Below are 69,424 nucleotides of genomic sequence, written 5' to 3'. Positions count from 1 at the left end.
GTGTGTGTGTCAGTGTGTGTGTGCGTCAGTGTGTGTGCGTCAGTGTGTGTGTCAGTGTGTGTGTGTCAGTGCGTGTGTGTGTCAGTGCGTGTGTGTGTCAGTGCGTGGGTGTGTGTGTCAGTGCGTGTGTGTGTCAGTGCGTGTGTCAGTGCGTGGTGTGTGTGTCAGTGCGTGTGTGCGTCAGTGCGTGCGTGTGTGTGTCAGTGCGTGTGTGTGTCAGTGCGTGTGTGTGTCAGTGCGTGTGTGTGTCAGTGCGTGTGTCTGTGTGTCAGTGCGTGCGTGTGTGTGTGTCAGTGCGTGGGTGTGTGTGTCAGTGTGTGCGCCTTTGTTGTGTGTGAGCGTGGATGCACGTGTGCGGGGAGCGGTGGTGCAATGATTAGCGCACTGCGCTGCAAAGCCGCTCGCATCCAACATCGGTGACGAATATGTGAACCGAATATGTGAACCGGTCCTGAGGCCCCCCTGGATCGCCTCAACATAAGAATACAAGGGCGGCCGGGCATGCGTGATGCTGGCCATGCTCGTGTGCCGTATCGGCCCCTTCGTAGGTGATCGGTAACAACAACACTTGCCCCGGCAGTATGCATGACTATGCGGGGGATCTTTATATTTGTATGTGTGTGTGTATGAAGAGCAGCGTCTTCGTTGTGTCATCATTGCGCGCTCGGGAGACAAAGGTGGCCGGGCGTGGTGCCGTGATTCTATACCCCAACAATAATTGTATTTGTATTCGTATGTACTGTATGCGTGCGGTGTGCGTGTTGTGTTTACGTGTGCCTTGCATTTGTGTTGGCTGTCTGTGTATATGATCATGTATGTGTCTGTGTCTTCATATGTGCTGTACGTCTGTGTGTGTGACGCCTCAATCAACATATACCACCTCGGTCTGTCCCGTGACCTGCTACCAGCGAGCCTTTGGCATTTCAAATAGCCTCAACGTGCACTCATCCTGGCACAAGCGCTCCAGTGACGTCACCGCCAAAATCTGTGGTGACGTCACTGCTGTTGTTGAAACGGTTTGACCCCGGCGTGACCCCTTCCTTGTGGTCACCTGTGACCCCTAGACGACCCTGATAGACCCTAATCGGAGGGGGGGAGGGGGAGCTGCCCCGCAACCCCCCTCCCCCTATCCCTCCTCATCTCCCCCCACTGCCCTAGGCTCCTCTGGGGTCACGGTGGGGTCACGGCGGGGTCGTGGCGGGGTCGTGGTGGGGTGAGGCTGGAGGGAAGATTCTTAGGGTTCAACTGATGTCATAATGGGGTTGTCTTGAGGGCGGTTAGGGCGAGGGGGTGGGGGTTAGGGCGAGGGGGTGGGGGTTAGGGCGAGGGGTGGGGGTCAGGGCGAGGGGGTGGGGGTTAGGGCGAGGGGGGTGGAGGCGAGGGGGTGGGGGTTAGGGCGAGGGGGGTGGGGGTTAGGGCGAGGGGGTATAGGGCGAGGGGGTGGGGGCGAGGGGTGGGGGTTAGGGCGAGGGGGCGGGGGTTAGGGCGAGGGGGTGGGGGTTAGGGCGAGGGGTGGGGGTGGGGCGAGGGGTGGGGGTTAGGGCGAGGGGGTATAGGGCGAGGGTTAGGGCGAGGGGTGGGGGTGGGGCGAGGGGGGTTAGGGGCGAGGGGGTTAGGGCGAGGGGGCGGGGGTTAGGGCGAGGGGGCGGGGGTTAGGGCGAGGGGGTGGGGGTTAGGGCGAGGGGTGGGGGTGGGGCGAGGGGTGGGGGGTTAGGGCGAGGGGGTATAGGGCGGGGGTTAGGGCGAGGGGGTGGGGGTTAGGGCGAGGGGTGGGGGTCAGGGCGAGGGGGGTGGGGGTTAGGGCGAGGGGGGTGGAGGCGAGGGGGTGGGGGTTAGGGCGAGGGGGTAGGGGTTAGGGCGAGGGGGTATAGGGCGAGGGGGTGGGGGCGAGGGGTGGGGGTTAGGGCGAGGGGGTTAGGGCGAGGGGGGGCGGGGGTTAGGGCGAGGGGGGTGGAGGCGAGGGGGTGGGGGTTAGGGCGAGGGGGTGGGGGTTAGGGCGAGGGGGTGGGGGCGAGGGGTGGGGGTTAGGGCGAGGGGGTTAGGGCGAGGGGGTGGAGGCGAGGGGGTGGGGGTTAGGGCGAGGGGGTGGGGGTTAGGGCGAGGGGGTATAGGGCGAGGGGGTGGGGGCGAGGGGTGGGGGTTAGGGCGAGGGGGTTAGGGCGAGGGGGGGCGGGGGGTTAGGGCGAGGGGGTGGGGGTTAGGGCGAGGGGTGGGGGGTGGGGCGAGGGGTGGGGGTTAGGGCGAGGGGGTATAGGGCGAGGGTTAGGGCGAGGGGTGGGGGTTAGGACGAGGGGGTGGGGGTGAGGGCGAGGGGGTTAGGGGGTGGGGGTTAGGGGGTTGGGGATATAGGGCAAGGGGTGGGGTTAGGACGAGGGGGTTATGGCTAGGGGAGGGGTGGGGGTTATAGTTAGGTGTTAGGGTCGGGGTTAGAGGTAAGGTTAAGGGTTAGGGTGAGGAGTTGATAAAGCCGAAATGGTTTTGGGTAAAGGTTGGGGTTAAGGGTAGGTGTTAGTTCACCGTTACAGAACGGGTTAGGGGTTAGGGTTAGAGGTAGGGTTTTAGTGTTAACCCTCACACATTCTCGATTAACCCTACCCTAATCCCAATCAGTTCCAGGGTCAACCCTACCGCTAATCCTTACACCCTGTTTACCAACCTACCCCTAACACTACCCCTCACTGTACCCCTAACACTACCCCTATCACTACCCCTCAATCTACCCCTAACACTACCCCGCATCCTCACACTCTGTGCCTTCGACGAGCCCTCACCCTAGCCATGAGTGTCAGGGTCTCAGGCTTCCTGCAGATCACAGAGAGGGGGACCCAAGGGGCCACAACCCATGGCGGGAACTCTTTCCCAATGCGGGAGCTACCAGACCCCCAGAACCTTGGATCCCCCTCCCCCGCCTCCCTCCCCCTTGCCCCCCCCCCCCCCCACCGTTCCAACGCCGCTTTAATCCCCCGCCCTCTGTATCCCCTTCCGCGGGGGCCTCACCTCGTCCCAAGGCCCCCCCCCCCCGCCACCTCAAGGCTGGCGCTAGGAATGGAGTTGGGGTTCGGGTTGGGGGTTTCAGCAGCGCGCGTGTTTGTTCAACCGCAGCCTTGGCCGCTTGTTTTTCCTAAACTATCAGCGCCACGTGTCAGTGTTGGGGGTGGGTGGGGGAGAGCGGTGGTGCAGCGGTTAGCGCGCTGCTGCTGCGTGGCGACGCCGGCGACCCGAGTTCGATTGCCGCTCACGGTCAACGCCGCTGACGATCATCTGAACCGGACCTGCGCATCGCCTAGGTTGGCTCAGCCTCAAATGAGTAAAGCGCCTGGTGCGATTATGTAAACATTGCCACTCGGGGGGGGGGGGGGGGTGGTGCTGGACACCCACCCCCTCGTGTGCCGTGCCGGCTGGACAACGACAGCACGTGCCCCAATAGCCTGCTCGTGCTACACGGGGTACCTTTGTCTTTGTGTATGTGTGTGTCTCTCTGTCTCGGCGTCTCCCTGACCCGACCAGGGCTGTTGACTCGCTCTCGCGTTCCCGCGGCAGGAATTCCCTACGCCGTGTTGGGGTTAACCTCGCAGGGCGACGGAAGGAAGGGTTCACAGCTAACGCCTTCAGGGTAAACACCAAGCAGCGCCCTGGGGGCGCACTAACCTGCAAGCCTTCATCCGAGAGACGTCATCAAGGCAATCGCTGCCATATCCAAGAGGCACCGCAACACTGGGACATATTTTCCCACGTTTTTTTTGTGCGTATTAGATAATAATAATACTAGCAATGTAATAATGTGCTGGGTTTTTTTTTCGGTAAAGTCACGTAGCTAAAAAATAAAAAATCACGACGTTTCGGAGGCAACACAAGCTTCCGTCTTCAGGTGGCACCGTCGCAGCAAACTTACTGTATCTCGTGATTTAATTTATTTTATTTTTTATTTTTTACCTACGTGACTTTACCCAAAAAACCAAAGAGTATGGACTCTTGCAGCCACTAAAACTTCAAATCTAGAATGTGCTGTTCCTTGCCAGTCCACTGCTATAGATGAAGATCTCTCTTCCACCAGCCGTGTCGGTCTCAGGGGTGGTCGGAGTGGTTAGCGCTACAACACCGGTCCGAGTTCGATTCCCCTTCACGGCCAACACCAGTGACGATTATCTGAACCGGTCCTGTGCCTTCCCTAGGTCACCTCAGCCGCAAATTAGTACCTGGCACGATGTGTAAACATCGCCACTGGGGAGACAAAGGCGGTCGGGCACAGTGCTGGCCACCCACCCCCTCGTGTGCCGTGCCGGCCTTCATAGGTGCGCGCTAACAGCACTTGCCCCAACAGTCTGTTGAGGCTATACGGGGGATATCTCTTTCTTCGCGTGCCATACTTCACCACGCTGGTCAATGCGGCTTGGTGTCGTGGAGGAGGAGGGGGAGGAAGCCCAGAACCGGTCCGGGTATCAACTCCCCTCCAGGGATGATGGAAACGCGGGGACAGCCCGAGATCAAGGATGAGAGACGCGGCGATGGAGGACACCAAACCCACACAAGGGGATGTCGCCCTCTCTCTCTCTCCCCCCCTACCCATCCTATCCATCCCTCCCCACCGACTCCCCCCACTCTGCCCCCCCCCCCCCCACGGAGTCACGTCTCAGACAAATGACGGGGGCTGCAATTTGCATCACAGCGTGTGTGCGTGCGTGCGTGTCATGTCAGGTGCTCGCTAACAGCACCTGCTCCTTCATACAGTCTGCGCGGGCTATACGGGCGACCTTTGTCTTTGTGCGCGCGCGTGCAAGGGGCGCGGTAGCGTCGTTGTTATCGCTCCCCGTTACCGACTCCGCTACCGGCCCATCGATTCCAGCTCACGGGTCCAAAATCGATTATTTGAGACCTACCACCCAAGGTGCTGCGGTCTGCAAACATCAGCACTGGGGAGACAAAGGCGGCTGGGAGTGGTGTTAATCCGCACCACCCCCCCCCCCTCCCCCCGTGTGCCGAAATGGCTTCGCATCGACGTTCCTGCTCACGGCACTTGCCCCAATATTCCTTTAGGGGTTTGCGTGGAAGGATCTGTATCTGTGCGTGTTATGTATAAGATGCTGCCCCTAATCACAGTCGAGATTAATTTGCCCTTCGCTCGTTACCCTCCCCCATGAACACCGGGGGGGCGGGAGGGGGGGCAGCCATGCCCCCCCCCCCTCCTCCCTGCCGTCTCAATAACCTGCCCCCCTCACTCACTCACTCTCTCCATCCCTCGGCAATCATAACACTGCGGTCGTAAAATAAACAGTATTCACACGATAGACGACGTCTCGGGCCACGGTCCTTCTTCATGGAAAATTATAATTAAAAAAGCGACTCCATTTCTCGAAAAGTCGTCTATTTGTTTACATGTATATCCCTCTTTGGGGCATGGTTATTGATCAATGCGTTGAGATTATGTGTGTGTGTCTTGAATAGCTTTCTTCACACGCTACAGTAATTTTACTGGAGCAGTTCCACCTGATGACGGAGGCTTGTGTTGCTTCCGAAACGTCGTGATTTAATTTAGTTATTTTCATTTATTTTTATTTTATGATTATTATTTTTTTACCTACGTGACTTTACCTAAATAACTTAAGAATATGTGTTAATGGTGCTTTCTGTGCACCGCTGAAGCACAGAAAATTCCGTCTTGCCCATTGACTGTTCCTCTGGCGCGACGAGACTTTGGCAGCCGCCGTCTCGTCTGCTCGCGTTTATTTTTCTTTACTCTCAGAGGCCTTCATCCGCCTTATCTGGGTTCGCGTACATCCCCCCCCCTCCTCCTCCTCTCCGCCCGGTGTCGGCTGATGTCGCCGACTTTGATGATGTGAACCCGGAGTCAAACTGCGACGGGTGATGGTTGGCGGGTGTTCACGCGCGCACGCGAGGCACACGGGTCTCCGTGAACGCCAAGGTCATGGGTCAGCTCCACGTGTTCTTGCTATTGTGGTTGGCGGTTGGCTGGTCAACTCAACCTTAAATGAGTAGGTACCTGCTGCGGTGTGTTTAAACGTCATGATTGGGGAGACAAAGGCGGACGGGCGTGGTGCTGGCCACCCATCCCCTCGTGTGCTCGCTAACAGCATTTGCCCCAACGGTCTGTTAAATGCGATACACGGAGATCTTATATACACGGAGATCGTATTTGTGGTTATAGTCCAGCTGACACCTAATTGTGTTAGTCTATTAAAATATGCAAACGAGTCAAGGCGCAGCCCTGAAATTACCTGTTCAAGTCACTGCTGGCGCAATGTCCTCCGCTAGAGGGAGCTCTAGTCTAGGGACCCCATCTCTCGATGGCATTCTGGCCGACTCGCACGCCGAACAGACTGCTTGGAAGAGATCGAAAGCACCACCCACACTTTACCCCACCGCACACGACCCGCCGATCAACTTAACCGTGGTTCAATGCCGGGTGGTCAGAGGCGGGATGTATTTAAGGAGCGTGCCCATTGTTTAAACTGCCGCGCCGGAAGATCGCGGATGGTACCAACAAAGTACAACGTCCATTACGCGATCTAAACCCCCCCCCCCCCCCCAAAAAAACCTGTATTATGGATGATATTGGTCGCGAAAGCCGACGTGTTAAACGAAAGTTCAACGTGTTTGATCTCGGCCCATAGAGAAGTCCGCTCGATGCCCCCTCCCCCCCGTGGTAAGGGCGCAATGTCTCGCGGTGTGTTTATAAAACTGGTGTTGTGTGATGAATGGAAAGCCTCACGTGACATCATGTTTATGATCCATAGACCAGGTCACCAAAGGTCATACCTCTGACCGTAGAGTGTGGAGGCACCCGGTTCCATTACGAGACGTCGTGGTTGGTGGTGGTGGTTGATCGTGGTTGGTGGTGGTGGTGGTTTGTCGTGGTGGTGGTGGTTTGTCGCGGTGGCGATGCGCGCGCCTGTGCTATGGAGGTAAGGGTTGATGGATCACGCAGAGATTTACGAAAATCCAAAAAGCCACTGCTGAAATGAACTGCGACAATGTGACCGGAATGTTAACCCCTCGTGTTAGTGGTGGGGTTTCTCCGGGTTCTCTCATTTCCTCCAACACAACAGAAAATATCTTCTTATTCAAACTAAACTATTTGTTATCTTACCAGATAAAGCCCACTGAGTTATTTCGCTCTTTTTCAGAAGCGAAATGGCCACAAATGAGAGCTCAACGAAGTGGCTTATCATGTGGAAATTGATAGCAGCCGAATAATACAAACGCATTTTGATTCTAAATGTGGAGGGAAAAACCGGAAGACCCGGAGAAAAATCCACGCGACCACGGGGAGAGGCGTCAGGGTCGGAATCGAACCTACGACCTCATGCCTACCAGGCGAGGTAGTTAACATCTCACCACCATGGCGCCCCTAAAAAAACTATTTTAAAACTATATGGCCAAACATTCCAATGTAACAGGGCCCTCTTGAAAAAAAAACTCAGCCAGGCTTTCCTGGGTAAACAGAGGAATCGTTTCAATTATTTTAGTTGTAGTTCGTTGACGTTGCAGTCGTTGTTTCCGTTGTTGATCAGGGATCTGGTTTCCACGCGGTACAATGCTGCCCCCACGTGGTGGAGTCGTAGTGCAGACTGCAGACGCGATGCCACAGAGATCTGTCACTGCCATATCGAGCTCTCCTCTGACATTCAGAATCTTCTTCTTCTTTAGTGCTGCCTAACGGCGTGTGCGACTTCACGATGATATTGGTCCCGGTCTAGCACGGCGTGTAGAGTTTGTGCTGCTGTTGTTAATTGTAGCCATGTTTTGATGTTACTGAGCCATGTCGTTTTTGGCCGTCCTGGTCGTTTTTTCCCTTCGATTTTTCCTTCCAGGATTAGCTTTAATAGCTGGTATTTGTGGTCGTTTCGGGCAATGTGGCCTAGGTAGCAGAGGTGGGACAAAGTCATTGTTATGCAAGTCCAAGTCGAGTCGCAAGTCATCAAATTCATGACTCGAGTCTGACTCGAGTCCAAGTCACATGACTCGAGTCCACATCTCATAGGTGGGACAAAGTCATTGTTATGCAAGTCCAAGTCGAGTCGCAAGTCATCAAATTCATGACTCGAGTCTGACTCGAGTCCAAGTCACATGACTCGAGTCCACACCTCTGCTAGGTAGTAACACTTCCTGCTAATGACGGTCTTCAGCAGTTACATTCAGAATCAGAGGACAGTAAAGTATTTATTTATACTGCAGGAGGAATCCGATGAGCTGTAACAAACAGTACAAAACACGATAGGAGTACAAAGTATAGATAAGGTAAACACATTACTTTAAAAAATATACAAGTAAAACAAAACTTGTTATCTTACCATATGAAGCCCACTGAGCTATTAGCTTCTTTTTCAGAAGCGACCCGGTCACAAATGATCGCCCAGCGAAGTGGCCAATCGTGTGGAAATTTGTAGCATCAAAATAATCAAAATAATTGTAAACGCATGTTTATAAATGTGGAGAGAAACACCGGAGGACACGGAGATAAAAAAAAAAGACTCCACGTACATAGACGTCAAATGTATTACCACAGAGATGTATTAAACATAACTCCCTTTCACGAAGATATATCATTCGCAGAGATATATTGTTATCGAGATGTAATAGAGAAAGTGAGAGCCTCGCACATAGATATAATACAGAGATCTCCCTTTCTCCCTCAGAGATGCGTTATTCTCATAAACTATTAGAAAATCGTAATAGAATTGTAAGACTCCACGGCAATCGATTAACCCGTCACACGCCCAGCGTTATTGCGGTAACATGATGATCATATTCTTGGATCTTTCGGTAAAGTCACGTAGAAGGAAAATAACAAAATAATATAAAATATATAGTTTTATATTTATATTATTTTGTTATTTCCCTTCTACGTGACTTTACCGAAAGAACCAAGAATATGAATCCCTGCAGTCACGAAAGCTTTAAATCAAAACATGATAATCGTCAATGCTTTGTATGTGAATCATTGTTAATTATGTGAATGGGGAGTGCTGTTTTGACAAATAGAATTAAACCCGGTAACCGAATAGGGGGGGATAAACCGGTACAAAAACCGGTTAACGTATAAATGTGTATAGAAATAAAGAGAACGTGTTTAGCTTTTTAAACCGAGACACGTCGTGGAATGGATAGCAACACACTGGACCTCCAATGCAAAGGTCGTTCTCGTTATAATCACTGCAATCATGAGTAGAGATTCCACTTCCAAACGGTTACCGGTTCGTGACTTTCTGAACCGGTAATCGATTGTAAAAACGGTTAACCGACCTGTTTCACCCAAATGTGCAGTCCTAGAAATAGACGGCAGTGGGCGGTGGCGCAGTGGTTACCGCGCTGCGCTACGAACCCGGCCACCCGGGGGCCTGCCCTAGGTCGACTCAGCCTCAAATGAGTACCTGGCGCGGTGTGTAAACATTGCTACTGGGGAGACAAAGGCGGTCGTGCGTGGTGCTGGCCACCCACCCCCTCGTGTGCCGTGCCGGCCTTCATAGGTGCTCGCTAACAGCACTTGCCCCAACAGTCTCTTACAGGCTACACGGGGGACCTTTGTCTTTGTTGTGAGTGATCACCGTCACCATTATAATCATCGCCGTCACCATCATCACCACCACCACCATCATCACCATCAAAATTACCAGAATCACCACCATCCTCATCATTACCACCATCATGATTTTCACCACCACCACCATCCTCATCATTACCACCATCATGATTTTCACCACCACCATCAAAATTACCAGAATCACCACCATCCTCATCATTACCACCATCATGATTTTCACCACCATCATCATGAGTCTCACATCGTCATCGTTAATATCATCATCCGTGAATGCGCCACAATCGAATGCTCAGTGCAGTCCCAGCAGTGGACGACAGGGGGCGGTGTGTGCGAGTGGTCATCGTCATCATTACTTGATTTCCACGGTAGTTATTACCACCATCGCAACAGTATCATCACCACCGCCGCCTTCTTCATCACCACCACCATCATCACCAACATCAACATTCACCACCACCATCATCACCAACATCAACATTCACCACCACCATCATCACCAACATCAACATAATTGAAACCGTCACACCACCGCAACATCATCATCACCACCACCTTCTAAATCACCATCACCACCATCATCGTCGTCATTCTCAACACTATCACCATCATTACCACCACCATCATCGTCGTCATTCTCAACACTATCACCATCATTACCACCACTACCATCATTACCACCACCACCACCATCATCACCACCATCATCGTCGTCATTCTCAACACTATCACCATCATTACCAACACCACCATCATTACCACCATCACCACCATGATCATCGTCGTCATTCTCAACACTATCATCACCATCATTACCACCATCATCATCACCAATATCATTGAAACCGTCACAGAACTCAGTTTGACTGAGCCAGTGGTCGGCAACCAAAATAAGAAGCAGAGATATGTGATTTCGCTAAAAAATGTTTCTTGTGCCGCAATGCCACGCGGTGAATAAGTGACGGTGGGTCCTCAATAAATAACGTCCGGTGCAGTCCTTAAAGAGCCTGAGCCATGGCCTGGAATCGAACTCACGTCGGGATCGAGCGTGCGGATCACTCTGTGCCACGGCTCCCCACACCCCTGCTATAATACCACACTTGGAACACGCGGACACGACATTTGTTTCAGTCCATGGGCTTTCTAGGCCAATGTTTTCCATCAGCATGTGTTTATGCAGGCACAACTTTTGAGACTGTTTCGACCATCTGGGTCTCATCAGCAGAGTTCCGAATTTGCAGAACACGTGGTGGTAATTGGCAAGAGCATTTCCACGTACAAACGATGTTGGTGGTCCTGTTGAACGCAAATAAACAATATTGTATATAATTTACGATCTCATCAGAATCACATTTTATTTATTTATTCTGGAGAAACCCGATTAGCTATAAAGCTCTTTTTTTTACAAATGTCCAGTAGGGGCAAGTCAAAAAGTTACAATAATACAAAGAACGATAGGAGTGCAAAGTATAGGAAAGGAAAATAAATTAATGAAATAAATAAAGTATATTAAGTACAAATTGCGTAAGTAAATTAATTCCTAAGCTTGGACAAGCAAAGGTCAGTACCGTGTCAGCTTCCTCATCATCATTGTCTGCATCATCATCATAATCATCTGCATCATCATCATCATCATTGTCTGCATCATCATCATAATCATCTGCATCATCATCATCATTGTCTGCACCATCATCGGGTCTTATTGTTCTATGGTGCAACCTTTGCCTTACTTCTTTGGGTCCAGCTTAGATGCGGCAGCAATCTCTTCTGTGAGCAATACATTTCGAGTGCCAGTGTCTTAGGGGCCGTCCATAAATGACGTCACGCGATTTTGGACGATTTTTAAATCCTTTATATTAAGTTCGCGTGCTTGCTTGCTTGCGTGCTTGCTTGCTTAGGATCGTGCAAATCTTTCGGTCGTTTTTTAACCCACTTCCCGTGATCCAATCGAGCTGACATTTTCCACACAGACTCGTTGTGCCAGACAATTATTGGTCGTGAAAAAAGAATTCCCAAAATTTTACACTTTTTAGGCATAAAAAAATTATTTTACATATATTCAAATAGAACGCATTCATGGCTTTGGCTGAACATCAGAGTGTAAGAGCCCAGAGCGTAACCCCTCCACAGGCCGTGGCGGAGTAGCGCAGTTGGTAGCGCCCTTGCTTCCCATGCCAAAGGTCGCGGGATCGATCCCCACGTCCTCCACAGGCGAATATATTTTTAAATCCTTTATATTAAGTTCGCTGCCACGCATATAAAGGATTTATAGTGAAAAACTTTGTTTTTACGGGTTATACTTATTTACAGCCCTCGTCACACGGCGTCACAAAAAGTCAGACCCCCCCCCCCCTCAAATATGACGTCACAAAGCTCTGCCCCCCCCAAATAAATAAAACATGCTTCAAATCGCTTTAAACTATTGTCATTGCAGTGCGTATTTAATGTGGCGCTGCACTCTTGATGTTGTAGGAGAACACATTTATTAAAGAGTCTATTTAATTAAGTAGAACGTGTTGTCTATATTTATTTAAAGTTGCGCATTTTGATGTGACGTCACATTTCTCAAACCCCCCACCCCCTCGTCACACATCGTCACATGTCTGACCCCCCCCCCTACGTGCGTGACGTCATTTATGGACGGCCCCTTATCTCTTGTCGGCCCTTTTTATTACACGCTTTTATTTAACTCTGTTGTCGTATCCTCAAAAAAATATTTTAACTAAATTTTTACCCACTTCCCAATGTGCTATCGACTGCAAACTTGGTATATTTATGTCATACTCATGACAAGACTATATTCTATCATTGAAATTTTTAAATATATATATTTTTTACATTTTACACGCTTTTCTTTTATTTAACTCCCTGTCTGTTGTATCCTCAAATCTTGTAACTCAATTTCAACCATCTTCCCAATGTCGTATCGACTGCAAACTTGGTCTAGGTGTGTCATACTGATGACAAGACTATATTCTATCATTAAACATTTTTTTTAAATATTTTTAAACAATATTTTTTACGGCTCTAAATGTCCACGCACAACTCACGTTGCCTGTAAATCACCACGGTCCCTGACGTCACGGCAAGCCTCGGGGAGCCACGCCCAGGGGCGGGGGATGTGGAAGGAGGGGAGGGGCGATGGGGGAAGGGGGCAGGGGAAGGGGCAGCTCGGACAGTACATTTCAATAAAACGTGTTTTTATTTTTTATTATTAAATATTTTATCCAATGTCCAAGTCTCACAAAGCTGTACAGGAACACACATTGCTCCGAGCATGTTCAGTTGTACAAACCGTCAGCGCCGTGAATGAAAACCAGCGGTCAAATAAAAGACGAAACGGACTTAAAGGTTGGGGGTAGGGTCAGTAGTAAGCAGCAATAAGTTTGCGGTTGGTTAATTTGGCTAAAGTTTGTGGACATAACTAAGTAACTAGTGATGTTTAGACCTGTTGGTTAGGGAGTAGGGATGGCATTCGTGAGTGATTTGCTACTTGTTTAAGGGGTGGCTGGTTGCTGACCCCGTGACCCTACTGAGACGTCTGTTGACAAAGAGCTTCACAGCTCATCGGATTTCTCCTGCAGCCCAAATAAAGTATTCTGGTTGGCTGGGTTGGTTTGGGATCGTAGTAGCGGCTGCCCGGGCAACACAGCACGTTACTGCAACGTTGTCAAAAGGTTGTAGTTTGGTTATGTTTGAATAAAAAAAAATGTATCCAACGTCATCACGACGTTTTACCAAAAAAAACAGTGACGATGCCCTTTCATGCATGTTGGGTTTTTGATTTGAGCAGTGTGGATTATACAACGTTTGTAGAATTGTTGCATAAACGTTGCGACTTTGTGTAGTAGAGCTGGCGGGAAATAAAGTCAAGTAAAACTTTATCCCTGGGTTAAGTTTTAGGTTCGTAAGTATAGTTTCTGCACGTAGTTGTGTGCACATATCCCGTATGTTAGTGTGCTTGTACTTGCCAAAACATTACTTTGTGGTTGCAGAAAATCTATCTGGATGCACGTGTTACTTCTTCATATGTTGCACATGTTACTTTATATGTTACACATGTAACGTTACACGTCACTTGCACCTCTCATTGTACACTGCAATGGTTGTGTAGCTTCTACATGTGTAGCTGTTGCAGCTACCATATGTAGCACCTACACGTGTAGCACCTACACGTGTAGCACCTACACGTGTAGCACCTACACGTGTAGCACCTACACGTGTAGCACCTACACGTGTAGCACCTACACGTGTAGTAGCTACCACATGTAGCGCCTACACGTGTAGCACCTACACGTGTAGTACCTACAGATGCTACGGGCCCCGCACTTTTAAGGGCCCCGCGCTAAATGCTTCCAAGCTATCAATTCCGGTTCAGTAATTCTGCACTTGCTCTATTACTATAGTACTATACCACCTTTGACTTTTACGAAGGGCTGGGTGTTTAATCTTAACGATTTGTCGTATTATCTGGGCTGTATAGCAAATGAAATAATGCATTTACTTTACTATACAAGTAAAACATTTGTGTTTTAATATTTATTTTTATATATTTCGGGCCCCTTTATAACAAATGCTACAGGCCACGCACTAGCTTAGCCCGGCACTGCTGCCAGCAAACATTGAGGGCACAACGAGCTGCGTTGTTTGTAACTCGCCAAGAAAAGAACCTCCCTCCCTCTCCCCAGTTAGACGCGGCACAAACAACAACACCACCACTTGTGCCAGGCTAGGTGCACGTTGAGGGCCACACACGACGTTGGCGCAACGTTTGGCTACCGACCACGCAACTTTGGTGGGTGGAAGTGCCCAGATCCACCACCACCCCCCACGGCCTTTAGCAGTCAACATTTAAACGTCGGACGAACTTTGCGGTTTAAATCGTTGAAGAAACCTCCAACGTTGTCCCGACGTTCCGTTACAAACTCTGAGGCTGTTGAAGGGAACTTTGATACTTGCGAGGGGAGTGCGGCTTGTGTGTGCATCGCTTCACGTGTAAGTAACGAAGCGAGTGTTTATTTTTGTTTATTAATGTTATAAGTTTTATTTAAACGTTGTTTATTTTTTTATAAATCTCGAAACGCGTTTTTATGATGAAAATGTATTAACTTGCCTACGAAGCACAATTACGGAGTAATCCATAGCAGCCTATGTCCATTCTAAACCACAAGCATGTTAATTATATACACTTTAAAACACGCAATACTGTATAAAAATATATACATAACACGGGATAGTATTACAGCATCGAACTTTAATCAAAGTTCTGAAGCGATTTTTTGTAACAAACTAAAAATCCCGCCAAAAGTAACGGCCAAGTCCCGAGGCGAATTTACGTACAGTGCTGCGTACTGTACCACCAGCGTCGACCACAACACCCACCCATCCCCCACTCGTGCCCGCCGCACTTGCCCCGAGAGCTCATGGGTGACCCCTTTGCCTTTTGTGTGGGGGAACGGTGGCGCTGCGATTCGCGCGCCGCCCGTGGAACCCCCCCGTGTTCGACCCCCCCCCCCCCCCATGTTCGACCCCCCCCCCCGGGTTCGACCGCCCCCGTGTTCGACCCCCCCCCCCCGCGTTCGACCCCCCCCCCCGGGTTCGCCCCCCCCCCCCGGGTTCGCCCCCCCCCCCCCGTGTTCGACCCCCCCCCGGGTTCGACCCCCCCCCCGGGTTCGACCCCCCCCCCCCGGGTTCGACCCCCCCCCCCCGGGTTCGACCCCCCCCCCCCGGGTTCGACCGCCCCCGTGTTCGACCCCCCCGGGTTCGACCCCCCCCCCCCATAACACAAAATAAAAGTAATGCTTCGGTTAGGGGCCGTCCATATATGACGTCACGCATCTAGGGGGGTGGGGTCAGACATTTGTGACGAGGGGGGGGGGTTAAGAAATGTGACGTCACATCAAAATGCGAAACTTTAAATAAATATAGACAATACGTTCTACTTAATTAAATAGACTTTTTAATAAATGTGTTCTCCTACAACATCAGAGTGCAGCGACACATTAAATACGCACTACAATGACAATAGTTGAAAGCGATTTGAAGCATGTTTTATTTTTGGGGGGGGGCAGGCAGAGCTTTGTGACGTCATATTTGAGGGGGGTCTGACTTTTTGTGACGATGGGGGGGGGGGGGTCAAAAATCGTCCAAAATCGCGTGACGTCATTTATGGACGGCCCCTTACAACGGGGATGATGATGATCTTGCCGTGTGCAGTCGTGGTCACGTGGCATCGTGTGCGTGTGTCGAGCTGTCCGGCTCCTGCACACCAAAGACCCCCCCCCCCCCCCCCCGTTGAGCCATTTAATTGAGGCTATTTCATAATTATATTTATCAGAGCGTGTTTTTTGTTTGCACGTTCAAGCCACAAGTACATGTTGTTAATGCAGGCGGGGTGCCTCTGTTTGGTGTTCTAACATGTTGACAGCTGTTTTATTGCCAGAAAGGGTAAAACCTATTCTTAAATTTTGACAACTGGCAAGGTCCCAATATTGCTGTTGGTTCACGTGTTGTTCGCGAGTTGCCAAGCACCTATGAACGTACCTGTCAATCCATACGGTTTACCACTAATTCTTGTACAACCCTCACCTCCATCCTCTTCTTATCTCCCTCCCTGACCTCATCTACCTCCCTGCGATATAGAGTATGAGCGAGAGTTTTGATGATACGATAGCCTGATAAAGAGTACCCCACACTTGCAATCAGCGAGTGAACGAAAATACTTGTCAACCCATACGGTCACCTCGTATTCTTGTGCAGGGAAATTGCGTTTTCAGGTCCACAATACAGGCAAAAAAATGCGTCTCGTTTGTGACTTTTTAGGATGAAGTTTGAGATTTATAAGGGCACAGAGTGACCAATAAGTTCTGAATTGGTCTGTAATAAGGTAGGCACTGATAAGGGGTTTGACAGGTTTGTATGAAGGCCACCACCGCACATCACCGGGGTGTGGGGTGGCTAGCACCACGCAAGCCCAGCTGCCTTTGTCTCCCCGGTGATGATGTTTAGACAATGCACCGGGTACTCATTCAAAGGCTGAGTTGACCTCTAGGAAGGCTTCGCACCGGGTTCAGATATTTGTCACTGATGTTGGCCGTGAGCGATAATTGAACTCATACATTCATGTTATGTACGTGTGCTAGAATAAGATGTTATGAAAAAAGGTTTAGCATAACACTAAATGTCTCTTTTGTGCTATGACAATGCCATTTGCGTGTCCACGTTTGCAGTTACAATTTGTTTTGCTTGCTGAACTAAAATTGTTCATCAATTTAATGAAATATAACTACTCCGCAATTGCAATTTCATGATGGTATTCAAGTGCCAATCAAATTGATTTGTTTAGCTTTCGCGGGTGGCGGAGCATTAGAGCTCGAATTCACATTCTACCCACATTACCTACGATCTAACCCGAAATAAAACAATTGCGCATCATATTGAGCTGTGAAAGCTCACATGAAAATGAAAAGAGATATTAGATTTTTACATTTTGTCATTTTCAGAGACAGCTACACAAAAGCACTGCACCTCGTCCGGAGGGAGATCACAGGTGACATCGAATATGGAGAGTATTGATGCACAGAGACAAAATAGACTGTCAAATAATCCACATAAATACCATAACTCATCAGGAAGCGAGAATTATGATGGTGAGCATATAATTAGGATACAAATTTATTGTGATTAATATTTTTTAATTTTCCAGCTGTCAATATATTACTGCATCAGCATTGTTACTTTAAAATTTAATTAAATATTGCATATGGCGCATGTTTACTTCCCTATCAGTGACTATGTTCTGTATTTCCACATGTGATGTAGATGAAGGAGAGAAGCCAAATAAGAAAATGAGAGTTGCAGTTATGTCAGCCGAGGCCATTCAGTGCTGCTCAATGGTGGGCCTACCATTGCCACCAGAATTCATCACTCACCCAGCTCTGTCTGAGTTTTGCTCACAAACAAGTGGTATGTGCATCTTAAGACTTGTGTAAATATAGCATACAGGAATCTTTGAAGCAGTAAATATGTCAGTCACTCAATGGAAGGCATCGAAATACAGGCTCACTCGCTCCTGAGTGAAAAATAAGCAAAATGGCCTATTCATAATTGACCCAAAAAAAACGGGCCCCGTGTACACTTTATGTGATATCTCCTTTATTTATTCACCGATTGCCCTTATTTTACAGGACATGGCAGAATCAACGACCGTGAGTACACCAAGACCCCAGTGGGAGCTGGGACAAAGAATACACTGTGTTAAATTTTACTACAAGACAGGCTCGTTTAAGAAAACCCAGGACAGTTTCATGCGTCAGTTCGAATGTGAAAAGGCTCCATCCAAAAGCAGAATTCAGAACTGGGTGGCCCACTTCGAGAAGTATGGGACCGTGGAGAACCTCAACGCTGCCAGTGAGAACCGTCCAAGCCACTCGGGACGTCCCAAGAAGCGAACAGCCGAGCTGGTCGAAAGTGTGAGAGAGTCTCTCCAGCAGAGTCCGAAACGCTCTGTGCGTAAGCGAAGTCAGTCCCTTGGTATGTCCCGTGAGACTTGCAGGAGAGTGCTGGTGAACGATATCAGGGCTTACAAAATACAGACGCTGCAGACCCTTACAGCCTCAGACAAGAAGCAGAGGAGCGCTATGGCAGTCAAGATGCTCGAGAAGATCGAGGAGACACCAAGTTTCCTTAACCTCCTTTGGACCTCAGATGAAGCCCACTTCCATCTTGACGGAAAGGCGAACTCCAAGACAAATGTCTTCTGGGGGTCCTCCAGACCCAATGAAGTAGCCACCAAGCCCTTGCACTCTCCTAAGTGCACGGTGTGGGCTGCAATCTCGGCCAGAGGCATCATCGGACCAATCTTCATCGAAGAATCTGGCGCAGCAGTGACAGTCACCAAGGAGCGGTATGTGGAGGTCCTCAAAACCTTCAAGAGTGAGCTCCAGACCCTCTACCCGTCGCTCATGAGCAAGTTCTGGTTCCAGCAAGACGGAGCAAGTTCTCACACCTCAAACCTGTCCCGAGATTGGCTGAAAGAGAACTTCGGAGGCCGAGTGATCAGTCTCAAGACTGATTTTGAGTGGGCACCCCATAGCCCGGACCTAAGCCCCCCAGATTTTTTTCTTTGGGGCTATTTTAAGGACAGAGTCTACGCAGGGAAACCCAGAACCATCACGGAACTCAAGGAAACCATCAGGGAGGAGATGAGAGCCATTACCAATTCAGTCTGTAAGAACGTCATGGACAACTTCGTGCTGCGCCTCAAGAAATGCACGGAGCTAAATGGAGGCCATCTAGAGCACATGCTGTAGAACGGAGAAAAACAGGCCAAAGACCCTAGTGTTTTGATTTGATGTTTTGAATATAATAAACTAGTTATGACCAAAGTTTCATTTCATTCGGACAAAACACTAAGAAACGGGGCCTAATTAGAGTTGGGGCCCGTTTTTTTTGGGTCACCCTGTATGAATAACAACAGTGTTCCAGCCATGCTTAACATTGCCTGAGGACTGTTTTAGTGTTCTTAAATATGCAAGCCATTGCAATGTTTGGCAAATGGTGAAAATATATTTTTTCTCTCTTGATATTGTTTCCCCTGACAATGTTGTTTTATTCACAGCCTCAACGTCCAAAGACATACTTCACATGATTAGAACCCCTTCGCCGCTTGGACAGACGTCAACAGGAAGTTCACGACCAGGGAGCTATTCAATAGAAGGTGAAAAAGGTCAGAATGTGTCCTGTATGTGATGCCATTAAACTGAGGTACTGCTCTGGGAATTGCTGCAGAATTTTAAAAAATTTAAGCCATTATAAATTTGGCTGAATTATGCAATTAGATTTTGGCTTCATAAACTAATTTTGTGACTGTATCCACAGATCGGATTTACCAAGTACACACTCATACCCCACAGAGGCACAACTTAAGTGTGTTACTTTTACAATTGTGTTATATTCTATTTTTTTTTAAATCACTTGTTACATTCACATCAACTTATGTCTATTTGAATTAACACCAGGATTGTTTTGTGTACAACTGCAGATTTCAATATTAATGAAATTGTAAACACGAGAAATACTAATTAATATAATTCCTGACTTACAGATTACAAGAGCAAAGTTCTACTCAAACTGGACATCATTATAGAAAACCAGGCGGAGCAATTGCACCTTTTGCAAACACTTGCAAACAGAGCAGTTGTAACTGAGACCTTAGAGGATGTTCTTCCCAACCCATTAAACACGACGGATGAACTTGAAGAGCTTTGCTGTAGAATTAGCACAGACAACAAACTCAAAAAGCAAATGGTATATTACTTTTGGTAAATGCAAAGGAAATTTGTGCTTGTATAATATTGTTTTAACATTATAAGTAACAACGTCCATCGGTTTAAGGTGTATTTTAGTGAATGTAAGAAAGTGTATGGTATATTAAAGAAAGCAATGTTATGTTCAGAAGTATTTTCTTCTCAAAATAGCTTAAATATTCTTCACAGATATCCCATCTGAGTTCACTGGGTGGATGTAACGTTGGGGACAGTGTCCACCGAATGATGAGAACGCTCGGCACCAATGCCCTGTGGTCAAAGTACAGCCTCAAAGGGAGGAAATGGAAGCTGTCCCTAATAGATCTTCCAGTTTTCATGGTGCTGACGAGTAAGTATGTTGCGTTATAATAATGCTTTGTTTTCTTGTTGATAGAAAGCAAGTCCGTTTTTCATGTTATTTTTATTCAGTGAAGCACATTGCCTTGTGGAACTGACATCTATATGAGAAAGTGGCTTTTGTGGTGTAATTCAAATGTTACGGGCAATCACTGCAGATATTTCATGATTTTATTTAACATTTATATATCCCAAAAATTTGAATTTTTTTTACTGTGCATACTTAAACTAGATAAATTGTTTTATGAATGAAAATCAATCGGTACTTTGAGCATATATAAAAAAACAAATTAGTCCTATATGTATTAATTTTTTTTTATATATCCAGGAGCTTGCTTAAAGAACCACCCAAGAGCAAAGGTGAAGGAAATAGAGGGAGAGATTGCAGAAACCCTGAAGCATGCTCCCAACAAACGAGGAGGGGCAAATTACAAGGTGATGTCCATGCTGCTCATCTTTGTCGAGGTTCATCTTCTTGGTTCTTTCGGTAAAGTCACGTAGAAGGGAAGTAATAAAATAATACAAATAAAACATAATAAAATAATTCTCACGACGTTTCGGCCACAACGCAAGCAGCCGTCCTCAGGTGGGGAACAGGTCTGTCGGGGAGACAGCGTCCTCAGGTGGAGAACAGGTCTGTCGGGGAGACAGCGTCTGTCGGAGAGACAGCGTCAGACGCTGTCTCCCCGACAGACCTGGTCTTCACCTGAGGACGGCCGCTTGCGTTGTGGCCGAAACGTCGTGAGAATGATTTTATGTTTTATTTTTATTATTTTATTACTTCCCTTCTACGTGACTTTACCGAAAGAACCAAGAAGATGAATCCCTGCAGTCACGAAAGCTTTAAATCGAAATTTGTCGAGGTTGTTAAATATGTTTGGTAATTTGCTTTGCTTGGGTACGGTTAATCTTGCTCCTTTGGTATCATTTTTGACTTTCAGTCCTGTAAATTATTACAAAAACAAGTTTTCACTGATAACATATCAATCAGACATCAGTATTCAAATGTAAATATATTTGTCAGGACCCGAAAGGTTTAAAACATTTTCCTACAGTTGAACTTTTTATTCCTTCCACTGACACATTTTAGTTTAGAATGTTATATTTGTCAGGATAGAATACACTTGGCTGTAGCATTGTGTAACTGAAGGCCATTGAATGTATATTTCTCATCATTTCATAAACTAACCACAATTGTGGTTTAGTTTATTCTGACCTCTTAAATGTATTAACCATATGCTTTATGTATGTGGGTCAACTGATGTTTGAAATTGACTTAAAACTTTCGTGACTGCAGGAATTCATATGCTATGGTTCTTTCGGTAAAGTCACGTAGATAGAAAAAATAATAACAATAAAATAATAAAAATAAAGTGAATAAAAAATAAAAATATTACAATGTTTCGATCGCAACACAAGCGGTCGTCATCAGGAACAGGATGACAACACACTTGTGTTGCGATCAAAACGTCGTGATTTTTTTAATTCACTTTATTTTTATTATTTAATTTTTATTATTTTTCATATCTACGTGACTTCACCGAAAGAACCATAGAATATGATGTTTGAAATGTTTAATTGCAATTAATATTTTTTCCCAAAATTGAAAAATTACCGTGTAGAAATAAAAACACGATGTGATTTTGGCTCCTTGCAGAAACTACTAAAATTTGCAATATTTACCTTGAATACTAAATGTGTAGAAGGAAAATTGTGGTCCTAAAGAAATATATATTAAATAGGCCAGTACCTATTAAATAGGTGAAGACATCTCTTATTTACTTTGTATGCACACACTGGTCTAAGAAATTTGCAGGTATTGTACAAAATATATATTCCACATGGGAGTCTGTGTTTACAAGTGTGATAACGGTGGCATTGAATTCACATTGTTGCTAATTTGAAACGTATTCCTTTCAGGAATCAGAAGTCAGGACTTTAAGAAATGAGCACCAGTCCAGCCTTCCCATGTCTTTCTCTGACACTGATCTTTGCAATTATTAAATCAATACAACCTTCAAATACCATTTGTAAAAGTTTCATAGCTTGGCCTATATATATAAAAAAGCAATTTAAAGTAGCTGACATTAATGGCAAAATGTTATCTCTAGCTTCTGTACTATATTAGTTTAAGTGTATATTATTTGTACTCAATTTGTACTTTTTCGAATGAAAATAAATGTTTAATGTCACTTGTATGTTTCGTGAAATTTTCTACGCAATTAATTTATCCCTTTAAGGTAGAAATGCAACAGTGCATTGTTATTCTGCAATGTTGTGGGAACGTAATTCAAACCGTACAACTTAACGTCGGTGCAACGTTGAAGTCTAACGTTACCGTAACCATACCGGAACATTATAGCAACATTGCTCAATTGTAGAACTGTTAGCTGGGTGGTTAGCAAGTTGTTTCGGGTTATAACCAAGTCTTATCGTGGTTGACTTTGTGGCAGTATCTTGATATTGACTAAAAATAAGATCCATTTTCATTCTAAACCTTTTAACATAATCCAGGCATGACTTCAACACAGGTATGACGGAGGCAGAGTCCGATTACAGTTCCGGGGGGGGGAGGGGCATTTAATTTTAAACCCAAGAGGGGGAATCTTCCGTGCCGTGTTTACATTTTGACCCACGTGTCATCGCATGTGATGGACAGCACGTGAATGGCGGTCTGGTACAGGGACCGAGGCACATACCTGTCAAGCCCTTATCAGTGCCGACCTTATGACAGACCAATTCAGACCTTATTGGTCACCCCGTGCCCTTATACATCTCAAAGTTCATCCTTCAAAGTCCCATCACAAGGGAGAAACAGACTATATATGTTTTTGCCCGGGTGTACGCCGTATGGACCTGAAAACTAAAATTTCCCTGCACAAGAATACGGGTAAACTGTATGGGTTGGTTTGACATGTATGGGAGGCAGGTGTTCGTTCACACGCTTATTGCAAGCGTGGGTTACCCTCATCAGGTTTCTGCATCATAAAAACTCGCTCATACTCTTATTAAAATATAGGAGGGAGGTGAGGATTGGAGATGAGGCGGAGGTAATAGACAGCGAGGGACGGAGAGAGAAAAGGGCATGAAACGTTGAGGAAAGAGCAAAAGGGGAGACAGGGAGGGAAAGTGACAAGCAGCGGGATAAGGTTAACGAGGTCTGAGAGAAGGGGAGATGTCGGGGGTGGGCTGATGAGATATATTGGAGGGAGAGGGGGACAGGAATTGAGAAACAATTAGAAACAAAGACAAAGCGATACATTGAGATGAATTTCGACATCTAGTCGAGACATGGAGCTATGCAAGAATACAAGTACGTGTACTGTATTGCCAGTACTGTACGCATATTGTCACCTTAAAGCTGGAAACTATGAAGCATTATAGCTCACAATTAGTGAAAGTGTAAAGTGCCATTTTAAAAAAATATCAGCAGACATTAAATAATTTTTGAAAATGTAACTTAAAAAAATAACTTTGTGTTAATTTGTATGAGTACTGTAATGTGAAGTACGTTTTATATGATTCATGGTACCCTATTTGATTCAGATCGATAGCTGATGGATACATACAATTAATTATCTATTTTTTCTAATTCACTCGGGCAGTCAGGATTACGAGTTATTGTTGAGAGTTAAAAGTTAAATGCGTCAATACACCACCAATGTCAATAGTTGGATCAATATTTAGCTATGATCCCTGCATACACCGTGAACCAAATATAATCAATTCGAGTAATTAATCATTGAATGTGAGTTTCACATAGGATGTACCAACTCCGAATGCTGATGAGACCCATGAGATAAAAAACAATCTAAAGCTGACTTGCTAACACAAATGTTGCTGTATAGTACACGACAATATTGTTCTGGAGCGCCAATAGACTGACAGGACTAAAATATTTCGTATGTGGAGATAGAATTACCTAAATTTAAATACTTGTGCGATACATTACTGCTGGTTGGCACTGGTTGTATAAACACGATGGCACATCTATGTGCTTTTACCATACCTGTCAACCCCTTATCAGTGCCTACCTTATTACAGACCAATTCGGAACCGATAACTCAAATTTCCCCGCACAAAAGCACGGAGGTAAACCGTGTGGGTCGGCAGGTATGTGACACCTATGTGCTCTTATGAGCAAAAATTTAACATTTTGCTTAATTCCAGAGCAGCGTTACCCACTACCGAAACAAAAAAATCGCGTTTCCTCGTCCGTCTCAATGCGCACGTGGTCTAAGCTGCGTACTTCCGGTGCGCGAGAGACCCGTATGTAGCCCCGCCCCCCTGATCCCCCTTCCTCCTACCCCACCCCCCGCCTCGCCCCGCCCCGCAAACAACATGTCGCGCGCTCGCGTCTTTTCCCGCCAACTAATCTCGCGCTCTTCGCTGCCCTCCCTCGGTCACGTGCCAGCGCCTCGACCAATGGGGCAACGCCGGCGTCGGCGCGCGCGCTCGGCGGGAGGAAAGCAGGGGGAGCGGGGTTACAGGGTTGTGTGTGAATGGGCGGGGTTTTGGGGGGGAATGGGCGGGGCTTTGCGACAGAGGGGCGGGGCTTTGCAAACGGGGGCGGGGTCTAAGTGAAAATGGGCGGGGTTTGGGAGAAAAGGGGCGGGGCTTTGGAGGAGGGCTTGCGATGGTGGGGGGGGGGCTTACAGGAGACCCCGGGGCGGACAAAGACGGCGCGGCGAGCCGGGCTGACGGGGCTGTGATCTTACGGCACCCGTTCACTCACGCGGACGAGCTTCAGTGCGGTCAGTGAACGCGGTCGTGTTGACAGAACAACAACAAATCGCTTAATTTTGCCGCCACGCAGTCGCGTCGTTTTTGGCGTCTCGCGAAGTCGACATTTTGTCGTCTTTCCACCTCCTCCCCCACCCCTTCCCGCGCATGGACGTGACCCGAGTCCCCGTGTGTTGTTATCGCGGCCGCCCGCCATGGCGCCTCTCTCTCTCCTCTCTCTCTCGTGTGTGCAGGACTAGAAGACGGGAGTTGACGAGGGGTGAGACGACGAGGTGGAGGAGGAGAAGACAAGATTGTCCCGCGTTGTTTTCCCCGCTGCTCTAGTTGAGGCTGAGGCGATGTCCGACACGGGCGGTAAGTGAGAGACGTAGCGGTGGTGGTGGTGGGTGACGAAAGGCGGGAGAACTGTGGGGATATGGAGGCGGCTAGGCCCGTGGCTTATCAAGCCGAGACCCATCCCCACGTTGCTCGTGGTTGCCCACGGATCTTGCTACGCTGGTGAAGACGCTCGCCCGCTGGGTAGCGAGGGGCACTGCGTTTGGTTCTGTGGTAGTGAGGCCACGGTCCCTCCAGGGTGACCGTGGCTAGGCCTGAGGTTGTGCATCAATCGTGGGCGGTGGTTGCATGGTGGATTTACAATTCGTCGAGACTTGGTGGTTCCGAAATTGACATTGCTCATGCCTGGTGGATTGCAATTGGTCAGGCGTGTTGGTTTCATGGTGAGCTGTGGCTGATTGTTTAAAAATAAGGCGCGGAATGGTTGCACGTTCAATTGAAATTTCCAAGACGTGGTGGTGGACTACAGTTCCGTAGATGTGTTTCCATAGTTGGTCTTAGGTTGTGGAATTAAATTGGTCAGGCGTGGTGGTTCCATGGTGACTCGAGGTGGATTGAAATTGGTCAGGCGTGGTGTTTTCATGGTGACCTGTGGCTGATTGTTTAAAAAGTAAGGCGTGAAATGGTTACACGGTCAATTGAAATTTCCAAGACGTGGTGGTGGTGGACTACAGTTCCTTAGGTGTTTCCATAGTTGGTCTTAGGTTGTGGAATTAAATTGGTCAGGGGTGGTGTTTCCATGGTTATCTGGTGGTGAATTGAAATTGTTTAGAGATGGTGGTTCCATGGGTAGCTAGCAGGGGTGTACAAAGAATAGCTAAATAGATTCACAGTGACCTGTGCTAGATTACCGATCTCCAGGCATTGGTCTCGGCCAAACCAGGTTAAATTGGGGCACCACAGTGGTGAGATGTTAACTACCTCGCCTGGTATGCAGAAGGTCGTGGAATTTGTATGTTTTTCCCGTGGTCGTGTGGATTGTTCTCCGGATCTTCCAGTTTTTCCACGCACATTAATAATCATAGTATTTGGCTGCTATACATTTCCACATGTATGTTAACTTAATTGAGCTATCATTTGTGACCAGGTTGCTTCTGAAAAAGAGCTATATTATATCACAGTAGGCCTTACCTGGTACAGTAATTGTTTTTTATTATAGCTAAATTACAATTACAGCAGCATTGTGATCATAAGTACGTTGTGCTTGCAATGCACAATTATAATTTATTTTAGGCCTGGTCCAGAGTGTCTTGAGGCTATTACTGGGTGGGTGGCCTGGATTGAATCTAGATTCGGCAGTGGTGCATTAAGAGTGGTCTAGAATAGATCCAACGTGGTTTGGGGTCAATCTGTGGTGGATAAGGGTGGTCTGGGGTGGATTAACAGTCATTCGTTAGCAATTCAAGCTTGCACAGCGTGGTTCCAAATTTGTACAGGAGTCTCAGAGTGGATCTGAATGAAAGACCATGAGGTGGACTCGTGGTGGGTGGTTTGGGTTATCTTGTGTCTGATCCAAGGGTGTATTCAAGGCTGCCTGGAGTAATTGGAAGAGAATGCAAGAGATTGACTTTAGAACTCGGTGGTGAGTGTTGCCCTATGGAGGAGGGGTGGCCTGTGTTTGTGATCACGTGGTCACCGAGTTCCAGACACCACGTGACACAGTTATACAGGACATGTGACCACTGTTTTAATTTGTATTCTTTGGTTCTTTCGGTAAAGTCGCGTAGATAGAAAAATAATTAAGTGAATTTAAATTAAAATAATACAATTTAAATAATTTGTGTTCTGGAGTCGTGTTTATCAGAATCCAGCCCTTTTGACTCCGTGCCCGCCCCCTGCGGTGCGGGTTTCTATGGCTACAAATCTGAATGCATATGCTAATGAAGTCACTAGATGTTACACGTGCCTGGTGGTTAGTAATCGCGGAAGCCCGCAATGAGGGAGATTTCGTGGACTCAATTTTGAATAACACTTGGAGAGAAACCATTTCTTCAGAAATGTGTGGCGAAAGTTCACGAATTTACAGATGAAAACCTCGGTGTAAGCTACACACGCTGAATAATTATCTGGTGCACCTTCTGCGCTGATCTCTTTATCATGGCATTGGCCCTGGGCTCCTGGCCGTAACAACCCCCACCTCATTGTGCACACGGTTTGTGGCGCACGTGTGTGCACAGCGGCCGCGTTAGGGAAGCAGAAGAGCAAGAAGAAGGGTGATCCAGACCCTGTGGACGAGTCTGTGGATGAACCGGTGGAGGAGGAGTACGTGGTGGAGAAGGTTCTAGACAGAAGAGTGGTGAAGGGGAAGGTGGAGTACCTGCTCAAGTGGAAAGGCTTCGGCGAGTATGGTTTCGCACGCATGCGCACACACGTATACACACACGTATACGCACGTGGTTATACACTGACATTTTTTATTGAAATTTACTTTTGTTTGTCAGGGCTGCATCTGAGCAAATTAAACAAATTCTTAGTTAAGTGGTGGAAAAACTGCTTTTGCCTGCAATATCTTACTTTAGAAAAAAAAATTGTACCTATTTTGTTTTTTATTTAAGCATATATATGTGAACTTTATCCAGAATGCCCAGAATAAACCTGCTGTTTTAAACCTGGATAGTGCTATAATGGGTGACCATGCGTAAAGGAGGTGCCATAGGATGCTCTGGGGGCTACAATGTGGGCAGCAGAGGACATGTAACACAATCCATTGAACTGTACTGTACTATACTTAACGAGTCAACCAGAACTAGCCATCGTCAAGTATGGTCATATAACTCCCATGACCTGAGCGACGTGGGGAGATGAAAGGCCTTCATTGCTAGTTGAGAGCCTGTTGCACCAATACTATATTTTGTCTTTTAATTACATTACAATTGCTTACAGTTGTTAAAAGTTGTATCTTATACTGTTATAATGCTGCCTATTGTTGCGATAATGAATGATTCCAGGTTCATTAAAAACGTTCCTCATGCTTTAAGTCACTGCCCTCCATAACGTCTGTCCCACTGCTGTAAAGGGTTTTAAGTTGTGTTTAACTAGTTGCAGTCGATACATCCATACAGATCCATAACTTTGGTGGCAAGAGTTGGTGGCTCACAGAGATTGGGCAAACACCAAAACGTGCTGAAAAGTGACCAGAGGATATCTTGAGCAAATTGTATTCAGAACCCATTTGTGTGGATCTTTGAGTATTTTCCCCTCTTGTGTATGGATTTTTATTAACACGCCTTAAAGAGAAATTGGGTTATTCTCAGCCAAAGCTAGTTTCTTTCAGTGGTGAATGCACTCTGAACCGGTCCTTCCTGTCTTCCCATCATCATCATGCATATGATCAAACAACCCCAATACAGCCTGTCCCAAAAAAAGCCTTAAATTAATTGGGGCATTTCTGGATAAATGGAAAACACCTGAAGACGATTGCTTGTGTTGCGATCGAAACGTCGTGATTTACATTTTTGTTATTTTTTCAATCTACGTGGCTTTACCGAAAGACCCAATATGATGTATAAATAAAACATTCTATATCACCTTGTGTGGCACGTGCAAGATGCATACCTGTCAACCCCTTATGAGTGCCTACCTTATTACAGACCAAATCAGACCTTATTGGTCACCCCGTGCCCTTATAAATTTCTACGTTCATCCTACAAAGTCACATCACAAGGGAGAAACATAAACACAAAAAATATGTTGCTCGTATTGAAACGGCTGTACGCCGTATGGACCTGAACACAATTTCCTTGTACAAGAATATAGGTAAACCACATGGGTTGACCGGTATGAAGGTGGATAATTGCATCCCCGCACCGTGAGAGATGGTGACAGTTTGGGAGCCTTCATACTGATCATGACTGATGATGATGGCTGCATGCACGTTTCTGTACAAAAAGAGTTGGCAGTGAAGTGCAATACATATACCGTGTGTTCCAGCGAGGACAACACATGGGAACCCGACGAGAACCTGGACTGTCCCGATCTGATATCCGAGTTCCTGGAGAACTACAAAAACAAAGGACGACTTGCCGAGGAGAAATCTGAAAGCGGGAAACGCAAGGGATCGTCGCTGAATGGTACCGAGGAGGCGGCGAGAACCAAAAAGAAGAAGGAGGAGACCAAGGTAGGACAGAGCTATCGTTGTGGACGGTTGTGATTTGTTGGTAATATCAGCCACAGTAACCGATACCTCAACTTTTGGTGCATGTGGTCCTCGCCATAGCGGTGTAACCCAGTGTGGCAACATTAGTGGGAAATATGCAGCTTTCTAATTTACATTTTACCGAGATAAACCCTTCTCGTTTGCAAGGGTGTCTGGTGTAAAAAAAAAACTCAAATTATTTTATGACTACTGTGGCAGAAATATTCGGCTTGGCATTCGATCTGATGGCTGCTGGTGAAACCTCTGCACTGTAATGGAAATTATCAGGATTTTCTCAATATGATTAAATTACATCACGTCTGGGGGGGGTTCCTATGGTTAAATAACATGCACCAAAAAGTTAAGAGGAGCTCGACAGCTGGTTGCGAAAGTACTTTCCCAGGTCAAGATTAAGCCAGATAGCGCTCTGCCCATTCTGCAAACTAATTCTTGTTGTGGTCAGATGTTTCTTCTCTGCCGAAATTTATTTAATGGAACTGGTAACTTTTAAGTGTGAGCAGGGTGTGGAAAATATCTGGTGAGTGCTGTGGATTTCTGTGTCTTGGTGTGATTTAGTGTCGTGGTAGTGTGGTGGCTTTTGTGTAGTGGTGTTAAGACGAATATCTTATCTGGTCTTTGACCTCTGCAAGATGAACTTAGCTTTGTCTGAGTACCTGAAGCAGTGTGTATAACATCAGCACAAGGTATACATAGGCGACTGTATCCACTGACCGGGCATGATGCTGGAAACCCACCTCCACGTGTGCCATGCCGGCCTTGCCTCAACATATGTTAAAAGCTTCATTGGGGATCTTTGTCTTTGCAGTGAAAGTGAGTGTGATGGTATCGGGATAGTGTGATAGTGATTGAATTTGTGTAGTGGCAGCGAGTGTGGTGGTCGTGGTGCTAAGTGTAATCGTGTGGCAGTGCCAAAGTGCGTAGACAGTTATTCCGCGATGTAGCTCTGTGTGCTAACATAGTACACGCTCCTATGTGTACAGCAGGCAGAGCAGCTTCGGGGCTTCGCCAGGGGCTTAGATCCAGAGCGAATCATTGGTGCGACAGATTCAAGTGGAGAGCTCATGTTCCTCATGAAATGGTACGTATGCGAGTTGCACAGTGAGGCGTGGGGAAACATCACATGTAGATTTAAAAACATAAAGGTCTGCTCATGAAGGCATGGCCCTCATCATGCCATGTGTGCATTTGATTTGACAACCACTTTGCATGTCCAATGCTTTCATCCTAGTCTAAGGCACCAGCTCAACAGAACTGAGTGTCGCCGTATTATTATTTTTTAAAACCAATTTACTTGTTTCCAGCCTGCAGATGTTTTCCTTTTGTTGATGGATTTCTCATCATTTACAGTGTTGAACTTGAAACACCACATAGGGGAGGAGGGTTCTCTTATACTGTAAATCCATCACTTCATATTGTGGAGAATTGCCCTCGCCACACTATGCAGGACTGAGACCACGGAACATTGGATCATGATGCTGTGCCCTTGCTCGGCCAAATGTGCGTATGCTACAGGAAAACGTGGTTTGGCTTATAAAGTGTGGTTCCTGTTTTTAACATCCCTGCGAACTGAATCGGCGTTGGGACTGAAAGATAGCATCTACAGTCCAGTATAATTTACGTAGAATGTTTATGGAAATTGTATAAACACTAATTAATGGAGTTGGTCAAACATTCCCTTACAGGATCACAGAGCTTGGGCAATTGTCAGCACTTGTTCTGGTTGCCTTCTCAACTGGTTTTCTATGCTTCTGAATAATTTTCTCCGTCTGTCTTTTGAGAGTGAACAAAAACCGTGCAAATTCTAATGAACATCTGTGGAAAAAGAGCTTTATAGCTCATCGTATTCTTCCAGTATAAATACATATTCTGATTGTGATAAATTGTTATTCGCTGAAATGGCATGCCATTGTCATCCAGGAGAAACGAGGCCATAGAAGGGAAACAAAGGCAAAGAGAAAGCTCTTAAGCCTGGACTTGAACAAGGAAGATATCAATAGCACGGCCTGCATGGGCAAGGTAGTCCCAGACATTGGATGCAGCAAAGGAAAATAATGTTGCTGTTTTGTCATGTGACCACATATTACAAGTAACCGGTTATGGGCCTTGCCCACTTTTCTATGGGTTTTAGTATCACGTTCCGCAGGAGGTGCAGTACTTTGTTTGATGATGTAGGCTATGTATTTGTGAGTTTGAGACGTAAAGCAATGTCGTACTTTAGGCTGACCATGCCCCGATGAGTAACATTCATTACAACTAATTGACTACAACACTTTTTTTAAAATCCCACAAAATAAATCGGATTTTGGATTTTCCTAGTTATAAGCATAGGCTTAATTTAGAATTGTTTGGAAAATATTAAGAATGGATAAAAATGTTTGTCTCTTTAGTCAGGCCACCCTGCCTCAGTTCTTTCCTTCCAGCCCCTGGTTGCTTTGAGATAACGTGTCCTTGAATATGGCAGTGCCTGTAACGTGGCAGGACATGCTTTTGTGTGTTTGTGTGGTGGCACTAGCCTGGAGTGCAACGCTTTGGGAGAATGGGGTAGTCTATAAATCATATTTGATGGATGTGTTGGAAAAACGTGGACAAACTCTTTTGTCAATCCACTACTAGATGAGGGTCTTCCCCACACCACAGGGGTCATTTGACATTGCTTTACCACGCTGGTCATTGAAGGTGTGGTTAGCACAGATGTGAGAGTTTAGATGTACAGTACAGGTATAGATTTTGCTGGCCCTACCTTTTGCCATGCCATTTTATAATGCAAGGAGCCCTGCAGCAACATGCTGGTCACCCATTCAAGCACTCTTTAGGCTCAAGCCTCCTTAGCTTATGAGATCTTTATTATTTGGTTGTAGGTAATAGAATACATGTATAAATGTGCATACACTATATACATGTGTCATTGTTTTGAGTGCTGATTTGCCATTCCCTGTCCAGGAAAGGGTCTGATGAGGCCGACCTCGTCCCGGCCAAAGAGGCCAATGTCAAGTGCCCACAGATTGTGATCTCTTTCTACGAGGAGCGGTTAACCTGGCATGCCTACCCCGCTGAAGAAGATGAAAAAAAGGACGATAACTGAGGGCAGCGTGGGGCAGCGACGAGGACGAGACGGAGGGGGGAGCGGTAAGAGGAAGTAGAATCAGCGGAGCACTAACCCAACATTTCACGATTTCGGAGTGAAATGCATTTGCCCTGAGTTGTTTCGTATATACAACATCAAAGTTGTGATTTAATCTTTAGTAATGATGGTAATGATGATATAGGATGTTTCAAATTTTAGTTGCATGGAGGTGACTGGGTTACTGCTCCCCTGGTTGTATTCAGGTCAAGACACACTGGGGCAATTGTAGAGCAAGCAGCTGCCACGCCAACTATTGTAAATAATTCCATATCCCAACTCTGGACTCGCCTCATTGCTTCTCTCCATAGCAGGACATCCGGAAGGAAACTTCCAATAAAATGGCAGGTGGAGGTCACATGATTGCTCAAGCTTGTGCATTCTGTAGACAGTCCCTGCTCATCAAACACGTTTTTCAGCAAATCTCCCGTTTTCATTGGCAAGGCAACTTATTGCAAATTGACGTTCCAAGTGACGGCTTTTGGTAATAGCTCCAGTGTGTTGTGGCCTTGAAAAGACTGAGAGGGAGGTGAGGTTAACACGTAGTTAGCGCCCCACGTTGATGCCAGGTACACTGTCCCATCACAGGGGTATTTTTATTACGTTGTACCGAATGCATTCACATATAGTAGTCATGCTTTCAGTTAATTATGTAGACTGTGCTGTGTACATTTCCACAAACTTTGAGGGTTATTTTTCTTTTCAGATTGATTTCAGTACACGTTGCTTGTGGCGGTTACTGGCTGTATAAACCCCTTGTCGTGGTGTTAGTAAAGAGTTGCTTCCCTAGTTTTGACATTTTAAATCTTTGTATGTTAGTGGTTTTTTAAAGAAATTTATCATCAACTTGTACCATTGTTTTGGTAGCTGTTAGGGAAAAAAACAACTGTGGTTACCTTGAACCCTCCTAGTGCAGATGTTTTACAGTTGTGAACATGTTTTCCAGTTGTTTTAAATTACACCAAGGTAACTCTTTCATACCAGACAAAAAAATAAAGATTTCTTTGCAAAACTCTGCTTCAGTGTCCATTTTTAAATCCTTTATATTAAGTTCACTTGCTTGCTTACGCACTTACGACCGTGCAAATCTTTCGGTCGTTTTTTAACCCACTTCCCATGATCCAATCGAGCTGACATTTTGCACACAGACTCGTTGTGCGTGACAATTTATTTTCGTGGAAAAAAAATTCCATAACTTAGGAATTTTTTTAAAATATATAATTACCAATTGCTTAATGGTGGCAGGCAATCATCTGACCCATAGGTGGCAGCCATCTCAAGCCAGAGGACGAGAGGACTCTAGCCGCCACGCATATAAAGGATTTATAGTGAAAAACATTGTTTTTACGGGTTAAATTTTTCATGGTCCTGTGGAAACTTTACTTCTAACAGCCCTTTATCTATCCTCTAAATGGTCTCCCCCCCGTGAAGTGTCCCGTATGGGGAGTTGTTTGTCCACAGTTCCCACAAGTCAAAGTGGTTTGGTGACGTTCAGATATCAATCGCCCCATCCAGTCGACATGTTCGAATGCAGGGCGCCTAATCCCACCACACTATCGCCGCGGCTCCGTTAAAATGTGCAGTGTGAAAACACGTGGGTGAGATGGGTCTCGGAGCCCATAATGTATTTGGGTCAGAAATGCAGCGACGCCGAAGAAGACGATTGGTGATGCCCATCTGACAAAACTAAAAGTTGATGGCTCGGACGCGTTCAAAAAATGTTGTATTTAAATTAAACCACGTGATCATTAAAGTGCAATAAATACGACTGCTATCGTACTTGATCCATCCGTTGCTGATGCAGGCCTCCCTAAGTTGTTTCCATCTTCCGCAAATCCACCTGGCATCTGCACGTTCACATCTCGTCTCAAGTCGGCCAATAGTTAAACTCACGTCGTCTCCCCCGCACCTCCGATTAGCGCGGTTGGCTACGCACGGTGCAAAAGAAGTTCCACATACTCTACACGGATGAAGACCAAGCCATATTTCATGGTCCTCCATCGAGTACTGGGACATGAGTTTATTTAGTCTCCGTGTTGGGCGTATTCGAGTGCACGTTCTCTCCCGTGGCTGCCCATTAAACTCGTCAACACTCATCATGCCTTCCAGCCATGACACGTCCTGCCCAAGCCCACGTGTCAACGCGACCACTCTAAACTGCGCGTTATATAATCCAAGCGTTCCTCTCTCATGTCTAATTAATTCCAAGCATGCCGCTCCAGAGTTTTTCGATGTATTATTTTCCCCCCTCCGATGTTCCACGTTTAGGCCGCACGTCGTCGCCGACTAACACGTTGGTTGCGTGTTGACGTCGCGTCTGCGTAATTACGTTGAACTTTTCATGTGACGTCATGTCGGCGGCGTCCCCGCCCCCCCACCATTGTCATCGTGCCGTGATGTCACCACCGCATGTGCGCGGCGTGTTTACGTGACGTCACGCAGGCGTGTTATTTACGTGACGTCACGCAGGCGTGTTATTTACTTGACGTCACGCAGACGTGTTATTTACCAGACGTCATCAGCCGCGCGTGACGTCATGCGACCGCTGTCCCCCCCCCACACACACACCGGGCAGGAGGAGGAGGCGGCGGCGGCTCTAAGCGGTGAGTTCCCCGCGACTTCTCCCTCCACCTCATCCACGCTCGCCTCAACAAACAAACAAAACCCCTTCGCGTCCAGCCGTGAATGTGCTTTGTGACGAGCATCGTTGGAGGTGGTGGGTGGGTGGGTGGGGGTGGAAGACGCGGGGTCTACCCCCCCCACCTACCCCCCCCCCACCTACCCCCCCCCCCCGCCTACCCCCCGCCTACCCCCCCCCCCACCTATTCCCCCTCACCCCCCGCCAACTCACCCTCCCCTACCCCCCTCACCCCCCACCTACCTCCTCACCCCCCACCTACCTCCTCACCCCCCCACCTACCCCCCCTCACCCCCCCCTACCCCCCCTCACCCCCCCCTACCCCCCCTCACCCCCCACCTACCCCCTCACCCCCACCTACCCCCCCCCTCACCCCCCCTACCCCCCCTCACCCCCCCACCTCACCCCCCCCTCGTGCGTCCCGCGCGGAACGTCCGAGGCGGGGCCCGTCATGGCGGCGGGGGGGGGGTTAGATTCTCCAGTCCGCTTCGGCCACTCGTAGGGCGAACTTGCGCCCGCCTCGTTGTACCCCCCCCCCCCAGCGGAGCGCACGTGACGGGCCGCGCCCAATCACGCGAGCTCCGTGGCGGCCGAGGCTTCGCCTATGCGCGCTACGGATTGTAAAGCGAGGGCCCAGACAGCCAAGCCGCCGGGCCACCCCCTGTTACAGAGGCAGTGAACCCCCCCGCCGACGCCGCTGCGACCGGCTGACATAGGTGGATTCACGACACCTGGGACCCCGCAGGCGATGAGGGACCCGCTGTGAGAGACCCTGGGGGGATTCCGGTCCCGCGAGACCGCTTGCAGGCACTAGGCGAACCCGCAGAGCCGCGGGCGTCGAGACTCGAGGTGCCCCCCCCGTATTACTCGGGACCCCAAACATCGCGGGGACCCTCGGAGGCGCCTTTTGAAAGATTCCCGACACCGGAGACGCCACGACCAGGTATCGCAGCCATCGCAATTCCAGGGACTCCCTACGCCGTTGACTCTTGAGGGACGCCTTTAACAATCGGAACGCCCCGACATTGTGATCCTCAGATCCACGGTATACCCTGGCTCCAGGCACCCCTGTATGTAGGCACCAACAGGACCCCGTGCCCTCAATTACCCCCCGTCTATGGATACAATTAGATGTGTTTTATACCACAGGAACCACCGACACTTAACATTAGGAACCCTGTGATCTGGGATACCAATCGCTATAAACAAGGAATCCAGAAGCAGATGCCACGGCCTCTTAGAGACCGCGATCACGAAGGACCCCTGACTCTAAGGGGACGACGTCTCTTAAAATCCCTGATATCAGAGACCCCTGGACCATGGATGCTGGTCTCCAAACTCGAGACCCCAACTCCTTATACGGCACCACAGGGACCCCTTGACACCTGGGATTGTTGATCCTTGGGGGGACGTCTTCGCTATGGGATTTCTGGTCATCGGGACACTTGTCTCCAGGGACCCCTATCCCTAGAGATCCCTGACATCCCTGCCTCTCCTCCTCCCCGTCTCTTACATTCCCATACTCAGTGTTGCGAAGTATCACGGCCTGGTATTGCATATTCATTCACTGTCAACTCTTATTTTTCGTGCACAATTGGTGTTGTTTGATGGCTGCGGTGCTTCGTGATGGGCGACAGAGGGGAGTGCGTCAAATGATGTGTTGTACTTCGCTTCTATGCTCCCCTGTCTTCACCAATTCGTGTTGAGCTGCAAGATGAAGTATGCCCAATCTGCGTGACGTGGGTAGGTCCTCATCCAGCAGTGGACTAATGAAGGGCTTTACGTGTGTACATGGTCATTACAAAGCCCTATCCATGACGAACACGCGTAGGTGACTGGTTGATCGCGGTGTTACTCCCAACTGGGTGTTATGATTGGCAATTTGTGGCAGAGTTTGTGACCTGTGGAGGTGGTGTTTGCCTTGTAGCTGAGGACGGTGGTACACACACGCGCGCATATCTGATGTACATGGACATAGCAAGTGTGTACGCATAGTTATATTGTGTGCACACAAGGCTGTGTGTGAGGCCAGTGTAACTTAATCTGCGATGCCAACTTTACGATGCAGATTAACCCAGGAGAGGTGCATCAAGAAGGGCCCCGCTACGTTGGGATGTTTGGAAAAGTTATGATGAATTTGTGTTTTTGACAATGTGTCAGGAAACTGAAGAACCTGGAGAAAACCCACCACACACCGACACAGCACTGCCATCTCCTGATCACACCTTGCATACCAAGCCAATAACACATTGTATTCCTGGTGGTATCCGATTCAATTAATAACCAGACTCAAATCTGCTTAGCTTGCGAGATCTGTATGACATCACTTGCATTTTTAGTGAGCTGATCTATGCTGGGCAAATAGCATGTGCCTATAATCCAGTGTTTTGGAGGTGAGGGTTTGTGAATCATGCAGAGAATGGTGAAACACATCTGCAGCACGGCTAAGTGGCCAAAAATAATAAAGAAAGTGGGTCTGTGAATCTGTATGTGAAGAGCTTTGAGCGTTAATCTTCTCGTATGCGTAATTGGTTTTCTCCGGGTACTCCAGTTTCCACCCACACAAAGCAATATGTTCCTTAAACCTAAATTCGCCAAATATCACAATGTAGCCGGTCCCTTCTAAAAAGTTTTGGGAATCAGTGAGGCTTTCCTGGATATATAAAAGACATTGTTATTATTACATAATTTAGTAGATGGTTCATAGTTATGCCACTCCAAACTGTCTTTGTCAGCCTCTGGCATGAACTTAGAACAAGGATTCCTAGCGGTGCTTTATTCACCTCTAGGCAAACACGCTGCTGAGAAAGGAATTGGCCAAACATTCCAAAGCTGAAAAAACTTTTTATTTGAAGACTTTTCTGGATTAATAAATGACATTGTCATTCATTTTGTGCATTGTGACATATATATGCATTATATGGTGTATGGTTATATATTTGGTTTTTATATAAGGCATTGTCACATTTTTGTTCACATATAGAATGTATAAATAATATAAATGTTCAGGCTTTTGTCAGTCCACCGCTGGAGGTCTCCCAGCGCCTTTCCCTTTATAGGTTTTATTTTTACCATACTTCTCCACGCTGGTCAGTGTGGGCTGGAGATGATGGGGGAGATGCCCAGGATGTCAGCTGTGGAAGGATAAAATTGTACGACTCTCACACAAACATTTTAATAACTAAGAGTGGATTAAACGTGTTACTGAATGGGTTATCTAGACTAAGAGAATGGCTGAATTGAATCTGCAGACGAAGACTTGATTAACATTCCACAGGTTGTCATCTATTAGACTAAAGACTATAACTAAACACATGAATAAATATACTGAAGGTCAAAATACTTCTTGCTGATTAATTCTCTTTACTACTTGACGCTGCAAATCTCTCCGATTGTCTATATTTTATTTCAAGAAACGTGTTTCCTCTTATCCATTACAAAATTGATAAGGTCTGTTTTTTGCTCACCACCTGACGTTCTGGGCCTTAGAGCCATTGTATTCAGCAACTATTTTAAAACAAAGAAGAATATCATCTCGACTGCCTGGGTGGCAACCAAAACATGCAGATACCCAGGGCCTAGTAGTGAAAGGATATGAACCGCTCTTCGTTAAAATCGTCTGCTCTTGATGTACGGTGTTGTTTGCAAATGTCTGGCATAGACCACATCACTCTAAATGTAACCCTTCTCATCGGATCTCTGAAGATAAGCAGATTTGAGCCTGGTTAGTACTTGAATGGGAGACTGCCTGGGAATGCCAGGTGGTGTAGGCTTTGCCTGCAAGGTGTGATAATAAGATGGCAGTCGCTCACTGTGTGGTGGATTTTCTCCGGGTTCTCCAGTTTCTTCCCACATTTTGTCAAGCACAAATGAATGGACTTAGCCAAACATCCCAATGTGGCAGGACACTCTTGAGACTCGGTGAGGCTGCCCTGGGTTAATTGTCATCACATCGGCATCACAGATAAAGTTATGTTGGCCGCACAGCCTTGTGTGCGCCCACTCTCTCAGCGTACGCACGTGCTTTGCCCATTTGCACTTGCCCTGTGTGTGTGCCGCTCTCATCGGCTCAGGGTGAACACCACCTCCACCGCGGCTCTTTAATTCCTGGGTCACAAACTCCGTGGCCGTTTATTGTGTCTCTACAATTGCGTGAGAGGGGAGCAAAGTCGAAACTTGGACCTGGCCGCGTGCTGTCTATTTTTTCTTTAAACCCCTGGTTATTTTTTATTATTGAAGGCATTTCCCCCTCTTTCCTCCCCCGTCAGTGTATCGTCAGGGAAACGAAGTAATTTAAATTTACAACCCATGCTGCTAGCAGTGTGTCGCAGAATGTATCCTGGGAGCTGATGTCACTTTTGATAAATTTATTCTAACGCTCACGATATTGGTCATGCAAAGATCTGTTGTGCTCACAGTGTATGTTCATTTTATGCTGATTCTGCGTTAAGGCTAATGGAGGGAACGAGGCTGTGCAAATGAGACGGAAATAAACGAGAATTGTTACAAATGAGACGGTCAACACGAGACAACAACAGAGGGGATTCTTGAATTGAATCGCCATCAAAATGAATTAAAATAAATCCAATGGCAGGATGCCCTGGGCATCGTGCCACTTACGTTTTGTTGGCAAGATGTGTGTCGGTTATTGCAGAGGTCTGGTTTATTATTAATGCTGTGATTCCACTGGTATACCGAGGAAAGTTTTTTTGCGTCTCATGAGTCTTTTTCAGGATAGTGCCGCCAAGTTTTAGCAGTTGAGGAGTGATGATTGCTCCGAGTTTCCACATTTTTGCAAATTAGGACCATGGTCCCGGCACATAATGGCTTACTCTTGCGATTGATGTCACAGGATCTTTTAACAGTCGCTGCGAGGCAGGATGGTGTGTGATTTTTTTGCAGTTAATACACTTGCAGTATTAAGCAGGGGGGGCCACTGGATTCTAACTGTAAACCTCCGCAGCAAGCAGCGAATGATTTGGCGGTGGCCCATGTGGTTGTTGTGTGATACAAGGCCCCCTCTGCTCGTGCTTGGTGTGCACATGGCAGGAGAGTGAAGTCCGCACGGCATCATGGGAGACGACAAGCCATTCGTGTGCACGGCTCCAGGGTGCGGGCAGGTGAGCGGGCATGCTCACCACCTCCGCGTTCGCCACACCACGCTCGCCACGCAACACTTACCACCACCCTCGCTATACCGCATACCGCAGAAACTGCAACCGCGTTCACCGCACCGCCCTTGCCATAATCACCGCGCTCGCCATGCTTACCGCGCAATCTTTCATCACGCCACACTCATTGCACCGCTGACACCACATCACAACACCTTAACCACGGCAACCACGTCACCCAATACACACTGCGCCATAGAAATTACAGCAGGACACCCACACGCACTGAAAAGCTCCAGGAATGTCACATCACACAGACATAAGACACGCTGTCTGAGATAGATGTGTGTATCTATCCATGAAACAGACACACTGGCCCATGAGAATAAGATGGATACCTGTCCGTCACACGTGATACTCGTAGGGCACAGTGGTAACACTCGTGCCTCACAGCAAGACACTTCTGGGTTTGATTCCTGACCCTGCGCCTTTCCTTGTGGAGTTTGTACGTTCTCTTCACGGTTCTGCCTGGGTTTTCCCCAGGCCCTCCTTTTTCCTCCCATAGTCAAAGCAAACGATGCAATGCAACCGATATTGGCCAAACATCCCAATGCTTTAACATTACTGACAGCAGCAGCAGCAACATCGTCCTCTACTGCAACTTGACAGGACCCTCCTGAAGTCTTGAGACTCAATGAGGCTTTGCTGGTAAACAAGTGTAACAATAATGACTGTGATATAGACACACAATGTCTGTGAGACACACCTGTAAGACAGACATCTGTCCTTGAGACAGATAAAGATTTCGATTTAAAGCTTTCGTGACTGCAGGGATTCATCTTCTTGGTTCTTTCGGTAAAGTCACGTAGAATTGAAACAATAAAATAATAAAAATAAAACATAATAAAATAATTCTCACGACGTTTCGGCCACAACGCAAGTATCCGTCCTCAGGTGGAGAACAGGTCTGTCGAGAAGACATTCAGACTCTGTCTCCTCGACAGACATGTTCTCCACCTGAGGACGGCTACTTGCGTTGTGGCCGAAACGTCGTGAGAATTATTTTATTATGTTTTATTTTTATTATTTTATTGTTTCAATTCTACGTGACTTTACCGAAAGAACCAAGAAGACAGATAAAGATTTCATTGTGAGAAAGACGCACCTGATTGTGGGACAGAGGCCCACCTGCCTGTGAAATACTGAGATGCACCTGCCAATGAGAATGAGACACAGAGACACACCACCTGTCCCCCCACTCCCCCCCACCGTCTCCCCCCACCCGCCCACAGCGCTTCACGAATGAGGACCACCTGGCCGTGCACCGACACAAGCACGAGATGACGCTCAAGCTGGGGCCCATGCGCAGTGACAGTGTCATCGTCGCCGGTCAGACTCTCGCGCACACACACACACACACGTGTGAGTGAAGAGGGGGGGGGGGTGTGAGTGTGAAGAGGTGGGGGGGTGAGTGTGAAGAGGGGGGGTGAAGAGGGTGGTGTGAGTATGAAGAGGGGGGGTGAGGGTGAAGGGGGGGGGTGAAGAGGGGGGTGTGAGGGTGAGGGGGGTGAGTGTGAAGAGGGGGGGTGAGTGTGAAGAGGGGGGGGTGTGAGTGTGAAGAGGGGGGGTGAGTGTGAAGGGGGGGGGGTGAGTGTGAAGGGGGGGGGGTGAGTGTGAAGAGGGGGGGGTGAGTGTGAAGAGGGGGGGTGAAGAGGGTGGTGTGAGTATGAAGAGGGGGGGTGAGGGTGAAGGGGGGGGGTGAAGAGGGGGGTGTGAGGGTGAAGGGGGGGTGAGTGTGAAGAGGGGGGGTGAGTGTGAAGAGGGGGGGGTGTGAGTGTGAAGAGGGGGGGTGAGTGTGAAGGGGGGGGGGTGAGTGTGAAGGGGGGGGGGTGAGTGTGAAGAGGGGGGTGTGAGTGTGAAGAGGGGGGTGATGAGGGGGGGGTGTGAGTGTGAAGAGGGGGGGGTGAGTGTGAAGGGAAGTCGTAGTGCAGTGGTTTGTGCGCTGCGCTATGAAACTGGCGGCAGTGGTGTCGTGGTTAACGCGTTTAGACCTGAATTCGATTCCTGCTCGTGGCCAACGTCAGTGATATCTGAACTGGTTCTTTGCTTCCCACGAGCACGGGGGAGACAAAGGTGGCCGGTCGTGGTTCTTGCCACACCATCTCCTCTCTAGCGCTGTGCTTACCTTCAAAAGCACTTGCCCCAATGGCCTGTGTAGTCTATATGGGTGATCTTTGTCTTTGAAAGGGTAGGAGTGTGTGTTGTGTCTGGCACGTGGAGGGATGCATTGGAAATGGAGGTGTGTTTTGCCGTGCCTGCTGCGCATTGCCATGCGTGTTGTATGTTGGCATGTGTGGCATGTATGTGTATATGCGTGCACGGTGTGCGTCTAGCCATGAAGAACGTGTGAACGTAGAGGCATGTTTGGACTTGCACCGTGTGATGCGTGTTGGTGAACACGCCACTCATCCCCTCCGCACGTGAATCCTCCACATTTCTCCCGGCTCCTTGGCACCCTTTGGCTCACTCCCGACGTGCGCGCGCTCTGCCCGGCTGTTGCCTGGGATCAGTGCCAATGCTCGCCCTCTCGCTCGGCACGAAAAGTGGAGTTCCCACCGCGAGGCGGAGGGAGAGGAACGGCGCTTGCCGGGGCTAAAATTAGACCGCCGTTGCGGGAGTGAGAGTGAAGCCCCTACTTGCGTGCCGTGTGTGGCAACACTGAAAGCCGGGAATCATGCGTTGCTCGAATTATCCTACGGACCTGTAAGTTGCATGCCACGGTGGCGAGATAACTACCTCGCCTGGTATACAGGAGGTCGTGGGTTCGATCCTGACCCTGACGCCTGTATATTCGGAGTTTGCATGTTCTCCCCGTGGTCGCGTGGATTTTTCTCCAAGTCCTCCGGTTTTTCCCTCCACATTTAGAAACATCCGTTTAAGAGTATTTGGCTGCTATAAATTTCCACACAATAAGCCACTTTGTTGAGCTATCATTTGTAGCCATGTCGCTTCTGAAAAAGCGCTATACAGCTCAGTGGGCCTTACCTGGTAAAATTAAATCAATTGTATGTTGAAAGAAGTTCAACATACATACATACAATCCTCCTAGCTCAATATCATTTACCGCATTCGCGACACGTTGTTTCACGCGCGCCAGCATTGTCGCTCGTATATTACTCTTTTAAAAAACGCGTGAGTCTACGTGCTCACTGCCGCTCGTTTTTGTATTCACGTCCGTGTGTTCGTGCCGCCGTCTCAGACCAGACCCCGACGCCGACGCGCTTCCTGAAGAACTGCGAGGACGTGGGGCTCTTCCACGAGCTCACCGGCTCCTTCGAGCACGACCTCAAGAAGACTCCGGCCGGCGAGGTCGACACGCCCGACGTCCCGGCCGCCCGCCACGCCTCCTCGCTCGCTCCGCCACCGCCGCTACCAAGGGGAGGCGACACCGGTGGGGGTGGCGGTGGTGGAGGCGGTGGAGGTGGTGGAGGCGGTGGAGGTGGTGGAGGCAGTGGTGAGAACAAAGATGATGCCCATGACGGGAGGAGAGAGATGCTCGCGGCGACCAGAGAGGAGGAACGGAACGCCCGGCAGAAGGTGCGTGCGTGGGTGAGTTTGTGTGTGTGTGTGGAGGTGATCGCAAACAGCACTTGACCCAACAATCTGTTAAGGCTATACGGGGGATTTTTGTCTTTGTGGAGGAGCATGGGAAGGAGGATGAAGAGGAGGTAATGGCTCTGCCCCATGTGTCCTTTGAATTGGGGGTGGAGATAAATGTTAAATTGAGATGCGTGTATCTTGTGTAGAGTTGTTATGTCTTTATCAGACGTCTCTTCTCTTGGCTCGAGGTTTCCTGTCTTCTGAACACGTGTGTGTGTGTCTTCACTCCAATTCTCGTGCCTTTTACAGATATGCGTGTCTCTTGTAAATGTCTCACCTCTTCTCGTCGTGTCTGCGTCTCCACTGGACATGTCTAGCGTAGACGTTTGCCTGTCTTTTCACTCGATGTCTCTCTTTCTTTCTTAACTAGTTGTATATCTCCCTTCTCCAGATTTCTCTGGGCGTGTGCGAGGGAGGAGGGGGCTTGGGGCCCCCCAGGGAGCCAGCTCCCCCGGACGGCCCTGCCCCTCCCCTGCCCGCCCCTCCTTTCCGGCAGGACGGCCCCGGCAGCAATAACAAGGTGAGTGGTCGAGACCTGTGGTGCAGGGAGACCTGGGCGTCTCCTTGTGTTCTCCATATGTGGTGGCGAGATGTTAACTACCTCGCCTGGTATACAGGAGGTCGTGGGGTTCGATCCAGACCCTGACGCCTGCTGTATATTTGGAGTTTGCGTGTCTCTCTCCCCCGTGATCGCTTGAATTTTTCTCCGGGTACTCCTGTTTTTCTCTACACGTTTAAAAACATGTGTTTTCAGTATAAATTTGCATGTGATAAGCCACTTAATTGGGCTATTATTTGGGGCCAGGTCACTTCTGAAAAAGAACTATATAGCTCAGTGGGCCTTTCGTGGTAAAATTCAAATAGTTTAGTTTAATATGTATTCCCCATGAACGACTTGTTACGCGAGAGGGCAGCTAATCCTAATGGACGGAGTCACATGACACATACATTACCCTCACAGAATCAGGATCTTTATTTAGACTGGAGGATTAAACCGACAAGCTATGAAGGTCTTTTACACAGATGTTCAGTCGGAGGTAGATCAGAATGTTACAACAACAATACAAAAACCGATAGGAGTGCAAAGTATAGGAAAGTTAAGTACGAATTGCTAAAGTATACCAATTCCTACCGATTTTCAACAATAAATGCAAGCTAGGGCAAAGCAGCAAAGCAACAACAACGGTCTCAGACCACAGCAAGACAACACACAGCCTGAACCAGTCATCAAACCTCCTAACCATCACAACTCACCACTCATCTGCATGTCGCGGTGTCTACGTGCCCCCCCCCCCCCCCGTCTCCCTGTCCTCGGTGTCCCTGCGCGCCCAGGAGCCCGTGTGTGCCGCCCCTCCCCGCAAGCTGCCGGCCCCACCGCCGGTGCCCGCGGCACGGCCCTCTTCGCTGCACCTGCTGTCCCGCGGAGACACCAGCACCACGGGGGCCGGAGCCGGCTCCATCATCCCCCAGACTCTGGACTCTCCCACCGCCGTGTCCGTCATCACGCAGGCCCCGCCCTCCAACCGGCATATGGGGTCAGGCCCCGCTCCTACCCTCGCATCTCCGCTACCCTCTCCTCCCCTACGCTGCACTCCGCTACCCGCCACTCCACTCCACTCTTCTCTCAGCCATTCTCCTCCACCACATCCCGTTCATTTCCGCTATCCTCTCCCTTCTACTCCTCACCCCTCCATTCTCCTCCCCTCTACTCCCCTCTCCTCTTCTTTCCCCGCCTCCCTTCTGCTCCCCTCCGATGCCCTCCATTTTCCTCCGCTCTCCGTCACTTCACTCCCCCGGCTACCCTCTTCGAGAGACAAACGGTACAGACGAGACACAATGAACAAGACTGGACAAACGAGGTAGTGCAAATGAGGCAGAGAATAATCGTTTTTACGATTTCATCGCTACCCCCCAAAGCATTACCTAAGCGCGGAGTTGCGGGGGAGGTTACTCGTTACGTTCCAGATCGACGTAGAGAATTCAAGATATCGGTCGAGGTAGAATGTCCTCACAGGAGGGCGGTGACGAAAGCCGAGCATTCGCGCGTTCACCAACTGTTCGAGTTTCTTCGGCTCGAGCCAGGCAGGCCACCCTGTTTAATACTGCAGCTGTACGAACCGTAAAGACACACGCGCTGTCGGCTTCACAGTGGATGTTACAGATCTCACGGCGTTTGGACAAAAGAGTAGGGGCCACGCACGCGTGCCGGCATCACGGTCGCAGAGTTGTCCGGCGTGATCACACCGCACGGCAACATCGGCCACTGCCGGCAGATTGAACGCCCGCTTGCAGGCCGCCCTGCTGCAGTCAGCTTGCACCTCGCAGGGACCCTTGCCAACGGGGGGGGGGGGGGGGAATTCCCCGAGATGTAATTCACGGGGGGCGTGGTACAATTATCACGTGACGATGATGACGACGAGAAAGTGGCGAGAGGGGTGGTGGGGGGGGTTTGACGTTGTTGATCCTGTTCCCCCCCCCCCAACCCAGGCCTCCCCTGCCAGGCCCCGTGCCCATGTACATGCAGCTGTCCAACGGCCAGCCGCTGCCCATGGGCTTCCCGGGGCCTCCGTCCAGCTCCCTGGCCCTGTCTCCAGGGCAGGGGCCCCCACACCTCCCTCCACCGCACTCCTCTGGGGTGAGTAGACACCAGCACATTCTGTGCGTTATTGTGGTGGTGGTGGTGGTGGTGGTGTTGTGTTGCGGTGGTGTGCTGTACACAACATTCTTGCTGTGCGTTCCGTTGTGGTGGTGTGACGGCCACTGTGGCGAGATGTTAACTCCCTCACCTGATATACATGAGGTCGTGGGTTCGATCACGACTCCGACGCCTGTATATTTGTGGATTTTTGTCCGGGTCCTTCGGTTTTTCCCTCCACATTTAGAAACATGCATTTAGAGCGTTTGACTGCTATACATTTCCGTGATAAGCCACTTTGTTGAGCTATGATTTGTGGCCAGGTCTCTTCTGAAAAAGGGCTACATAGCTCAGTGGGACATACCTGGTAAAATAAAAATTGTTTAGTATTTATAGGTGTTATCCTTGCCGTTTTATTGTTTTTATTACGGTTACTGAGTGCACAGTGGGGCAAATTAAGTGGTCCGCAACAAACGGCACTATGAAAGTGGCAATAGATAACACTTAACACGCAGGTTGAACTGAGTGCTGGGAAAAAAAAGAGATGCTGGGAGGAGGGAATTCCCAAGTCGAGCATTGAGAAGGCAAGAAGGAGAATGATGTGACCCGCAGTGTGGTGGTGGTGGTGGGTGAACACAGTGTGCATGAGATGGAAGTGTCCAGTCTGGTTGACCGAGTCTTCAGGAATCATCGAGTGACGTTCTTGGGACCAGTAACCATGGTAGCAGCGATAGAAGAGTGATAAGGAGGCGGCTGACCCCTGGCGGGCAAGTGACTTGAGTGGATCACTTGATAACATCGGATTGAAGCTTTCGTGACTGCAGAAATTACTGTACTCATTGTTTTTTTTCGGTAAAGTCACGTATGTAGAAACAAAATCAAATTTAACTAAATTAAAATAAATCACGACGTTTCGAACGCAACACAAGCGATCATCATCAGGTGGAAATGGGGCAAAAAAATACGTGGTCAACCAGGTTAGTGTCTGACTGTGTTGTTGGCCGACTGGTTTTGCATCACATTATGTTTATAAGGTTTACTGAGTTCTTGGATCACTTGAGTGATGAATCGTCATTCGACCTGACTACTGTGATCGTGTGTGCCGTGTCATGAACACACAACCCACACACACTCGCACACCGGTGTGTGAACCCTATCACAACGGCATGTGTACATATAACCTTTGTTCTCCGTGCTGTACTCCCTGGTACAACACGCACAAGTTTAACCCTTGCTCTGTGTGCGTCATCGCATCCTGGTTGTGTCGCAGATGTCGCGGCCGATGAACCTCGTGCCCAACATCCCGGGAATCCCGGGACCTCCCATGAACCACACGGGGCTGCCACCACTGCTACCCCCCCATTCGGAGGCTAAGATGGTACGTTCAACGTGCCCCACGTGTCCCCCCACGTGTCCCCCATGTGTCCCCCCCCCCACCTTCCCCCACCGGGTTAACGTCCCTGTTAATTGCGTGCAGTGCGAACATGTGTGTAGGGTTTGCGCTCTGCCTAGACCTCATCATCATCGTTGTCATCATAAAGGGCTTAATAAAACGTGTTGAGAAATATTTACACGTTATTACAACTATGGAAAAGGTTACACGAAGAAAGTACCAACATGCATTATTTATCCATAATACAGATGTTTTTTTTGGGGTTAGAGCGCGTAAATATATAAATGTGTCGTTAAACCCGCCGCCATTATTTAGAATGGGAGTCGCATAAGGTGATAACTCGCTTTTGTCAAAGTTTAAAGATGTTTTCCCTGAAAATGGGCTGGTGAAACAAATGCATAGAAGATTTGGAGAATATTTTAACCATCTCAGATTTGCTGGCGACACGGTCGTTATGGCGTGGCAACAAACGTGGCCGGGCGATGTCCTGACTACAATGTGTCTCGTACCAGCGTTTCCAGACGATTGTTAACAGCACTAGCCCAAAACGTCTATAAGTATACACTGGCGTTCTTTGTCATTGATGTGTAATCTGAGCCGTCCATAGACATCCTCCACTAAGCGATGAATGACACTTGTATTGTGTGTGCTTATGTACACAATCCCACCTGCGCTCGCCGCATTGTAGCCAATGCAGAGAGTTGTGTCAGTGCATTCCTGTGCATTCCTCTGGTAGATTTAAATTTACAATGAAGTGTCTACTAAACCCACCTCCACCCACACGGCCAATTAGCGAGGTGTGTCACATTGAACAAAGCATGCCAATTAGGTACCACTTCAATTTGTAGAAAAACTACAATTAGTTACCACTTCAATTAGTTACCACGTCAGCACGCCCGTCGGTGTGGAGAGCGAAGCCACAACATTTCCGACACACCATTGGAACCTCCTTTGCCAGTAACAAAATATGATAATTGTTTTTTTACCCTTTTCTGGCAACAAAACTGACACTTTTTTTTGGTCCAACACCATGTGAGACTAGGCTCTAAGGAAAGCTGTCTCGGGTGTTGACCAATCAATTTCAAGGACAGTGCATACATTATCAGAGTTGTATCTTAATTTTAGAACTTTCGTGACTGCAGGAATTATTATTTGTTTCTTTCGGTTAAGTCACGTCTAAAGATAAAATAATAAATTAAATTAAATAATAGAATACGACGTTTCGATTGCAACACAAGCAATCATCATCAGGTATAATGAAATAGCGACATAAAATCTAACCAGAAAACTATAGACAGACATATTAGCAGACAGATATCACCAAGATACATAGAGAGAGCAACACAGGTAACAGAGAGAGGTGGTCGTCTCTGTGGGGTGGCCTTAAATAGACAGAGGAGGGCGGACGCAGAGAGAGGGAGGGGGGTTAGAGAAAAAAATAGCATATCAATGAGTGGACAACAAAACGTGGTGCTGCAAATGCGATGACACGGCAAGCAAGCCTGAAAATCAGGAGAAGGACACACTAAAATTAAATAACCTAGTAAAATATCGACCCTCTGTGTTGTATTACATTACATTTCGATATTTTACTAGGTTATTTAATTTTAGTGTGTCCTCCTGATTTTCAGGCTTGCTTGCCGTGTCATCGCACTTGCAGCACCACGTTTTGTTGTCCACTCATTGATATGCTAATTTTTTCTCTAACCCCCCTCCCTCTCTCTGCGTCCGCCCTCCTCTGTCTATTTAAGGCCACCCCACAGAGACGACCACCTCTCTCTGTTACCTGTGTTGCTCTCTCTATGTATCTTGGTGATATCTGTCTGCTAATATGTCTGTCTATAGTTTTCTGGTTATATTTTATGTCGCTATTTCATTATACCTGATGATGATTGCTTGTATTGCAATCGAAACGTCGTATTCTATTATTTAATTTAATTTATTATTTTATCTTTAGACGTGACTTAACCGAAAGAAACAAATAATATCAGAGTTGTGTTTTTTGTTTGCATTCCGACTGCAGGTATTGTGGTCAATGCAAACATGACTCCTTGTAAAAAAAAGGTGTCAGTTTTGTTGCCAGATAAAAGGGTAAAAAAACAATTATAATTTCCGACACATTCATATTTATGCGATCTAACCCAAAAAAACTGATGAATAGCATTGGTCACGAAAGCCTAGGTTGCAAATTAGATTATTGTTGTCGTTACTCTTGCCTCTTTGTTTCACGAGGTTCCTGCTAAGTGTTTTTCCCGCAGTCAGAGGCAATGCTGCTGCTGCTGCTGTGTGCCATCTCAGTGGAGTCAATTTCAGGTCATTTCTCAGCATTGAGATGTTTGGCCGATACCGGGACACACTCTTAATGCGTTCCTTTAAGCTGACCGTTATTTATGAACAAAGCGTATTTAAGAACTCTTCTTCTGTCTGCACATGCACACGTAAATTAAATTTCTATACAGAATCAAAACGTTTATTTATACTGGAGGTATCCGATGAGCTATAAAGCTCTTTTTCACAGATGTCCAGGAGGGGCACGGGGTAAGAACGTTACAACAACAAACAATACAACAACACGGCAGGAGTGCAAAGTCACGTGACGAGAGTGGAGGGTGATGTGCCAGTGATGCGAGTGATGGTTCTGTCCTTCACCCCCCCCCTCCCAACTCCCCCTCCATTATATCCTCTCTGCTCTCAACCCCTTCTCTGCCTACCTCTCCCCTCCTCTCCACACTTACCCCTGCTGTCCCCTCCCCTCCGCTGCGCTCCATGCCCCGCTCCCGCGAGCCAGAGGCTCAAGGCCGTGCTGAGCCAGCAGCCTAGCACCATGGGAGCGAGCATGACGGAGATGCAGCCGCTGAGCGTGTTCACCGGCGGGCGCCACGAGCTGCCCGGCGCGGGCCCACCGCCCTCGCAGGTGCGGTCCCCTGGTGGCTGCCGCCTCACCCCCCCTACCTGCCTCCTCACCCCCTTTGTTTATTTTACGATCAGAAGAAACAGAAAGATGCTTCGTTCATCATTTCGTTTTTTGGATTTTTACTTTTTTATGACCTTTTTTTACACCCGAATTATAACATATTTACACGTTTTCTCGTGGAACAAAAACCCATTGCTAGATCCCACCGTCAGTCACATTACACAGAGCACCCTCTGTAGCCCAACGTATCAAAAAGGATGGGACCCCCCCCGTCAACTGAGCGTAGCAAAATTCCAGCCAGAACTCTGCTGTCACCCCGCCGCCTGCTGGCTTGTGACATCGTGCCACAGCACCCCACCGCCATATCTGCCCCTCGCTCCTTATTCCTGCACCGTAGTCTGGCAGGAGGACCCCCCTCACGCAGGAGGACCCCTAACGCAGGAGGGTGGAGACAGCAGTGGAGGCCCGGGGGGGGGGGGAGGGGTCAATGTGAAATATAATTGTCACATTGGTAATGGATCACAATCACATAGCGATTGTGACTATGATTGTAACATCGGCCAATGGTGCTGTGTAAATTGTAATTATTTGAACCCGGGTCCGCTGCAGGGTGGAGTAGAGTGGGACTGTGAAGTGGAGTATATGAGTGCAGAGTGATGGGGTGCAGGAGGTGTGAATTTGTAGTGCAGATTGGGAGGGCAGTGGGAGTTATAGGAAGATGGGGTGGCGTGTGGGAGGGTGGAGTAGGGTGCATTATTGGAGTTGGGAGTAGAGTGCAGGAGTGTGGAGTGGATTGTAGGACGCCGGAGTGTGGAACGGAATGCGGGAGGGTGCAGTGTGCTGTGCATTATTGGGAATGCCGAGTGGTGTACAGTGCGAGAGTATAGAGTGGATATATTTAGAGGCTGTGATGGGAGAGGCCCGATGCGAAAGGAAAGTGCTATGCAAGACGATCTCAATACAGACAAACCAACAGAGATAACACGAATCAAGGGATCACATGTGCACGACACAACGCATCTGTCGGCAGAACCAACTCCCGGCCAACGTGGGATCCCATTTTGGTGGTCGCGTGCCTCCGTTCCCGAAGGGAGCCGCACACTTTAGTCAGGAATGCGCTTGGAAACTAGATGTGACCTCGTGGGGTCAAAGTGGAAGAGCGACCATTACCTGGTTAGGTCAGCCACCTAGGTTTGGGCCGTGTTTTGTCAATTTTTTTTTTTTAAATGATAAGATTTAAGTATGGCATAGCATAACCTAGACACAGCTGTGTGTTAACACACAGTGCCGTGGTGGTGAGATGTTTACTACCTCGCCTGGTTTACAGGTCATGGGTTCGATCCCGACCCCGACGCCTGCTGTATATTTGGAGTTTACGTGTTCTCCCCACGGTCGTGTGGATTTTTCTCCGGGTCCTGCGGTGCAGAAGGGTTCAAGTCTACGCAGCCAATCGCTTGTTGAAGCCTCGTCCAATTGGCTCTTGAAAGTAACTGTGCTGGGCTTGTCCTCGCGATGTCTCGGCAACGGGGTCTGGTCCACCTGCCCAGCGGTCCGCGGGTTACACGGCAGTTGGAGTCGGCCCTCTTCCCATTGCCGCCGTTCGCTCTCCCGTCCGCAGATGTCTCCCGGTTACCTCTCGTCGGGACAGCCGTCGCCACAGTCGTCCGTGAGCAGCAGGGGGGGAGGAGGGGGAGGCGGCGGGGGAGGGGGAGGGGGCGGGGGCAGCGGGCGCCGACGGCGCTCGGCCGACGACGACCCCGACGAGAGGCGGCGCAGGTTCCTGGAGCGGAATCGAGCGGCCGCGACGAGGTGTCGGCTCAAGCGCAAGGCCTGGGTGTTGAACCTTGAGCACAAGGCCGAGGAGCTCACGCACACCAACATGCAGCTGCAGGTGGGGACGGTGGGGGTGGGCACCACACGGTTTGTGTCCCAGGTTTGTTTGGCGAGTCCTTGACTAGCACGCGACGAACATGTATCTCAAACGTGGGTAAGTTCCAGTCTCTTGGATCGCATTCCAAGAGACTGGAATGCGATCTTAGAAGTAGTTCTGTGATACCAACTTCAATGGGCCATTCATGGATTAATACCAACAGCACGATTGGAGTAAAACTGGGGAAAATATTAATGTTCATATATTTGGTGAGATTATTCAGTCACATACGCCGTGTGTGTATGTGGTGTGTATGTTTATGTATGTGATCGGTTGTGTTGTTGGCGCGGTGTGCTACGAACCCAGCGACTCGAGTTTGATTTCCACTCACGTCCAACACCAGTAACACTTATCTGAACCGGTCCTAGGCCTCCCCTAGGTCGACTCAGCTTCAAATGAGTACCTGGTGCATTGTGTATAACATCGTCACTCGGGAGACAAAGGTGGCCGGGCGTGGTGCTGGCCACTCACTCCCTCGAGTGCCGTGCCGGCCTTCATAGGTGCTCGCTGAGAGCACTTGCCCCAACATTCTGTAAAGGCTACCCGGGGGATATTTGTCCCGGTGTCTCAGAGCGAGGTGTCCACACTGAAGAACGAGGTGGCCCAGCTGAAGCAGCTCCTGCTTGCTCACAAAGACTGCCCCGTCACCGCCATGCAGCGAGCCGGACACGGATACGTGTGTGAGTGCACACCATCGCAACACCAAAGCAACACCACACCACACACTGCCACACCACCACACCACACACTGCCACACCACCGCAGCACCACACCATCGCAACACCACCCTGCCACACCACACACTGCCACACCACCACACTGCCACACCACACACTGCCACACCACCACACTGCCACACCACCGCAGCACCACACCATCGCAACACCACCCTACCACACACTGCCACACCATCGCAACACCAAAGCAACACCACACTGCCACACCACCACACCACACACTGCCACACCACCACACCACACACTGCCACACCACCGCAGCACCACGCAGTTTGCACTTTATTTTGCACGCGGTTGGAATTCACTTTGCTCAGTCGGTGTTAGCCACCGAGGTCGTGACGGATTTCTCTTTCTCATTGCTGTCGCTGCTCCATGTCACCTGTACCGTTCCCATTCCATTGAAATGTGCACTGATGCCATTGTTGAGGGCGATATTGGCACGTAAAATAAAGATTGATTGACTATCACCACACTACCACCACATCAATAGTGGAATTGGCCACCTCTCATCGTTATCCATCAATTAACATAATTCTCCATCACCCCCCATCATTACCCCATCATCCCCGGTTGTCTCACGTTGCCCCGTGCCCCCCCCCCCCCTCGGCCCCTCGCAGCTGACCCGGAGGAGGGCCCTGCGGACGACGCCCTCGGCCCCGCGCACCTCCAGCAGCAGCAGGTGATCCAGCACGGCACCCCCACCTCCTCCTCCTCATCCTCCTCCTCGTCGTCGTCATCATCCGCCGCAGCCAACGGCCTCCCGCCGACGACATCGTCGTCGTCCACTCACGATGCGGCGGCGGCGCAAGCGAGGGCGGCGCTGGGCCTGGGCCTCGCGTCCTCGCGGCCGCAGCCGACGAACAGCTGACAGGACGGCGCCACAGCCGCTCCGGGCCGCGCGGCGCCGTCTTCCCTCGCCGCCGATCCTTGAGACGCGAGGAACTCGTCGAGGCCGTGACGACCGCTGCTCCAAGCCGCTCACTACGTACGCATTGGAGGGAACTCCCGGCGGGGGTGGGGGGACAACGCTGCCTTACTCGAGCGAGCGCAACCGTGTTGGCTCCGCTTGCGCCGTGCGTTCGGTGGACAGACGAGCGATGATGGTCGGGAGGGGGCCAGGAGCTCGTCCGAGCCGCGCCCTCCAATTAATACTCACGGCGGGACCACGATGCCGTGCGGCGCTCGGACGTGGCGGGGTGGGGGGGTGGCTGCGCCCTCCCTCCCCCCGCAACCCGGCTTCCCCCAGAGCTCCGTGCGAAAATATAACCACCGTGCGTTTGCGTGCGGGAGCAGCCAAGCAGCGGAAAGCAGCATCTCCATGAAAAAATGAAATCCAGCCTCCTAGTGAAAACCTCCGCCTGGGCACGACGACGTCTCTCGGACAGCGCGCCGGGAATCCGGGATGACGGAGGAGCCGCCGTGCCGATAGGGGGGGGGTGGGGGGGGTCTCTCCTCGTTTACGGCGGCTCCATCAAGTGCCGCTAGCACGGCGAGTTCCCCCTTTACCCCAGCACCCGGAACGGACTCGGGCGGCGAGGACTCAGCTGCTATAATTTGTACGATGCAATCTCCCAAAGAGCTACTCGACCCGCAGGACGCAAGCCCGCGGGCGGGCGGGCGGACGAACGGACGAACGAAAGGACAAACCGACTCGGAGCACTTCCACGGCGCGAGGGCTGGGTGCCGAGATTTTAACCGGAAACCGCACTGCGTCGGTGCCCGGCAGTACGCGCACGCACGCGCGCGCGTGTACGCGAGCCGAGGGTTAGAGGGGCGAGGTGCCATCGGCCTGCGCCCCTGACGCTGTACGCGAAGAAGCTGTCGCGCGCCCTTTGCCTTGTGCCAACCTAGGCGAGTTACACACGGACTGTTAGCGGTGGACGCAGCCCAACAGAGGGGTAGAGCTCTCGTCTCATAGATGGGGGTTCTTCATCCTCATGACCTGCCACGGTACTTCTTACTCAGTTTGCCATCTTGTTTCCTACTCCTGCCTTAGCCCCGTTTACAGAGACCGCTGGGTCATTCGACTTCCGGCAACAGTCCTCCTCCTGTTGGCAATGATCGTCGCGCGCCAAGCGCCCGTTTAGCTGGTGGCTCCATCTCCCTTCCAATGCGAACGGAGTGGTCACGAGTGGTACGCACCCGGCGATTGCAGTGCACGTTCCACGTGGAGAGGCGACAGACCTGGTTTCAATTGACATCGAGACGTCGTGGGAAATTAGAAATCGCGCACTTTCACACGTACGCACGACATCTCGGTCTTTCATTTGAACCAGCGCTAGGTCACGTGAAATGTGTTTTTCACAATCACCGGGCGCGCTCGCAAGCTCGTAAACCGCTTGGTGTGCATGTGAACGCGGGTAAAATGGCAAACGTGGAATTGTGTACCGGGGTGGGTTCCAAGGACGGGAGTGAGGAGGCCTAGGACACGGCCTAGGGTACGCGTCTAAATGCACGGTCCCTTGGTCAATCCACTGCTGGATGAGGGCCTCCCCACGTTGTGGGGCAGTTACGTGGCCATCCTTCACCACCCTGGACAGAGTGCGGGTTGAAGGCGGGGACCATAGACGTGGAAGCAGTGAAGTACAGTATAATGGATTCTGCTGCACAGCACAGGCCTCTTTGGGTTGCGTCTCCCTTGATGCTGCTGATGCAAGTGGCGACGAGGTCGGGGGTGGAATGATGCATCGACTCGCCGACAAACGTCGATTTTTAATCCCGCTATACCCACACAAAAATTATCGGGTTTTCTTCACGCCGTACTCTCTGTACGTAATTAGTTCTTCAACCCCTGCGGCAACAACAACAACAACGATCTTACAGAAATACTTGATCGTCAAATCGCGTCGCCGCCTCGAGTCGCTAACGATTCACCGAACTGGTGAAGGAGGATGAATCGTTCCGCCCCTGACCAACGCGTCGCACTCCACCTCCCGTGGAGCGAGGGATGGTGGAGCCCCGCGGCCTCCCACGTTTCCCCCCTCCTCCACTTCCCTGTTAAAACTGCCGACAAACCTAACCTCCTGAGCACGCGTAAAAACGAGGCTGATGCAATGTACATACACGGGTGGCATGTGGGCAACGGCCGTCGGTCTTGTCCGTCCGTCACGCAGACCGGCTGTAGATTTGTCTCGACACCAAACGGCCAGACACATTCTCTCTCGACGTGCACCGTCCGTCCACGTGTCTGGCGAGCGGAGATGGGCCGGAGATGGCGCAAGGCCGTCTGGCGTCAACACAAGACTCTGGACGCACCGTACTGCCCGTCCCCGACCGTTTTGGGGTGTCGAGATGCACTCCCGACACGGACAGTTCGTCTCCACGTCACGCTGTCTGCGCGACGTCTCCACGTCACGCTATCTGCGCGATCTGCGTGACGTGGAGACAGTCTGGCTGTGGAGACTGACGGACTGTTTTGACGGACCGTTTGCCCGTGTGGTGCGTGGACACGGGCTGGAGTTGTTCGTCTCGCGCGTCCCACTAAAGGTCGTCCGACACGTGCGCTGCCCGCATCAGTAATCCTTTGCCTTAAAAGTGCATGCGTTCAGTTTCATTATTTTATTTGAAAATGTTACCATTTTTTTTCAAGTCCCGTCAATATTCAGACACCACTGTGTAATGGCAAATAGGGGTTTTTAATACTAATAATTTAAATTGCTTTGGTTGTTAAGTGTATATGCAGTTATGCTACAAACTGGTTGCAAATAGACGCTGCGTAACGGCAGCTGCTTTAGATTACATGATACGACGCCCATACACACTACTGTATAATTATTTCAAATCCTGACTCTGACGTCGGATTTAACATGTAAATATTGATAACACGCTTTTTTTTAAGTTGTGCCCGGTCTCCCGAGTGTGTGAATCTTGGCCAGTTCGGTTGTACCGCTGTGGTGGTGGTATAGGCGGTTAATGGTGCCAATGGTGGTGTATGAGGTGGTGTAGACGGTGTTGTGAAGGCGATTTGAGTTGCAGGTGGGAGCCATTGATGTATGAGATGGTAGAGTGCACAGGGTTGGAGGCTGTGAATGGGCGGTGGTGTTGTGGTTGTGTTGGTTGTGGATGTGTTGGTAGCTGGTGGTGCTGATGGGAAGATGTTTTGGAGTAGTAGACAGTAGCAATCGAGATCGTCATAATGGAGGTGGTGGTGATGGTGGTAAGTAACCGGCCTCTGTGGAGGAGGCTCGTGAAGGACGCTACTGGGCAACAACGGAGGGCAGAGGAGCGACACTCACGAGCGGAGTGCCGGGTGGCTAAAATACAGCAAGTTGGCGCAGTAGTGAGTACAGCTGGTGCATCTACCAGTCATCTCAGTCAGCCAACCCATGGCACCTGGGTCTGTCCCAAGCTGTCAGTGAGCCTTCGACACTTCACGTGGCCTCAAAGTGCACTTGGCCTGGCACAGGCGCCGTGGTGCCATCACCGTTACTTAGTGGCGAATGGCGGCTATTGGTAAGTAACCGAGGTGGTAGCAGTGGAGGTGGTGTTGATGGTGGTGGTAAGTAATGGAGGTGGTGTTGATGGTGGTGGTAAGTAACCGAAGTGGTGGTAATGGAGGTGGTGTTGATGGTGGTGGTGCTGAGAAATGATGTAGGAGTCGGCGGCGAAGGTGAGTGACGGATGTCGCGCCGTGTGGCCGGTGCACGGAGCTAGCCGTGCGCTGGTCCAGTTTTCCCGTCGACGTGAAACGCGCAACCGAGGTGCTGGTCGGGTTGGCGGGCGCCGAAATCCTCACGGCGACTCTGCTCCTGGCTTCGCTACTCCCGCCGCTTGCCGTCACACGGCCACGCCCATCAGGTTGACGCGCCGGTTGTGGTAGCGCTTCGAAATGTCCCCCTCGATCTGCGAACGACACGCCGCCGTGAGCTGGTGTGACATCGAAGAGTACTCCAAGTGTACGATTTGTGATGCCAGGGGAACAATTCTGTTTTAGAAATACAACTCCCAAGGTTGGAAGAATATATATAGAGTTCAGTCACCCCCAAGGGTACAGATACAATGTTTACGTGGGTGTCCCTTGCCCACTGGATGCTTCTGGTGTTGCCAACTCTCGCAGTTTTCCAGCAGGCGCCCCGATTGGAGGATTTCTGGGGGAGGAACTTAGTTCCCTGCCCGCCTCGCCACTTACTGTTCCCACTACCCATCATGCATCACTTCTTATCTGCGCCTCTGAGGATGCAGTGGTGGTTTTGGCCGCTCGTTTTTTTTCAAATTTGAATTTTGCCAAAGTGTTGCCCCGTAAAACCCGAGAAAGAGCGGCACGCGACGGCGTTAGCGACGGCGCGTACAGAGCGAACGTACGAGCGCCTGTAGCTCCCGGGAGCGCGCCAGCAGCACGTCGAGGCTGGGCTGCAGCGCCACCTGCTCCTGCAGCGCCTCCCGCTGGCGCTGCACCGCCGCGTCGCGCTTCCGCAGCGCCGCCTCCGCCTGCCGCAGCTTCTGGTTCAGCGTCGTGGTGAGCCGGTCGACGTAACTGCACGCCCATGCACACGCACGTACACATGCACACGCACGTACACATGCACGTACACATGCACGTGCACGTACACGTGCACGTACACATGCACACGCACGTGCGCCGGCACAACGTGAGAACGCGGTAGCCGCGGTCAAACACGACTGGACTGCCCACTCCCCACCGAGTCTCGTAATGTGATAATGGAAGAGTCCGAAGTGAGAGTTATAGGTTGCCACCCGTTCTGATTTTCCCAGGATCCTCTTGTGGCAGTCATTCTGGGAAACTTGTGTAAGCCTTCCCGGTCACATACTATTTATTATTTTTATACCGGTTGTATAATAATGATGATAAACCACTCAAGATAATTGACTTGAACGTATACCGCTCCCCTCTTGTGCTAACGTAAGATTATTTGTATGTAGCTTGAACTTCTTTCATAGCCAACCGTGCTAATCGGAGGTGCATGGGGAAGTACAACAAACTAAACACAACAGGCAGTTTTAAAGAAATGCCTTTTTGCTCCAGTGGCTTACTAATATCAGAACGTTCCAGACGGTCGCAGAAGCGCATGATGCGGTGACCGTCTTTATCCTACGTTTTGTCCACTATCAATTCCCACCAAGCAAAGCCGACGCCAGCCGTGCAGACCCTTTCCCCGCCACCTCCTCCCCCCGCGGCTTCCAACCCCCCCCACCACCCGGTGGTGGCACCTCACCGCGGTGACGCGTGGATCATGAAGAGCTGGCGCATCTTGAGCGAGGTGAGGCGCTGGGTGAGCGCCCGCGTCTCTCCCAGCGCGGCCTCCACGCCGCGCCGCGACTGCTCCTGCAGCACGAGCGGCGCCGCCTCGAACTGGTTGATGGACAGAACGTCGGCCTCCTCGCTCAGCTCCGCCGCGCGCTGGACAAGGAAAGCCTCCAGCTGGGGCGGAGGGGGATAAGTGAAAGCTATGAGCTGTTTTATTTTATTTCCCAGGTAAGGCGCACTGAGCCGTGTAGCTCTTTTCCAGAAGCGACCACCCTGGCTATCACAAACGACAGCTCAACGAAGTGGCTTATTGTCACATGGAAATGTGTAGCGGCCAAATACTCTGAACACGTGATGTCGATTCTAAACGTGGAGGGAAAAACTGGAGGACCCGGAGGAAATTCCACGGGGAGAGAGAGAGACACGCAAACTCCAAATATACAGGCTTCGGGATCGAACCCACGACCTGCATACCAGGCAAGGGAGATAACATCTGGCCACCACGGTTCGATGGGTGAGAGGCAGGGGATCGGTGAGGAGGAGCGATGGGGGCGAGGGGGAGAAATGGTGAGAGCGGGGAGACGGGAGAGGGCAAGGGAGGGAGATGATGAAAGGGCGAGAGACGGGAGGGAGGTGGGGGTGAGATGGAGAGCTGGGGAGGTTTCAGTTTTCATGTATTAGGTATAGCCCCGTGAGCCATTCGGTTCTTGAATCGTATGCAACCGCAACAAACAAAAAACTAAAATATGAACAAGAAAACATCTTTAAGTGACTATGCGCAAACAGAAAAATCCAGGAAAATACAGCAAAAACTTCCAGAAAAAGCACCGTACGCCAACGCTGTGTGCAAAAATCCCAGTGGGATGCAAGTCAACAAGGTGTACCGCCTCCCCACTCCCGTTGGGGACTGAGCCGGACTGCGATTGAGGCTCATGGCCAGAGTCCCTGTGCTGCGTTTGGGACAGAACTGGGCCACTGTTGCTGGGCTCCCAGTGGTAAGTAAAACCAAGCAAGTTCGGAAAAAATCACGCGGAAATATTTACTTGGCATCGTGGAAGCCAACGGGCGGCTGTCACGGCAAATCGCGTCCACATATTTGCTACATTTCCTCCTCCACTCTGGTTTGTTTCTCCAAATGTTTTAAGGAAACCGTTTGTTTAATGTGGCCGGTGTTCAAGAGGGAACGTTGGGCTCATGTTGGATCGTCTTCACGAGAGTTGCTGGACGCATGGATAGGTCTCGTGCAAAGATACGTTAAACATAAGTTGGAAAGCGTTCATCAGAAATAAAAAATATTTTTTTTTACTTTTCATTTCATCCGTTAAAGCCCAGCACGGCGTATAGCTATATAGCTCTTTTTCAGAAGCGACCTGGCCACAGATGACAGCTCAACGAAGTGGGGGCTCATCACGTGGAAATTTATAGCAGCCCAATAATCTAAACGCGTGATGTTGATTCTAAATGTGGTGGGAAAAACCAGAGGACCCGGAGAGAGAGACACCCAGACTCCAAATATATAGCAGGCGTCAGGGGTCGGGATAGAACCCACGACCTCCTGCATACCAGGCGAGGTAGTTAACATCTCACCACCGTGGCGTCCCTTTGTGCGGGGTGGGAGGGGGTGGGGGTGTAAGGGAGGGGGGTAGGGGAGGGGGCACGTGCGGGCAGGGGGTGGGCAAGCACCTCCATGAGCTCGTCGATGAACTGGTTCCGCGTTTCCAGGTTTTCCAGCACCGTGAGGGCATCTGTACCGTGAGCCTCGCCCGCTCCTGAACCCACAGACACACCGGTGTGATGCGGAGGTGTGTCATGGTGGTGTGACGCGGTGTGGCGGTGGTGTCATACGGTATGTGGTGGTGTGCGGTGGTGTGCGGTGCTGTGACGTGTGAGCAGTGGTGTGACACGGTTTGTGGAGTGACGCAGTGGTGTGACGCGGTGTGGCGGTGGTGTGACACGGTGTGTGATGGTGTGACATGGTATTCGGTGGTGTGACGCGGTGTGGCGGTGGTGAGCTGTGCTCTGCGGTGCCGTGAGTGCCGGCCGGCTGTGTCGCAGTGACAGCAGATCCACCGACCATCTCCTTGGCTGCCCGGGTCGCACTCCTTCCCGTCGTCCACAACCTCGATCGTCCAAGCGGCATCACCACCGTCACCACCGTCACCACCGGCGCCGGCATCCTGACGCATGCAAGGGGTGAAGGGAGCGCAGATGGCAAGTGGATGAGTGGGTGAGGCGGGCGCAGGTGGCATGTGGGCGAGGGGGAGTGGTTGTGGGTAATGTGCGGTAAGCGGTTGAAGTGACTGTGTGTGGGAGTGGACACACGTGCCCCTCACCCCACTGGTTATCATGGAAGGTGAACGAGCATCGGTGGCGAGCGGTGAGTCACCACCACAACGCTCGTTCAAGCAGTCGGCACCGACGCTCACCTCGCCGCCTCCCTCCAGGCTGATTTCCCAGTCGATGCCCTCCGCTTCCTCGCCACCGGGCTGTGCGTCACCCTCACCACCACCGTTCCTCGCGTCCACCGGCGTCTCCGCGGTGAAGTCGCCAAAATCGATTCCCCCGGCTTCCTCCTTGGCGCCGTGGAAAAAGCGAAGCGAAAGTCACGATCGTCTGTCCGAGGCGATGGCTTACCAGATGAGCGGGGTTACGGCTCACCCGGCGAGGAGGGGATGCGATGGCCTGCTGCGGCAATGACAGAGTGGCAGCCGAATGCGTTGGAACGCTCCCGAGAGCCGTGCTCGCCGAGGAAACGGAGCGATGAAATCGTCTCGAGGCACAGGTGGCGAGGCGGACCGCTGCACCGCAGGATTGTGAAAGACGGAAATGTCTCGGGGAGGCCTCCATCCAACAGCGGATTGATCGTAGCTGCTGCTGATGATGCAGGGGGTAACGCTCACCCGGTGAGTGATGACACTCACCCGGCGAGTGGGATAACGCTCACCTGCTTGGCCGGTGAGGAGAGGTCCCCTTTGTCTGCGGGGACGGTGGGGGGGTGCAGGGAGGAAGGGGGCTTCCCCGTGCGCCACTCGTGCACCGTTGTGTTCCCCTTGTGCTGCACGTGTCTCAGCAGCGGCAGCACCTTGTCCCGGTCACTGACGAGACGCACGCGCACGGCATGTGTGTACGTGCAAGTACGTACGTGTCTACGGACCCAGGTGTAGTGGGTTAACTAACACAAAAATCCCCTGTACAGCCTTCACAGACTGTTGGGGCAAGTGCCGTTAGTGAACGCCTATTAAGGCTGGCACGACACACGAGGGGGTGGGTGGCCAGCACAAAGCCCGGCTGCCTTTGTCTCCTGAGTGGTGATGTTTTACGCATGTACCAGGGTACTAATTTGAGGCTGAGTAGACCTAGGGAGAGCCCAGGACCGGTTCAGATAATTTTCGGGCATGAGCGGGATTTGACCTCCGGTCACCAGTTCTGTAGCGCAGCGCGCTAACCAATGCGCCAACGCTCCCCAACGTCGAATCGCACGCACACGCATGTACGCGCACACGCGTGCCGTGTCTCACCCCTCGCACACGAACTCCACGCACGCCTGGTAGAGCGCCACGTGCTGGGCGAGCAGCGCCGACGCGGACGCCACTTCGCTCAGCGTGCCCGGCAGCTCCCGCAGCAGCGCCAGCAGCTCGTCACGCACGCTGTCTCCCTGCGGCACAAACGCCATCGCCACCGCATACGGGCAATCAATCAATCAATCAATCGCCACCACCACTACACAGGGGCAATCGCCACCACGAGACGGCATCTCGGTTAGCGAGATGTCGTGCTGGTGCGGCGACGGTGCCGGCGAGTTACCGAGATTCCGTGCTGGTGAGTTACCGAGATTCCGTGCTGGCGGCACGCCACGTAGAAGCCCTCGCGCAGCTCCGCCGCCGCGTTGGCGCACTCGGCCTCCCGCCGCGACATCTCCTGCTGCGTGGCGGCGCACTTGGCCATCTGGCGGCGCACCGCGGGCGCCTCGTACAGCACGCTGCGCGCCAGCATGTTTGCCAGCTCCGCTGCGGCACGCACACACGGCACGCACGGCACGCACGCACGGCACGCACACACGGCACGCACGGCACGCACGGGCGAGGGTTAAACTGCGGGACCGATGGCACGCGGTGTGACGCACGCGCCCTCCGCATTGAGGGATCGAAGGTCTCCGCGCGTGACGATCGACCGTCCCCGTTGGGCGAGGCGAGACGCTAGGAGGGATGGTGGCCGGTGGTCCCGAGAAGGGAACGGGCACGGGGGGGGGGCGTACCGCGGAGACGGAGCGATGAAATCGGCTCGTGTGCAGCAGCTCAACGGATTGTCGTGTCGCGAGACGGTTACAGATGGAACCAGATTGCGGAGGCCTGCATCTAGCAGTGGAGCGATCACGGCCAATGTTGATAGGATTTGTACTGTATCAGATTTGCGATTCCAGTGTCGGGTGTTGCAGCCGTCACCCGGACGTTAGCGTCCGCCCACGCACAATACGAACCTAGATAGACATTGTCCTTCTCGTACATCGACACGATGTCTTGCCAGTCCTGTAACAAAAAGAGGGGGCAGAATTGATCTGGGGGTTTGGAATATTTCACCGCCCACAATCGACTCGCAACGCCCGAGAACCGAGTTGAAACACGGTGGGAAGCCACTGAGATTCAAACTCGGGTCCTCGGATTCACCCGCTCACCTTCCGTTCTCCTTCATTAACGGACCGGAATTTGAACGTCTCATTTGAACGAAGGACAAATGGAATCCATCCGTACACGTACCAGGATTCGAGAAGCTTATTGCGAGCGTCAAGACCGACTTTAATGCGTGAACGTTTTCACGCGTGACCCTTAGAAAATGAACGGCACGCGACTTTGAGCTGATGAATGGCTGGGCCTCCCCTCTAACCTTCATCCGCTGTGAGGAGTATCGCCCGAAGATGTTCTTGCTGGAGGCCTCGGTGGAGCGCAGGATTTCCACGATGCGCAGGCAGTGGAAGTATTGAATGTCTGGTTGCACAGCAACACATAACAACAGCAACCAGTAATCGTGGCAACCAGTACCATCCCGTATCCAGAGAAACAAGCTCTTGACACACAGCATGCATAGTAACCGAGGGTAACCGAAGACTGTCGCACTAAACTCGATAACTGCAGCATCCTGTAACTATAGCAACAAGCTCTGATCCACAGCATCCATTAACAAAGGATAACCATTTCAAAGACATGATACACAGCATCCTGTAACCACAGCAACCAGTAACCACAGCATCGCATAACCACAGCAATCAGAGCATCCCGTTTCCATAGGCTAGACATCCACATTAACCCTGTATGTGCATGTCAGTAGCATCGTCAACTGAAACACAGATCGGGTCTGGAATTGAGGTCAGAATGCCCGCTACATCTGAGTTTGTGCAGGTGGGGGCAGGTGACTCGAGGTGGCATATCCAGGTGAGGTGCGCAGGTGAGAAAGCGGAGGCGAGATGTAAACGCGTGAACGCGTGCGTACAGCGTGCAGTGGGGTACAGGTGTAATGTCTGTGTAGGTGATGTCAGTACGTGAGTGTGGTGCACAGGCGACTGCAGGTGAGTTGCTCGCGGTGTGTGTTTGAAGTATAGGTGAGTAGGGTGTGTGAGCACGGCGAGTTTGGTGTACAGGTGAGGGCGTGTGAGTACGGTGAGTTTGGTGGACAGGTGATTGGTGAGTACAGGTTAGTACGGTGAGCTTGGAGTATTGGTGAGTATGATAAGTTTGGTGTACAGGTGATTGGTGAGTACAGGTTAGTACGGTGAGCTTGGAGTATTGGTGAGTATGATAAGTTTGGTGTACAGGTGAGTGGTGAGTACAGGTTAGTACGGTGAGCTTGGAGTATTGGTGAGTATGATAAGTTTGGTGTACAGGTGAGTGGTGAGTACAGGTTAGTACGGTGAGCTTGGAGTATTGGTGAGTATGATAAGTTTGGTGTACAGGTGAGTGGTGAGCACAGGTTAGTACGGTGAGCTTGGAGTATTGGTGAGTATGATACGTTTAGTGTACAGGTGAGTGGTGAGTACAGGTTAGTACGGTGAGCTTGAAGCGTACAGGTGAGGGCGTGCGAGTACGGTGAGCTTGGAGTTCTGGTGAGTACGGTGAGTGCGGTGCGTGTGATTTACGTGTGCCGCTCAGTAGGCTGCGGATGTCCGGGTGCTCCGGCATGTCCCGCATGGCCACCGCGATCCTCTCCCGAATGGCGCCAACTGCACCCTGCCAACGCAGCCCGCAGTGACGGCGGTCGACCAGCCAATCTGTGTCACACGGGGACACGGGGACACGGGGACAAGGGGGTAGCAGTCAGTCTGTGTCACACGGGGACACGGGGACAAGGGTAGCGGCCTGCCTGTATCGCCCATGATTGTGGTGGACACGCTACTGATTGTTCAAGATTTGAAGCTTTCGTGACTGTAAGGATTCACACTCTTAGGCTTTTTCGGTAAAGTCACGTAGGGGAAAATAAATAAATAATAGAAAATACAATCTTGAAATAATAGAAATAAAATAATAAATCACGACGTTTCAGAGGCACCTGATGACGGAGACTTGTGTTGCCTCCGAAACGTCGTGATTTATTATTTTATTTCTATTATTATTTATTTATACCAACGTGACGCTACTGATTGTGTTGGACACGCTACGTAACGATGCCATTCCACCGGCATCGTTGCTTCACCTTGTGCAGACGGGGAGATGAGGAAGGTGTGTTGTTGTGGGGGGGGGGGGCACAGTCGGGTGGAGACTCACCCAGGAGTTTGCTCGTGTGGATGTCTATCGGGATGTTCTTGTACTGGTCCTGTCGACACGGACAGAGGCACGCACAGACACAGCGAGTTGGCATGTATCCACACACACAGAGATAACAACACTTTGACAGGCACGCACCACACGTAAGTCACTGACGTACACATACCCAAACGACGCACACAACGGGTTTGACATACACAATGCACACACACACGCAACACAGACACTGACACACATCACAACGGGTTTGACATACACAATGCACACACACGCAACACAAAGACACTGACACACACACAAAGCAATTCACGGACACAGCACACAAACACGGGACAAACGCACAAGATTTAAAACACTGACATACACAACACATCGATACTTAAGACACAGCACGCATTAACAACAACACAACATGGACACACAACACACACACACAACATATGGACCCATAGACACAACACTAAAACAAAAAAACGTAAACACACTGACACGCACTACGCATTGATACATCGACACAACACGCATACACTACTACACATTGATACACAACACACATTCAACACACACAACACACAGAGACAAAGATCCCCCCTACAGCCTTAACATACTGTTAGGGAAAGTGCTGTTAGCGAGCACCTATGAAGGCACACGAGGGGGTGGGTGGCCACCACCACGCCCGGTCGCCTTTGTCTCTCCAGATGCGATGTTTACTACACAGGTACTCATTTGAGGCTGAGTCGACCTCGGGGACGCCCAGGTAGATAATCGTCACTGATGTTGGCCGTGAGCGGGGATCGAACTCGGGTCGCCAGGTCCGTAGCGCTAACCACTACACCACCGCTCCCCTCGGAGAGGCATGGACGACACAATACACAACGACACCTAAACAGCTTTGACACGAGCCACGGTGTTGGTGGTAATGTCGGGAATGATGGTGAAGGGTGATTAGAATGGTAGTGCCGGTGATGATGATGGTGGTGGTGATGATACAGCGATGCCAATGAACCAACCTCCATAATCGCAGCAGCAGCAGCTTGTATTCCTGTGTTAGGTGTACGTATTATGTCTAAGCTATTATTGTGCTAACGTTATGTGCATCGAGTGATTAATTCTCTATAATGTAGGTGCTGAGTATATTGTGTGTGATGGGTGTGTGGTACAGAGTGTTCGTCGTGCTGATCTATATTACGCGTCTTGTCAATCTTATAGGCGTTTTATGTATTTTGCGTATTACGTATGTTACGTGTGCCGAATTGTGTTACGCGTGTGTATAGTATGATGTTGTATGTATATTATGTTACGTATCATTGGAGTAGCGTGTGCATGATATGTTGCGTGCGCTTATTGTGTATTACACACACACGCAGGTATATTATAATACATAATAATACTACAGCGCGCCGTGTGTGTGAGAGTGTGAGCGTGTGAGAGTGTGAGCTGTGGTCTGGCAGGCAGCACACGTGAACACATTGACGTGGCCTCCGGGATAATCAAGTGGAATTCTCAACTCGCCCTAAGGGCAGAAATATTTACCGAATTCAATTGTGTGGCTAACGCAAAAGTGCCCCCGGAGCGTTTCTGAACCTCAAAGGTTAATGGACACGCCCCCCCATGGACCCGGTAGTGACGTCACAACCCCCTCTGAACAAACACGTGCTTTGATCTTCAGTGATGGTTTTGTCAAACGTTCAATCTTTATTTTAGAACTTTCTTATTATTAACCAAATAATAATTTGTCAAACGTGGTTCAATTCCATCGCTGTCAAACCCCTATCAGTGCTGCCTACCTTATTCACACCTGTCAACCCCTTATCAGTGTCTACCTTGTTCATACCTTATCAGTGCCCCCCTACCGTATTACAGACCAATTCAGACCTTATAAATCTCATCGCTAATCCTACTATGTCCCATCACAAGGGAGAAACACAAACAGATAGACTAACAAAAATATTTCGCCTGAATTGAAACGGCTGTACGCCGTATGGACCTAAACACCCCATTTCCCAGTACAAGAATAGGGGGTAAACCGTATAGGTTGACAGCTATGCAATCCACTGCTGGATGAATGTCTCCCCAAGCCCCCACCCTTTGTTATCCATCGCATTGTCTCGCCGGTGTAACTTAATCTTGCAGCTCTTGCCCGCCAAATGGGTCTTGTCTGGAAGGGGTATTGTGATTCATGGCCGTTGGAGGCGAGATGCAATGACGGGAGCGACTGCCGAACGATGGTTGACCCGTCGAGCCGAGGAGATGGAGCGACGTGGATCATTACATCGCAGGCGTGGGGAGGCCGAGGACGAGATCCACGTCTCCCGGGATGCGCCCCACCTCGTCAGATGCTTTTGTGCTCGGATGGGCGATCTGCCATGCGTAACAAGTTGTTGTTGGCTACGTGGTTGGAGTGGCAGAGACTAACTAATGCGCAAAATCTATTGAACTGTGTAGGATGCTCTGCACGTTCCCCAATCCGTACTGACCAGCCTCGTGAAGTTTATTAAAATAGCCTCCCAGACCCACACAGATATACAGTATAGAGATTAGGACTGTGCACGTACAAATACATTGCTGTCAACCAGTGTACGGGTTATCCGTATTCTTGTCGAGGGAAATTGAGTTCTGAGGTCCCTACGGCGTACAGCCGTTGCAATATGGGCAAAAAAAAAGTTTTTCTATTTTTTTGTGTTTCTACCTTGTGACAGGACTTTGTAGGGTGAACGTTGAGATTTATAAGGGCATAGAGTGACCACGTTGGTCTGAATTTGTCTGTGATCAGGTAGGCACCAGGGACGTGCGGTCAGGGGAGGCAGAGCCTCATCTGTCATACTCCAATGAAAATAGCTGTTACGAAGAGTAAATAATAAAATAAAAATTGA

The 69,424-nt window shown here is 49.9% G+C and overlaps 3 protein-coding genes and 1 long non-coding RNA gene across 9 annotated transcripts; 3 read left to right on the top strand and 1 right to left on the bottom strand.

The window, feature by feature from the left end:
- Positions 1–20,109: 20,109 nt before the first annotated feature.
- LOC144938073 (uncharacterized) lies at positions 20,110–22,225 on the top strand. Its single transcript, XR_013637814.1, has 3 exons — positions 20,110–20,212; positions 20,549–20,655; positions 22,141–22,225. It is a non-coding gene; the product is annotated as an uncharacterized LOC144938073 (long non-coding RNA).
- Positions 22,226–24,841: 2,616 nt separating this feature from the next.
- On the top strand, positions 24,842–33,593 carry CBX1 (chromobox 1). Of its 2 annotated transcripts, none has more exons than XM_078866093.1 (6): positions 24,842–24,974; positions 25,197–25,317; positions 27,477–27,642; positions 29,230–29,416; positions 30,439–30,533; positions 32,396–33,593. In XM_078866093.1, the coding sequence occupies exons 2-6, from the start codon at positions 25,302–25,304 to the stop codon at positions 32,535–32,537; spliced, it is 606 nt and encodes a 201-aa protein (XP_078722219.1). In that variant the 5' UTR covers positions 24,842–24,974; positions 25,197–25,301; the 3' UTR covers positions 32,538–33,593. The 2 variants fall into 2 exon arrangements, with proteins under 2 accessions (XP_078722219.1, XP_078722218.1); XM_078866092.1 differs by having other exon boundaries at positions 30,436–30,533.
- A 1,536-nt stretch (positions 33,594–35,129) lies between these two features.
- Positions 35,130–57,437, top strand: LOC144938244 (cyclic AMP-dependent transcription factor ATF-7-like). Of its 5 annotated transcripts, XM_078866089.1 has the most exons (13): positions 35,144–35,179; positions 36,022–36,157; positions 40,229–40,334; positions 41,618–41,714; positions 43,585–43,934; positions 44,377–44,505; positions 45,318–45,520; positions 46,473–46,620; positions 47,891–47,998; positions 50,802–50,927; positions 52,546–52,818; positions 53,429–53,537; positions 54,212–57,437. In XM_078866089.1, the coding sequence occupies exons 3-13, from the start codon at positions 40,287–40,289 to the stop codon at positions 54,460–54,462; spliced, it is 1,842 nt and encodes a 613-aa protein (XP_078722215.1). In that variant the 5' UTR covers positions 35,144–35,179; positions 36,022–36,157; positions 40,229–40,286; the 3' UTR covers positions 54,463–57,437. The 5 variants fall into 5 exon arrangements, with proteins under 5 accessions (XP_078722211.1, XP_078722215.1, XP_078722212.1 ...); XM_078866085.1 differs by lacking the exon at positions 36,022–36,157 and having other exon boundaries at positions 35,130–35,179; positions 40,264–40,334; XM_078866086.1 differs by lacking the exon at positions 36,022–36,157.
- On the bottom strand, positions 57,421–68,004 carry CDK5RAP3 (CDK5 regulatory subunit associated protein 3). The gene is made up of 14 exons (XM_078866091.1): positions 67,562–68,004; positions 66,552–66,600; positions 65,927–66,058; positions 64,681–64,781; positions 64,277–64,325; positions 63,628–63,806; positions 63,318–63,454; positions 62,744–62,894; positions 62,226–62,372; positions 61,874–61,976; positions 61,483–61,568; positions 59,768–59,973; positions 58,896–59,067; positions 57,421–58,436 (listed from the first exon to the last, which is right to left on the bottom strand). Exons 1-14 carry the CDS (start codon positions 67,565–67,567, stop codon positions 58,371–58,373), a joined length of 1,584 nt encoding a protein of 527 aa, XP_078722217.1. The 5' UTR covers positions 67,568–68,004; the 3' UTR covers positions 57,421–58,370.
- Between the last annotated feature and the right edge of the window lie 1,420 nt (positions 68,005–69,424).

The sequence above is a fragment of the Lampetra fluviatilis genome, chromosome 21, assembly GCF_964198595.1.
Source record: "Lampetra fluviatilis chromosome 21, kcLamFluv1.1, whole genome shotgun sequence".
Lineage (NCBI taxonomy): Eukaryota > Metazoa > Chordata > Hyperoartia > Petromyzontiformes > Petromyzontidae > Lampetra > Lampetra fluviatilis.
This window is presented reverse-complemented; position numbering and strand designations above follow the sequence as displayed.

Coding starts and splice junctions, on each gene's coding strand:
- CDK5RAP3 (XM_078866091.1), bottom strand. Junction 61,977..62,225: donor GCCTGGAGGGAGGCGGCGAG/GTGAGCGTCGGT, acceptor TGCATGCGTCAG/GATGCCGGCGCCGGTGGTGA. Junction 61,569..61,873: donor CCCGGGCAGCCAAGGAGATG/GTCGGTGGATCT, acceptor CTGTGGGTTCAG/GAGCGGGCGAGGCTCACGGT.
- CBX1 (XM_078866092.1), top strand. Junction 27,643..29,229: donor AAGTGGAAAGGCTTCGGCGA/GTATGGTTTCGC, acceptor CGTGTGTTCCAG/CGAGGACAACACATGGGAAC. Junction 29,417..30,435: donor AGAAGAAGGAGGAGACCAAG/GTAGGACAGAGC, acceptor CTATGTGTACAG/CAGGCAGAGCAGCTTCGGGG.
- LOC144938244 (XM_078866085.1), top strand. CDS start 40,287: ATGGGAGACGACAAGCCATTCGTGTGCACGGCTCCAGGGTGCGGGCAG. Junction 40,335..41,617: donor CGGCTCCAGGGTGCGGGCAG/GTGAGCGGGCAT, acceptor ACCCGCCCACAG/CGCTTCACGAATGAGGACCA. Junction 53,538..54,211: donor AGCCGGACACGGATACGTGT/GTGAGTGCACAC, acceptor GGCCCCTCGCAG/CTGACCCGGAGGAGGGCCCT.